The sequence below is a fragment of the Cricetulus griseus genome, chromosome 5 (genome assembly GCF_003668045.3).
Source record: "Cricetulus griseus strain 17A/GY chromosome 5, alternate assembly CriGri-PICRH-1.0, whole genome shotgun sequence".
In the NCBI taxonomy this organism is placed as follows: Eukaryota; Metazoa; Chordata; class Mammalia; order Rodentia; family Cricetidae; genus Cricetulus; species Cricetulus griseus.
Window position 1 is genome coordinate 13501728 of NC_048598.1, and position 60948 is coordinate 13562675.

General features: G+C 46.4%; 1 protein-coding gene across 1 annotated transcript; it reads right to left on the reverse strand.

Annotated features, from left to right (window-relative positions):
• Nucleotides 1-27130: 27130 nt before the first annotated feature.
• Acbd3 (acyl-CoA binding domain containing 3) lies at nt 27131-60654 on the reverse strand. The gene is given in 9 exon segments (XM_027418835.2): nt 27131-29223; nt 33307-33591; nt 35547-35733; nt 43506-43680; nt 45398-45556; nt 49705-49845; nt 50783-50924; nt 60320-60459; nt 60461-60654. Coding segments are annotated over 9 exon segments (1575 nt in total). The 5' UTR covers nt 60595-60654; the 3' UTR covers nt 27131-29011.
• Nucleotides 60655-60948: the final 294 nt, after the last annotated feature.

Consider the following 60948-nt stretch of genomic DNA (forward strand, 5'->3'; position numbering starts at 1 on the left):
TGTTTGTTTGTTGTTTTTTTGAGACAGGGTTTCTCTGTGTAGCTTTGGAGCCTATCCTTGAACTCACAGAGATCCACCTGCCTCTGTCTCCCAAATGCTGGGATTAAAGGCGTGCGCCACCAACGCCCGGCCAGATCTCTGCTTTTAAGGCCAGCCTGGTCTACAGAGTTCTAGGATAAATAGTCAGGTCTACATAGAGAAACTCTGTCTCCAGAAAGAGAAACAAGAAAGAAAAGACTGCCATGTAAGCATCCCCCTCGACCCCTCTACCTTCCCATTCCCCCACCCCAGGGAAGGCCTTCTCCCTCTAGTTAATCCTTCCTAGAAATACCTCACAGACCTATCCAGGGTGCATCTCTTAAATGATTCCAAATCCAATGAAACTCACAATCAGGATTAAGTATGGTACACGTGTTCTTGTGTACACACATACCATGGCTAATCTAGTTACTCAACATGGCAGGTGCTTAAGAAATGGCAGCTCTTCTCACATCTGCTTTTGGCTCAAAATTCTGACATATATAAACCAGTTTCTTCTTGGTGTCCTGGAATGCACACCTTACTCTCTTAAGTTTTTGTTGTTTTATTTTTTATTTTATTTTTGCTAGGGTTGGAACTCCAGGCAAACACTATTCCGGCCCTCTGGTTTTTTTAATTTTTTTTATTTTTTGGTTTTTTTGAGACAGGGTTTCTCTGTGTAGCTTTGGAGCCTATCTTTGCACTCGCTATGTATACCAGGATGGCCTGGAACTCACAGAGATCCACCTGCCTCTGCCTCCCAACTGCTGGGATTAAAGGCCCATATCACCAACACCTGGCTGGCCCTCTGTTTTTATACCCTAAAGGGCAGTGAGGGTCAGCACAGCACACATCTGGAGACAGTTCTAGAGAGTTGTGCTTTACGGAGTTCTGAGGGGAGAAGATGGAGCCTCTGCAAGAGCATGAAGCAGAGATTTCACGGCCAGCAAGCTCCATGGGACCTCCTGTCTCTTCATGAGAGCCTCCTGTGTCTGCGTACACTTGTGTGCATGCGTGTGCCAGAGTGAATGCGTGCACTGGTGCACACACCCATACACTCACTCAGGGCTAGGGTTACAAACTCCTGGCTGAACTCAGGTTCTTGGGCGTGTGTAGCAAATGTCCTTAACCACAGCAATCTCTCCAGTCACCAGAGGTCACAGCCTGAAGGAGCAGGGCCAGGTATCAGCAAGTCACATGTGATACTCACAAGTGCCAAGAAACAGTCAGCCACAGCCCGGAGAGACACTTCTAAGAAGGCTACTTGGCAAGGAGCTCTGGAGGCCCGGGCCTGTGAGGCCAGGGAGGCTCTTGGAGTCCACTCCTGGCAGCCCTCAGGCCCTGCTTTGCCAGACTCCACGGGAAGCCCCCGCCTCCTCATGGCACAGACTAAAATGATAGCAGGAAGGACATGTGGACTTTGGGGTCAGGGGACCCTGGGTTCCAATGCCAGATTCCCAGGCATCAGTCATGTGACCTTGGTCATGGGGAACCTGGGGAGACACAGCTCATTCAGTGACAGAATTAGATCACCAGTTACCCTGTCTCTCCTGAGGCCCTGTGAGTTAATGGAATGGCATGGGTGACCGAGCTGGGAACGATGGCCTCCCAGCAAAGGCAGGATCCTGTGCGGAGGAACCGCAACCTGACGTGGCTGCTTTGTGCACTGGTTCTCTGTTTTAACACAGAAATTAGGCTGTTGGTACACCATCAAGCTTGAGTGGTACCCTGTCCCAGTGGCTTACTGTGACACGTTGGCAGACACATTCAGGTCCAGACCCAGAGCTCTCTGAGTGGGCTTTTTGAAGTTGAAGCCATTTAGACACCTGAGGCTCGGCACTGTCATGGATTCTCCCATTACCAATGGCAATGTGCAGGTCAACGATAGCTCCACTCCCACAACATGGAAAAGGAGAGTGAGAAGGGGAGAGGGGATTGGCCTCCAAGTCTGTCCAAAATTGCAAGGCACAAGCAAGGCCCCCCAGGTCTTGTGGAGCAGGAAGGGCGGTATGAACGCAGGCCTGGGCTGAGGGTGTATTATCCCCTCTTGGGACAGCCTCAGACAGTCTGTACCTCAGTTACTTGGCCTATAGAATGGTACAGTCACCTGCTGGGCATGATGGCACTCTGGAGGCAGAGACAAGCAGACCTCTGAGTATATGAAGCCAACCTGGTCTACAAAGCGAGTTCCAGGACAGCCAGGACTGCTACACAGCAACACCCTGTCTGGGGAAAGGGGAAGAATGTCACATCACACCCGCCTTTCTGGGTTGTTGAATGAGTGAAAGCTGAGCCCACACCCGGTACAGCCTGACCTTGGTTAGAGAAGGATTCAGGGACTTACCAGAGACCAAGCAGGGAAAGGAAGAAAAGTGGGACTCTATGCAGGGTCATTACTGTGCCCTTAGCACCTCTGCTCTGTTCAGAGCTGGTGCGTTTCCCCTCTGCCTGCAACAAACTGGCAAAGCCTCCCCACTCCAGGGAACCTCAGTTCAAAAGCCAGGTTTCAGCGAGATGTGGTAACAGGTGTCTTCAATCCTAGCAATCAGCAGGTAGAGGCAGGTGGATCTCAGTGAGTTTGAGGCCAGTCTGGTCTCCATAGAGTTTCAGGCCATCCAGAGCTATATAGTGAGACCCTGCCTTGAACACACACACACACCCACACTCACATCTTAGAACCTTCCCTAACAAGTCCATCTAGAAGACATCCCTCTTCCAACCCCCAGCAGGATTCCTGCATTCATTTGTCAAATGATCTCCCTGGGTGGGAGCACCACCTGGGGAAGGGACAGTCCCTTGTCTGCAGAGAGAGGGGAGGGACATAAGGAGAAGAGAGACTCTAGCCCAACAGTCCATGTCAGGGCTGGACAAAGGCGCAGGTGAAGATGGAAGGGAAACTCACACAGGTCTTGGTTTCAGACAACCAGGGAGTTGGGGAGACAGAGATCTGGGTAATGGGGGCAGTAGAGAGATGAGGAAGGGGACCAACCAGAAAAGAGACTGTTCTCTTAATACGTGGCACGTGTCTCTTGGTGTATGCCTGTGTCTGTGTGTGCCAGAGTTTGTCTGTGAATTTTTTGGTTTGGTTTTGGTTATTGGTTTTCTGAGACAGGGTTTCTCTGTGTAGCTTTGGAGCCTGTCCTGGAACTCACTCTGTAGACCAGGCTGGCCTCGAACTCATAGATCTGCCTGCCTCTGCCTCCCGAGTGCTGGGACTTAAGACGTGCGCCACCAACGCCTGACTGTGTGATGTGTTTTTATTTGTGTTTGTTTTGAGACATGCACTAGGAAGCACAGGCCAGCCTCAGATTTATTGCAATCTCCCAAGTGCTGTAATTAAAGGGGTTTGCAACTACACCCAGCCTTATTATGGGTTATTAAGTCATGTGACCAGGAGTGCCTGGCAGGTCAGCTCAGTAAGGAGGCTGTTTCAGGCTTGAGGCCCCATGTACTCTCCTGCCTTGAGACAGGGCCAATGCCCTGAGGAGCAACTGCTGCTCCCTGCCTCCTGTCTACTCCTGCTTGTCACAGGCTGTGCTGTCTCCTCTTGAGTCATGGCAGGACACGCACCCAGGCGGCTCAGCTCACCGGGCAGCAGGCCCAGAGGTGTGGAGCCTTGTACTCTGGGAAGTCCCAGCCAATTCAATCTTCTGTTGTTGTATCTGCCCTGCTCTGTTTACTCCCTGAGTGATGGGGATGGGGACACTGCTGAGAGGGGAGGCCCCTGCACCTGGTCTGCAAGTCCAGATCACAGTGACTACATTCAGTTTTGGTCATCATTCAACCACGCTGAATGGCCACTGAGGGGGATGGAGCCCGGAGAGCAAGGCCCTGCCCTACCCAGTGTCTCCGGGATCTAGACTCCCAGAAGAGCCACCGTGTGGACAATTAGGTCACTCTGGCATGGGAAGACAGAGCACAGAGCACTGATGCTTTTGACCCAGAAGTGACATGGGTCACTGCCAGTTGTAGCTGATGGGCCAACGCTTGTCCATTAGTCAGAGGTCGGAGCTGTGGAAGATGGAAATGCCTGTGTGTACTCACTGGGTAAACAAAGCCTGTGCAGCCTGGTTAAGTGCCACATTAGAGACAGGCCAGTTCTTGCCTGGACATGGAAACTGGATGCTGGAGGGTATGGGGACAGGGCAACTTCTTAGTTCATGTGGGACACTGCCCCACTGCTTCAGGGCCACCCTCACTCCTCAGCCCTGGACCGTCTTGGTCCTTCTCCTGTCTCACCAAGGCCCCTGCTGCCCAGGAGCCTCTGCCGGATTCCCCTGACTCCTCTTGGAATGTTCCACCCATCTCTGCTCACTGGACTCCTTAGGAGACATCAAAGGGGAACAGAGCAGGAGTGGGGGACGGCAAACAAAGGCACAGTGGAGATGAAGCAAAATAGCCACATGTGGTGCCACTCAGAGGGCCAGCAGCACCTGAGCAGCCCATGCTTTCGGCCACACACACCGTCTGTGTCCAGGAGCAACAGGCATTCTTCCATGCAGACTGGGTGGAGCTCCCAGTTTGGGACCGGCTCAGCCTGACTCCTGGTTCCTCTGGGGACATGGTGCATGACAGGTGGGAGGCAATGGTAGCTTCAGGGGACACAGTAGGTATGTAACCTCTCCACCTTGGTTCTAGGCATCTCTGGAAACTGGAATGAGAAAGGGCCATTATCTGCTTGGAAAGTTAGCAGAGCTTGGATTGTGTTAGATTTAACAGGGAAGTCTGCACATATACACAAAGGCTCCATCCCTGGGGGGATCCCTGGGGCTAATAGTGGATAGCGAGAAAGGCATCTCCCAAAAGCTGAGATCCCTAGCCACCCTTGTTCCTTATGGACTTGTATCTCCTTTTACATGAAACCCTGGGTTACACACACACACACACACACACACACCAGAATTTTTGTGTACGGGAGATATTCAGGAATCAGGGCTGTTCAGAGTCCCCTTTTGAAGGTTCTGTGCCAGGTCCTGGAACACACATCACTGACCCACTGTAATGCATTCAGCTTTTACCTTCACTCTTCTATTTTTTTTAGAAAGGCTTTCTTTGTGTAACATCTCTAACTGTCCTGGAACTCCAGTTGTAGACCAGTCTGGCCTCACAGAGTTCTCCTGCCTCTGCCTCCCCTGGCACTCGCTCTGGAGATCAGGCTGGCCTCAAACTCACAGCCATCCGCCTGCCTCTGCCTCCCGAGTGCTGGGATTAAAGGTATGCACCACCAATGCCCGACTTCACCTTTAGTCTTAAAAAGCCTAATTAGCCAGGCACAATGGCGCACACCTTTAATTCCAGCATTCAGGAGGCAGAGGCAGGAAGATCTCTGTGAATTGGGGCAGCCTGAGTCAACATAAGGAATGAGCTCCAGGATTACACAGAGAAACTCTGTCTCAAAACCAAACAAAAACAGAAAGAAGAAAAAGAGGAGGAGGAGGTATTGAGAATTTGGGACTAGCCAACTCAGAGGGTTCTATGCCCTCTGCTGGCCTCCCTGGGCACCGTGGTGTACAGATAGACAGACACACAGACAACACACCCATACACATAAAATAAAATGAGAAGAATAAAATTCCCTGGAGCTGGAGTTAGAGGCAACTGTACACCACCCATGTGGATACTGAGAACAAGTAAGACTCCTGCAAGAGCAGCAAGAACGCTCTTAACCATGGAGCCATCTCTCTAGCTCCAATAATAATTAAAAATTAGTGTGGCAGCTGGATGGAGAAATGTTCGTGGTCTGTATTTAGATTTCATCAACTCTACAGTTGAAAAAGCAGATGTCTCTACTATAGTTCTAGACATAATGAAGACTTTAAAAAGCTGAGTCAATAATATTTTTTCAATTTAAATTATTAATTAAAATTAAAAAATGGTTCAGGCTAGTATCCAAGCACTCAGGAGACAGGGGTGAATGAGAGAGAAAGAAAGAAAGAAAGAAAAAGAAAGAAAAGAAAGGGAGGGAGGAAGGAAGGAAGAAAGACTTTGAAACCTAACAAGAGGCAGGCTGATCTTTGCATTCATGACCAGCCTGATCTACAGAGTTCCAGGCCATCTAGGGCTACATACTGAAACCCTATCTAAATAATTTCTGTAATGTCATGTGTTTCATAAGTGCAGGTGGCTGGCTGGTGGTTCGGGGGGGGGGGGCAGCTCAGAACAGGCAGGTTTGTGTGTTTGCTCACTTGTGTCTCCCAGGTGTCCATGCACCCACACCATCTCTGCGTGGAGACCTGTCTGACCAGTACTTGCTCAGCCCTACCCTTGAATGACCAATGAATGCATCAAACCCAGCATGCCCAAAACTGCCCTCCTGAATCCGACACTGCTGGTGGAACCAGCAAGGCTTGTCTTCATCTTAGCTAATTGGCCTGTGAGGCTGGCTTGCTCATTCCCAAGCACGGGATCCCAATTCCAGCCTTAAACAAGGCTACAAGCACAGTTCTGTCTTCTTCCTCCCTTCCTTGAGCTTTCATCGCCTCTGTCTTATTATCTGTTCCACTGCTGTTGTTTTATTATATTTTATTTTTCGAGACAGGATTTCTCTGTAGCTTTGGAGCCTATCCTGGAACTAGCTCTTGTATATAAAGGCCTGCGCCACCAAAGCCCACGTAGCAATAATTTGTTAAGTCAAGGGATCACTACCTAGCTCTCCTTAACTTTGGGCGATCCTCTTGCTTCTGACTTTCAGGTGGGCAGAAGACTCTACTATCCAGGACAGGTGCCCCTGTCGGAAGCGGTGAAACCTGAGACTGGGAACCGCAGCCGCTGTCAGGGGAGTGGGCGGCTGTTGTGTTCGGGTGTTTCTGATGGATCTGTCCTTTCCTGGCAGCTGGGAAGGAGCGGGTGGCTTTGATCACAACTGCTGCTGGGCCAGGGAGTCCTGGAGAGAGGGATGGCGCTCACCTATGGGCAGCAGCAGCAGGGTTGTTTGGATGCTGCTAAGTGACCAGAGACCAGAGAAGTCTATCCTACCCGGGAAGAGGAGCCTCTCCACCCCTCCCCCGCAGGAGGGCAGGGTGGCCCCGGGCGAGCGCGCTCCCGCGCTCCCGCGCTCCCGCAGATGCGCGCCCTGGCGTCGGGACTCCTTCCTTGGGGACCTGGCTTACAAAGGCCAGGCCAGCCCTGCACCGCGGTGTCTGCGACGGGCCACCGAGTGGGTCCCCGACCAATGAACCCCAACTTTAGAGAGCAGTGGCTCCGGGGGTCCCGCGGGTCCCAGGCTCTCTGTCGCCTGCCCCGGGAGGCCTTTTCTTTCTTTGGGCCGACAAGGCGGGGTCATCTACCGCGAAGACGAAAATCTTTCCAGGAAGTTTGTACCTATTAATATTCCAGTTCCTGGCAGCCGCTCTCCGCGCCGGGGAGGGGGCAGGGCGGACCCCGCAGCTGCTTCTACAGCCGAGGCAAGGGGCGGAGGGGCAGCTCCTAGGTCCCCACACCACGGCGGGGGCAGAAACCGCTCCGAGGCTCAACGTGCCGGAGCCCGGAGGTTTGCCCGGAGCGGCGCGCGGTGGGACCCGGAGGATCCCGAGGCCCAGACGAAACCAAGAGCTGGGACGCGGGAGGGGTGTGGGAGAGGGACAGGAGGGATCGGTGCCTCGGGGAGGGGTGTGGGGCAACCCGGGGCCCGCACTTGGGCTGCGCCGCTCCCCCCAAAAGAAAGCTGGTCCGGGAAGCTGGAGCCCGCGGCCCTGGAGAGGTCGGGACCCTGGTCCTGACCTTGCTGTGGTAACACAGCCGCAGGGCGCTGCAGCAGAAATTTGATATTTGAGAGCCTACGGGCTCCTCGCCACCACCTTGCACGACGGCCACTGTCTCCATCACAGACGGAGGAACTGGAGCTCACGAGCAGCCGAGGGACTGGCGCGCTGGAGGTCGTGGTGTGGTCAGCCACCGCAGGGACCCGCTGTGAGCCAGGATCTCCTCCTAGAAGGAAGCGCAGCTGTCCTCCTGCAGGAGCGGCCAGCAGACTCCTCAGCCCCGGGAACCAACCGCAGCACCCACCCGGAGCTTGCTGGATTTGCAGAAGCTCTTTCGGGGCCCAAGTGCCAGCTCAGTCTTTCTGTCTGGTCACATGTGGGACATAAATCACTTTGTCAAAGCACCCGAGTTTGTAACGCCGCTGGGGCCTCTGTAGATAAGCTTTGACTGGAGTGTATGTAGGCTTCTGACCTGGGCTCGTCAAGTGCTAACTGACCCCGAGCAGGAATTAAGTTCCTGTGTTGCACTGTCTTCCTCGGCATTCTAGAGTCGTTTGCAAGGCGCTATGGCAATCTTCCTGCCCACGATGGTTAAACCTTACCCTGTGCGGGGACTCTGTCCACCTCTGTGTGTCCTTCCTGTCCAGCCACCAGGTCACCAGTGCTGAGACATGAACGGACAAAGGTGTCTCAACACCCGCTCCTCGCCTGCCTCCGCACGCACGCAAGCCTCCAACCTTCAGGGTCTCTTGGTAGCCTAGGATCCATGTACACCAGTGGGCCTGAGGGGATGCTGTGACAGAATTTGGTATCTTTTTTGGGGGGGGGAGGGTTTCGAGACGGTTTCTCTGTGTAGCTTTGGGGCCTATCCTGGCACTCGCTCTGTAGACCAGACTGGCCTTGAACTCACAGAGATCCGCCTGCCTTTGCCTCCCATGTGCTGGGATTAAAGGCGTGCGCCACCAATGCCCGGCTCAGGATTTGGTATCTTAAGATAGGATTTGCCAACTAGAAAGTCTTCCCATAGCCCTTCTCCTGAGAAAAAATCCTGAAAGGCCAAGTCCCAAATGGAGTGAGTGTGAGACCCATCGAGGGTGGCCTCTTTTCTGTCTCCTTGGAGTGCCAGGTGTGGAGACCTCTCCTGGACTTTCAACCGTCAGCAGGAGATGCCTTTTGGAACCTAAAGTCCACAAGCATGGCTGCCTCCTCAGCTCTGAAGCCTTCTTCGGGTTGTTTTCCTTCACACCCAAAAGGTACAACGAGGAGAAGGCCCTGTCAAATAAATGCTCTGGGTTCAGCTTGGGTGAGCCAGGAAACCCATTGCCTTCCCTGAAGCCTGCTAGGTTGCTACGCACAGGTCCCTGGGAACAATGAGGTAGCATCAGCTATTTCAATGCAGAGTTAGGCACACAATCCTTGCTAAAAATAAATACAAAGGAAAACCCCAAAGTAGCTAAGCCTATTTTCATACCTTTTTTTTTTTTTTTTTTTTTTCTTGCTTGGGGCTCTTTTGTCTTCCTCTTGTTACTTGGTGGCTGGCTGGTTTTTCTTCCAGGGCCTACCCTGGTCCTGGACATGCAGCCATAGGCAGAAACAGAGGGGAGAAAGGGGACAATCTAAGGACCATTTATTTGAGTGAAATTTACATTAAGTGGGATGATGGACCCCTTTCAGAGAGAGACTTGGGGGAGCTCAGGGGTGAGGATCTCCCTCCCCCTGAGCAGCTCTTCTATGGAGAAAGGCTTTATTTATTTATTTTTATCTTATATACATTGGTGTTTTGCCTGCAAGTATGTATTTGAGAATCAGATCCCCTTGAACAGCGGTTACAGACAGCTGTGAACTATCATGTGGGCACTGGGAATTGAACCTGGTTCCTCTCAAAGAACAGCCCACAGTGCTCTTAACTGCTGAGCCATCTCTCCAGTGCCTGGGGAAAGGAGTTTTGTAGAGCAGGGGATGAAGCATGCCTCACCCCATAGCAGAGGACAAATCTGAGTTTCTTTGGGCTCCTGGGGGCATCACCTCATCACTTTAGAAACAAAAGTGACAAATTGTGAGGATGACCCCTCCCTTTGTGTGATCTATTGAGGGGCAGTAGTGCGGATTTTCTCTGCCAGCCTCTCCCCCACTTCTGAGGACCTCTGACTTGGCCAGGAGCCAGAACTGCTCCCATCACTGGCTTGTTGAGGGAACTTGGGAGTTCCACTCCTGCTGAAACACGGCATTCTCGCTTTTCTTGTCTGTCTCACTGCTGCTGAGCCCACAGTGCCTTGGCACCCGCCCTGGGAAGACAGAAGTGAGCTTCTTCTCCCGGCGGGGAGGGGACCTGGTAACCGGTTAACGATGGCAATATCCTAGGTACCCTAGGCTGGAAGAGTGCGAGTTAACTGGGAGCAGAGGGCCCAGCCTGGGCAGGGAGCTCCCTAAGGATGAGGGAGGCCCCAGCTTCCCTCTGTGTCCCCTGTCCTACTCAGTGGGTCTTTGGGCTGGCTCCCGCAGAACACTGCCCCATCTGCTATTTTCCCAAGGATTTGGGTGTCACTCTGTTGTGATTCTCCAGCTCCAGCTTATGTACTTAAGTATTTATAGAGATTTGGGTGGGCTAGAGAGTTGGCTCAAGGGTTAACAGCACTGGTTGAGCTTCTAGGGGACTCGGTTCAATTTGCAGCACCCTGGCTGCCCGCAAGTGTATTCACCTCCTGCTCCAGGAGACCAGGAGCCCTCTTCTGGCCTCTTCCGGTACTGCATTATGTCGTGCATAGACATACAAGAAGGTAAAAAAATAAAAACATACACACATAAGAAAACATTTTTTCACCGGGCATTGGTGGCGCACGCCTTTAATCCCAGCACTCGGGAGGCAGAAGCAGGCGGATCTCTGTGAGTTCGAGGCCAGCCTGGTCTCCAGAGTGAGTTCCAGATAGGCCCCAAAGCTACACAGAGAAACCCTGTCTCGAAAAAACAAAAACAAAACAAAAAAAAAAAAAACACATTTTTTTTTTGTGTGTGTGTATCGGAACTCGCTCTGTAGACCAGACTGGCTTTGAACTCAGAGATCCACCTGTGTGTCTACAGACTGTTGTAATTAAAAGGTGTGGGCCACCACTGCCCAGAATTATCTTGTTTTTCAAGACAGGGTCTCATGTTGCCCAGATACGCACTATATTGCTGTCGATGATCTTGAAGTTGCAGCCCTCTTGGCTCTACCCCCAAGTGCTAGGAATACCCATGTGTACCACCGCACCTGGCTTTTTTTTTTTTTTTCTCTCGAGACAGAGTTTCTCTGTGTTGCTTTGGAGCCTGTCCTGGAACTCGCTCTGGAGACCAGGCTGACCTCAGATTCACAGAGATCCACCTGCCTCTGCCTCCCGAGTGCTGGGATTAAAGGTGTGCGCCACCAATCCCAGCACGCCTGGCTTTTATAATGACTTTGCCTACATACCGGTTGGGTAAGCTTCACAGTCACATAGTTCAGAGTTCTTTCTTTGTGGGGCTGGGGTGGAATTCAGGTCCTCTTGAATGCTAGGCAATCAGTTTACCCCAGAGCCGAGCCCAGCAGTTCATACTGTAAAAAGGCAGAAGGGAGCCAGCCAAGGGTGGCGACCATACTTTTGGTTCCAGCTACACAGGAGGTTGGGTCCTCAAGAGCTTGAGACCAGCACAGGGCAATGGAGCAAGCCCCAGCGTTTGGTGGTGGTATCTTTTGCACTTTTGTTTGTCTCTGTTGGTGCACCCATGTGCCCTGGCATGTATGTGTAGGCAGGAGGATGACCTGGACATCAGTTCTATCCTTCTGCCGTTTGAGTCCAAGGGATCAAACTCAGTCCTCAGGCTTCATGGCGCATACTGCCACCCACTGAGCCATCTCACCAGTTCTGGTCATTTGCATTGTTTTTATTTGTTTGTTTGTTAGTTTTGAGACTAGGGATCTTTCTCTATGACCCAGGCTGGCCTTGAATTTGCTACAATCCTCCAGCCTCAGCTTCCCCAGTGTCATTCCTCCTTTAAGGAAGTTCAACAAGATACTGGCACATGGTAGGCAAGTGCTCCACCAAGTCTAGATCCTGGCTCATAAGGAAATCAAAGGGGCAGAGGGGCATTTGGGGACAACCGGAACCACCCTTGCACCTCCACCCCCAGCATCTGACTGGCTGGATCTGGGAAAACAGGCTCTGTTCAGTGTTCCAACTGAGAGGTTTTGCCTCCCAGATATACAGAGAGCATTTCTACATCCATGGGTCAAGTAAGCACCTGCCAGGGACACCTCCAGCCCCAGGACAGGAGGGGACTGCCTCAGGACACTGGCTTGATGGCTCAGAGCAATGACAACCAAGACTGGAGGAGGAGAGGGTTAGATTGGGTCCAAGGGTGGGGCTAGCTGGCCAGTACAACTACTGATGGCCTCACTTCATCAGCTCATGTCTGGAAAGCCAAAGGCTCTCTTTTCTTGGGCTAAAGGGAGTATTGTTTCTCTTCTTCCTGGGCTGCCCCAGCTCTCTCTTTGCCACCAGACCAACTTAAAACCTCAGCAGTTAGAAAATACTTGTTCTGAGTTTCATTGTCCCCACAGCTACAGAGTTCTGAGGGCCCAGCCCTGTCCCCTGGGGCAAGGGCTCTCACCATTTGTCACTCACAGTTGTGCTGTGAGTGACAAAGCGGTTGTTAGTATTTGTGGGGAACTAGGTCTGAGCAGGGGCCTGTCCTCTCTGGATGGGTCGGAAGCTCTGGTGCTTAACAGGGAGGTGAAGGAAAGAGACCACACACAAACTAAATAAAAATGTACAATTTTAAAACATTTATCTTTTTTTCATTGTGCGTGTGTGTGTGTGTGTGTGTGTGTGTGTGTGTGTGTGTGTGTGCGCGCGCGCGCACATGAGTACAGAGGCTTCAGATTCTCTGGAGCTAGAGTTACAAGCAGTTGTGAACAGCCTGACCTAGATGGTAGGAAGTAAACTCAGGTCCTCAGAAAGAGCAGCAGGTGCTCTTAACCACTGAGCCATCTCTCCAGTGTGCGTGTGCCTGTGCCTGTGTGTGTGTGTGTGCCTGTGTGTGTGTGTGTGCCTGTGTGTGTGTGTGTGTATGTGTGTGTATAAAGGTACCCAAGGAGCCAAAAGAAAGTGTCAAAGCCCTGGAACTGAAGTGACAGCCACTTAATGGAGGTACTAGGAACCTAACAGGAGCTCTGCAAGAGCAGCAAGGTCTGAGCCGTTGCTCCAGGCCCCCAGCCCCGCCCCCTGCTCTGCCCAAGTGCTGAGGGTCCAACCTGGGGCTTCACACATGGTAGGCGCGTGTTCTACATCTCCAGCACCGGCCCGCTTTGCTTCCTTTGCTTATTGTCTTCACATTTACTTATGTGTATGTGTGTATGCATGTGTCTGCACAACATTCGTGTAAAGGTCAGAGGACAACCTGAGGGTTCTCTCCTTCCACCATGTGAGTATGAGGATTGCTCTCAGGCTTGGTGACAAGTGCCCAGGCAGAGTCAATTTACCAGCTATCACCTTTATTTTGAGATAGGAGCACACTAAGTTGCCCAACCTGGCCTTGAACTGGACCTGTTGCCCAGGTAGGCCTTGAACTAGAAATTTTCCTCTGTCTCCAGAATTGTTCATGTGATAGACCTGTGTCACCAGTGATATTTTCTCAAGAAAGGTCCTTCACAGGCAATTTGGGTTCAACTAGCGAGACCAGATTCCAGAAGTGAAGGCTTCATTTGAGTCTCAAGTTCCCTTAGCTTTTCTTAAGGCAGGGGAATTCTCTATAATACCAAAGACTGCCACCTCCTTCCAAGTGCTAACTTTCCCCTCTCATCTCCTCAGTCACTTTGAAAGAATTTACAGGCCGCAAATGAACAACCATGGTTTCTGCTGATGGCCAGGGAGGTTGGGAGAGGATGGCCTGAGCAGGTGTTTGGTCCCTTGGAGGCTGAGCAGCCAAGGTCCTCTAGCTTCGAGGGCCCAGAGAGGTGCCCCACAGGGCTGAGTGTGGGAGGAAGGGCTGGGAAGTACTCCTCACGCTGAGCAGACAGAAGCCTGAATCTGGGAGGCTAAAGGACCATTACAAACCACACAGATCAGTCACAGAACCCTACTTAAGGAGTGGAGGTGGAGGCGAGCTGTAGGAGCCCCGGGCCAGGTGGAACAGAAGCTTGACTCTGTGCTAGAGTGGATCAGAGGGACCAGGAGCCACCCAGGCCCAGGGCGCCTTTGCGGTACACAGAGCTCTACCTGGTAGATGACAGTTGGCACTGTCCTAGCTTCCATTGCTACAACGCCTGAGCCAGTCACCCAGTAAGAGAGAAGGCTTCCTTTGGCTCACAGCGTCCCATGATCAGTTGACTCAGATGCTCCAAAACTCCACTGTAATGGTCCATCATGGGAGAAGGGTTCGGTAGATGAAAGCCAGTCACGGCTCAGGGAAGAGGGGGACGGGATCCCACTACCCGATTCTCAGCGCCCAAATCACCACCCCCTCTTAATGGTTGCACAACCTCCCAGTGGCACCAAACTGGGACCAAGCCTTGCATACATGGGGTACACTAATTAAAACGACAGCAGCTCTGTAGCACTTTCACCAGCGTAATTTTTACAGAACAATTACATCCAAATCCCTAGCTAGCCTAATGGGAGAGTGATTTGCCTGCATCTTATTCGCTGAGACATTTTACATTTATTATTATTTTTTCCCATGCAGGTTTGCGAATGGGCAGGACAGAATTCTTACTGAAAAGAAAGGGGGCAGGGCAGAATTCTTACTGAAAAGAAAGGGGGCAGGACAGAATTCTTACTGAAAAGAAAGGGGGCTTCGGATTGTGGTTGCCATGCGCATGAACAAGATCTCAGTCTGGGGAGAGGAGTGCACTAGGACCTGGAGGCTCCCCACTCCCACCGTCTTTGAAACATAAAAAGCCCTTGTTAAGTCCCTGCAGGGAGCCTCCAAGGGTCCCCAGGCCACCTCTACTCTACTGCCCGCTGGAGGGAGCCTCGGAATCGTACCCCATTATCCAGGCGGTGCTGGCTGTCACAGCCAGAGACCTAGTTCAAGTCGGGCCAGCGCCTGGTGGAGGTCACACAGTGACCCAACTGGGTTCTGGGCTGGTGATCCCTGTTGGTTCGGGTCCTGGAGAGGGCCATCACGGTGGCCCCTCCGCAGAGCCAGATCACTGGGTCACCCTGCCCAGGGGCACCGTGTGACCAGGCCGGGTCTGATCCCCCCCCCCGCAGCGCCCTGGCCCGGGTCCCGCGCCCGGGGCGGAGGTCCTGCTCGTGGCGGCGCTCGTGCGCCCTCTGGTGGCCATCTCGGGAGCCTGGGGCGCAGGGTCCCCAGACCGCAAAGGGCGGGGTGACCCAGATCCACAGACCCACAGAGTCTCCTTGTTTGCAGAAAGGAAGCATGCTTTCGTTGACACTTAAGTTCCTGGAAGCCGCTGGGGAACACCTGGGCCACCAAATGGGCGAGGAGTGCTCCCGAGGCCTGTGCCCTGGGAGGAGCGGGCGGGGAGCGCGCAACCATCGGAAATGGTGGCTATTGTGCTGGTGTCGCAACCTCCTACTCCCGAGCCGTGGACCCGCCACTGGATGCCGCACATCCTGGGTGGGAGGCCTGAGGCCAGCAGGCCGAAGTGGAAGAGCCCCTAGTCATTGCAGGGGACACGGACGGTGGCTGATCCTCCCCCTTTCAAATTCTCCTTGTTTTCCGAACTTATCAGAGGCTGCAGATCAACACAGACTCGGTTCTTAGGTTCTTGCCTGGAAATGTGACCCGGACACCGCTGTGCTGCCCTGGCAACCTGGGAGGGCCGCTCTACCCAGGCACAATCTTGAGCTGAGATCCTTAACCCAGGCAACTTCCCCCGTGCTGCAGCGGGAGCCGCAGGAGAGAGATGGGAGAAGCTGGGGTGGGGGTGGGGGTGAGGGTGGGAGTGGGGGTGGGGCTGGCCTTAGTCCTGGTTCTGCTGGGGACCTCTAAGGAAGGGAGCTAGGTGGGGAGCCTCAGCAGAGTCCCCTCTACAGTACCTGCTGCCTGATGGAGTTGGCCCTTAGCTCCGGCTGGGCGGGGAGGATGGGTGGTTTGAGTCTGCAGGAATCTCGAGGCCTACAGAGCAAGGAGAGTCCCAGGGAGGAGCAGGCTTTCCTTCTGCTTTGTATGTCTGGAAAGAAGGTTGGTTAGGTGGGGAGGAATGTGAGGAGGCTGGGTAACGCATAAACAAATGGAGTTTGTCTTCAGGGTTTGGAGGCTTGAGGGGGTCTAGGGAGTGTAGCTCCACTGGTAAAGTACCAACATGCAGGAAGGCCCCTCAAGTTTGAGCCCCGGGGTGGCGTAAAACCAGACACGATGGTGCACATCCGTAATCCCAGCACCGGGGCAGGTGGAGACAGGAGGATCAGAAGATCAAGATCAAGGTCATCCTTGGTGACAGTAAGTTCCAGAGCTAGTCTGGGCTATGTGACCCTGTCTCAAAACCAAACCAAACTAAACCATTGTTGTAGAGGGTGGGAAGGCTGATATCAAGGCCTGGTGGGATTTGGTGTCTGGGGAGGCTCTGTGTCCCCTCCTATGGTGACACTTTATTGTTGCTTCCTTCAAGGGAAACATGTTTGTCCTCACACGGAGGGAGGGGGTCCTTGACAAAAGGCCACTTCCTCCAACCTCTGACTCTTCTATAAGGATCCCAATCTACTGGGGAGGGATCCTCGAGAGACCACCTGACACTGTGGAGCTGAGACACCAGCATCCAAACTGTAGTAGTTTCCTGAGGAGGCAGCCCCTCTGAGCGCCAGCATTTAAAGTGACAGTCACGCCCCGTAAGTTTGTCCAAGCATATACCATGATGAAATGGGCCAGGCATGTGCACTTCTTCCAGTTATCTCTAGATGTGCCTGCTGGAGGAAAAGTGGCCTCCCACTCAGCGGGAGTGTCTCCTCTAGATCAAATGGTTGGTCCTTGGCTGTTGGTGCTCTTTGGGGAATCTTTAGTAGATGGCACCTAGCTGGAGAAAGTAGGTTATTTGGGGCAGGTGCCTTTGAAGGTGATACAGAGTACCTGTCCCTTCTTGTCCCCACCTCCATTTACCTAGATGTAAACAACCTGGTTCCCACACCCTGCCTCGTTGTTGAGATGCTCTGCCTTCACTGGGACCAGACTTGATGGACTAAAGGACCGTGGGTGGAAATCTCTAAACCATGAGCTAAAATATGTCCTTTACCTGCCTTCAGATGGGGTTTCTCTGTATAGCCCTGGCTGTCCTGGAACTCACTATGTAGACCAGGCTGGCCACAGAGATCCGCCTGCCTCTGCCTCCCAAGAGCTGGGATTAAAGGCGTGCACCACCAGTGCCCAGCCAAGTCCTTCATTCTTTAAGTTGTTTCCATCAGGTACTTTCTCACAATGACACAAAAATATTCATCACAGTCTGCAAAGCCTGGGACAGCACAGGTGGGAGCCACTGAGCTTCCTGGGTCCCCATTTACCCAGAGGACACACACAAAACAATTGTCTCCCACTGCATGGAAACTGCTTTCAGTGAGTCACATCCTGACTACGTGCTGGTCCTGATGCTGCTCCTGCCGTGCAAGCACTGCTATCTCGCTTATGTGGCCTATGGCCTTTTATGCTGACCAGGTGGTGTTACTCACTTGTAACACCAGGAAGGGCCACGCACCTGGCTTCAGCTCCAGAGGTCTGGGCATTGAAAGCTGAGCAGCTCAGAGAACTGCTCAGAACTCCAAAGAAAGTGTGGATGGCACTAGGTATGATGATGCCGCCCTTAATCCCAGTACTCAGGAGACACAGGTAAGCAGATCTCTGTGAGTTCAAAGCCAGCTTGGTCTACACAGTGAGTTCCAGGAGAGCAAGGGCCACATAGAGATGCCCCGTCAACAAACAAACAAACAAACAAACAAACAAAAAACCCACAAAGAATAAAAAGTAAATAAATCCGAATGGATCCATGGAAGCACTGTGATTTGGAGGGAGAGAAAGGAGAGACAGTGTCATAGCTCAAACTGGCCTGGAACTCACTATGTAGCCCCAGTAGCCTGGCACTCAAGGCAATCCTCCTGCTTCAGCTTCCTGAATGCTGGGATTACAGACGTGAACCACCATGCCCGGCTTACATTATCCTTCAGTGTGACTGGTAGAAGTTCCTCTAGGACAGGGTTAAGGTACCACAGAATGGACACCAGCATTGGATGGACATTTGTGCTGTTTCCCTCTGCTGCATCACGGACACCAGAGACTCTTTGCTGTTTGTTTTTCGAGGCAGGATCTCACGGTGTACCCAAGACTGGCTTCAAACTTTCCAACCTCCTGCCTCCGTCTCCAGACTACTGAGATTACAGGTGTGAACCAAAGCTCATCTTAGGTACTATGTTGTACAAACATTTGAGTGCAGGTCTGGGGCCTGGGGGGCAGTGGCTCTGTCTGAGGCTGTGTTGGTGCCATCTGCAGGTGTGCTGATTTGGTGTTGGCCAGGCAGCTGGCACTGTGTGATAAGCTGGGTGCCAGTGAGAGACTGGGCTTTGGACTGGGGGCTCAAAAATTCAAAGCACAGCACAGTGTGGTAGCATCTTGTACTTATACCACTCCAGAGGCTAGGCTGGGCTATATACTGAGAGCTTGTTCAGAGAGGGAGGGAGGGGGAGGAGAGGAGGACAGACCTGACCACTTACTGCCAACCCCGAAGGTCTGAGTGGAATGCCCAGGACCCACACGATGGAAGAGAGAACAATCCCCTGTAAGTTGTCCTTTGACCTCCACTTACTCAGTGGTGAGTGCCCCTACCCCACATAAATTAATGAAGATTTTAGAAAGGGAAACAGGGCAGAATGTAAGACCAAGTAAGTCCTTGCATGTCCAGATATGTCCACTAGGTGGAACCAAAGCTAACAAGATCGCCTTCCCCGGCGGCCTCCCAAGAAGAGCGAACAGGTCTGACCCCTGGGCTCCTGAAGACCGGGATGTTCTCTCCGAAACCTGGCTGAGCCGCATACAATTAATTCTGAGAGGTTGAGACTTGGGGAGTATGGCGGCTGCAGATGGTCACACTGGCTGTGTCCCGGCCAGAAACGGGGCTGGAATGCAGGTTGTGGCACAGACTGCAACAGCCCAGGAGAGCTACAGCGTCTTTCAAATCTGCACAGGTTCAGAGAGAGCTCCACAGAGGAGGGGCAGGAATATGGGCGCCACTGTTGACCTCTGCAGAGGAGCCAGCAGCAGCCGCAGAAAAGAAAACGCAGGACCAGCTGGAAGACCTGCCATGTCGGGCATGCAGGCTCAAGGATGACTCTACAGGTCCCTTGCCCCAAGTGGAATGTGCTGGGCGGGAAACTGAAAGACTTAAGTGGACACCAGGCAGGGTACAGTACTGAGGCAAGAAATGACTCGAACTCCTTTAAATCCTCATCCACATAAGGGCCTATCTTTGTCTTCGTGTATCTAGGAAAGGAACAGCAGCAGCAGTCAGTCACTAACTGCGGAGCCCCCCACCCCCACCCCGACCCTACCCCACCCCCACCCCCTGGCTGCAGGGCCACATCTGTCCCACTCCCAGCATCTAAAGGTATCTCAGGCTCCAAGTACCAGAGAGCAGGTTTGCAGAGCACTAGCTGCAGTCTCAGTACATCCTACAATGTATGTGTCCCAGAAAGGAGGGGCAGAGGAAATAAACGGATGCTGGCAAACTGAAACCAGTGATAGTGTCGCCAAAGACGGCAGCACCCTCTCTTCCACCTCACGCACTTCTTACAACATAGGCCGGGCAGTCCTCCACAGACCCTGGAATCTGCTTCCTCCCCTTGGACCTGGGAGTTCGTGACTCAGCTGTTTCCTGATGGCAGTGACCCGCGTCTGAAGTCCATCGACCTGGGAGCACCTGTGCAACTATCAATAGCCAGAGACACCCAAGGTTTGCGTGAGGGGCTCGGAACAGGAAGCAGGACATGGGACTGAGCCGGCCGTGCTGGCCTTGAGCCATGGAGCTTACAAAGCAGAGCAGGGATGAGCTCTCCCAGGCCATGCTGCTGCCGCAGATTCATGAGTGAATCTCGTTAAGATACTATTTTTATTTCTCATTTTTCAGGTGGAAATTGTTTCACAACACCTGCACTGATTAATTCTTGTTAATTTGACAAACTACAGTCACGGGGAAGAGGGAACCTCAACTGAGGAGCTGCCTGACAGACTGACCTGTGGGCGTGTCTTGATTGAAGATGGATGTGGACTGTGGCACCACTCGCAGATGGCCCTGGGTTGTATAAGCGAGCAAGCTGAGCAAGTTATGGAGAGCAAGCCAGTAGGCAGTGGTTCCTCTACTGTTCCTGCTTAAGATTCCTGCCTCGCTTCCCTTGCTCATGGACTGTGATGTGGACATGTAAGCCAACAAACCTTCTCTAAGTCGCTTTTGCTTATGGTGTTTGTCATAGCAACAAAGAGCAAACTAGACCGGAACCCAATAAAACACAAGACCCAAAGTTCCTGGTGGCAAGCCATTTCTGTTTGCTTGGCACTAGAAGGTTTCCGGGACTCCAGACTTCAGAGGGGAGTGGTGGTACACACCTGTAATGCAATCACCGCTCTCCGGAGGGCGAGGCAGGAGCTACAGAGCAAGACCTTTTCGGCTCCCCCCGCCCGAAAGACTTTCAGTGCCTCCAGTGACAGAATGCTAGACCAGCTGCACCAGGCAGTACCAACAAAGAGGGCTCTCAAGTTCAAGGGTGCACCAGAGACGCCTGGGGGCTTTCAACACTGCAGGCAGTGGTCCCACCCCAGAGTTTCTGGTTAGGTAAGGGCGGGGTCTCATGTTTGGAATTTCTAACAAGCTGGCCTCTGTTGACTGAAGCACGAACTTCCAGAAGGACTGGTTTCAAGCAATGCTGGGCCTGGTACCTTCCAAATTATTGCTGATCCCAGCATCTCCTCTGGGGCTGCCCAGCGGGGTTGCTCAGAACAGGGGACAGCAATGTCCTTTTATTGTTAACCAAGGAAAAGTCTCAGGCCTTCCAGAAAAGGTGACTGTACCCTTTGGCAACAAGGCTCATCCCAGAAGAGCCTTGCATTGGTTGAGTTGAGAGCAAGCTTCAGGGGGTCGTGCCCAGAAGACAGCTGCTTTGAATGCTTCAAGACCAGCCTCTGGGAAAGGAAACCAGTGGCTGGAGTTTTAATTCTAGAAGCTGCAACCTCCATTTTGAGTTGTGGGGTCGGAATCAAGGGCCAGGTGCATGCTGGGCACAGGCACTAGCCCTGGGCTTCCTCTTTTTCTTTGCTTTTGTTGAGACAGGCTAGCCTTGGACTTCTGATCTTCCTCCCCTTAGTTCTCAAGTCCTGGGATTACAGGGATATGCCACCGAGCCTGGCCCTTGCTTCTTCTTCTTCTTTTTTTTTTTTTCTTTCTTTCTTTTTTTTTTTTTTTCCGGAGACAGGGTTTCTCTGTGGCTTTGGAGGCTGTCCTGGAACTCACTCTTGCAGACCAGGCTGGTGTTGAACTCACAGAGATCCACCTGCCTCTGTGTCTCTCCGGTGCTGGGTTTAAAGGTGTGTGCCACCAACGCTGGGCGCTCATGCCCAGTTTTAATAAGTTGTTATTGAAGGTGACAGAGACCCTGATGCAAGCTGCTCCCAGGCTGTGGGAAGCCTGATGACATCTGTCCCCAATTCAGCACCTAGTTACACACGCAGGCTGAGGCACGAGTAACAGGGGCAACAGGATGACAGTCTGTGGCTGTGCAAACCCAGCTGACCTTTCACACAGCTCAGGGCCGATGGCACCCCCGCAGCCACCTGTGCCACACTAGCCAGACCCTTTAGCAGCTTTCCAGGTGCCAAAGTCTACTCTAGTTCCTGCTAGAGAAGTGACACTCCTTGCAGGGGAGGCAGCCACCTTTCTTGTTGGAACTGGCACTAGTCAGTTTATTGTAGCAAGGTCCAAAGGGAGGAAACGGCCCACATGCCCACATCCAGCAGCAGGGTTCTGGGGACCTCAACAGCCTATTGAGGGGTGCAAAGGCCGAAAGAGGCACCATCCTCCCCCATTTGACTATTTTTATTGTTTACTGGCTGCCAGAGTGTTTTACACATACTTCCTTCAACCTGCCAGCGATGCATTGCTCATTTCCTAGATGATCAGAGGTCACAGGTCAACAAGAAAACAGACTACCTCCCCTGGTGTGTGGGGATGGTCAGGGTTAGGGGATGGTTTTCTCCCACATCAGGAGGGCTTCTCAGAAAGCTCAACCAGTTGAAGTAGATTTTTTTTTTTTTTTTTTTTTTTTTGAGATATGGTTACACTGTATAGGCCTTGCTGACCTGGAATTCACTCTGTAGACCAGGCTGGCCTGAAACTTAGAGAGACTCGCTTGCCTAGTGCTGGCATTAAAGGTGTGCATCACCGCCACCCAGCTATTTTTTTTTTTTCTGAGACAGTCTTGCTACGTGGCCTTGGCACACAGTAACCTGAGTAACCCAGGCTTGAATTCATAATTAATGATCCTCCAGCTGCAGAGGATATTTTTGGCCCTCTTCTTACCCCCTTTTCCCTTCAAGATAGGGTCTTACTCTGGAGTTTTTGAAACCTTGGTCGTGGTATCATTAGAACAATTGAACATTGACAAGGGGAGGGAACCTCTTCTTTAACTCCAGCCCTAGGAGACCAGACTTCCTCTTCTAGCCTAAGGGTACCTACACTATGGCTCACATAACCCCACATAGACACACACATCAAAAAATGAAAGTAAGCCAGATGGTGGTGGCACTGGCCTTTAGTCCCAGCACTTGGGAGGCAGAGGCAGGTGGATCTCAGTGAGTTCCAGACCAGCCTGGTCTCCAGAGAGAGTTCCAGGACAACCAGGACTGTTACACAGAGAAACCCTGACTGAAAACCATAAAAAAACCAAAAAAACCAAACATGAAATTAAGCCATTAAACTGGGTGTTGATGGCACACACCTTTAATCCCAGCATCATGGAGGTGTAGGCAGGCAGATCTCTTGTGAGCTCCAGGACAGCCAGAAGTACAGAGAAACCCTGTGTGGTAGTTTGAATGTAACTGGTCCCCATAATCTCACAGGGAGTAGCACTACTAAGAGGTGTGGCTTTGTTAGAGGAAGTGTGTGCCTGTGGGGCGGGCTTTGAGCTGTCCTATGCTCAGGATCCCATCCCCAGTCTCAGTCCACTTCCTGTTGCCTGCAAGATGTAGGACTCTCCGCTCCTCCACTAGAAAGAACTGTATCTGCCTGCACGCTGCCACGCTCCCCTCTGAAACTAAACTGCCACCACCACCTCAATCACATGTTTTCATGATGCCTCCTCACAGCACAGAAACCCTAACTTTAAGACACATTGTCTTGAAAAACAACAAAATAACCCCAAATTAAAATATATGTAAACAGACAAACATCAATCTAACAGTATAGAAACACATACATACAGAAATAAGCAGGCCGGGCGTTGGTGGCGCACGCCTTTAATCCCAGCACTCAGGAGGCAGAGGCAGGTGGATCTCTGTGAGTTGAGACCAGCCTGGCCTACAAAAGCTACTTCCAGGACAGCCTCCAAAGCCACAGAGAAACCCTGTCTCGAAAAAACAACAACAAAAAAACAAACAAACAAACAAAATAAGCAAAAATATATACAGGAATAAAAACTAACAACTTAAAACATCTATGCACACACACTAGAATTGGGAAATGTTTTTAGACTTTTTTGTGTGCAGGTGTAATCAATCGTGGGTGCACGTGCCATGGTTTCAATGTGGAGGTCAGAAGACAATTTTCAGAAGTTCTCCTTCTACCCTATGGGTAATGGGGATTGAACTCAGGTCCTCAAGATTGGTGGCAGGTGCTTTTGCCCACTGAGCCATTTGCCAACCTTGTAAACTACATATATTATTTATTTATTTATTTGTTTATTTATAGATTGTTTATGTGGCCCTGGCTATCCTAGAACTTGCAATAGAGACCAGTCTGGCCTCAAATCCACTGAGACCCACTTGCTTCTGAGTAATGGAATTTTTTTTTTTTTTTTTTTTGGTTTTTCGAGACAGGGTTTCCCTATGTAGCTTTGGAGCCTATCCTGGCACTCGCTCTGTAGACCAGGCTGGACTCGAACTCACAGAGATCTGCCTGCCTCTGCCTCCAAAGTGCTGGGATTAAAGGCGTGCGCTACCAACGCCAGGCCTGAGTAATGGAATTTAAGGCACGCATCACCCAGCTTAAATTCAATTAAACATAATAATATCCTTTGAAATTATTCAATTGATGGCTCAGTGGTTGAGAGAGCTTACTTTTCTTGCACAGGTTCAGGTCCCATAAGGGCAGGTCACAACTTGTTCTAGTGGATCTGACACCCTCTTCTGACCTCTGTGGGCACCATGTACACATGTGGTGAGCGCACTCCAGAGCGCGAGCGCGCGCGTGCATACACACACACACACACACACACACACACACACACACCACATGCTTAATTGAAATGTGTAAAGGACACAGGGAATTTTCAGGAGAGGAAATTCAATCAACAGAAGGAATGCTCTATTCTATTAGTAGTTACCAGGCAAACAAAGTGGAATTTCTTTCTTTCTTTTTTAATAATTAAACTTTATTATTATTGTGTGTGTGTTTGTGTATGAGGGCATATACATGCCACAGTTCACATGTGGAAATTAGAGGACAACTTTGTGGAACGTGGATTTCTCCTTCTACCCTCACATGGGGTGGGTTCTGAGGATGAACTCAGCTGGTCAAATAGCACAGCAAGAACCTTTACCTGCTGAACCACTTGAAAATTCAAAGTTCCAAATACCTTCTGAGCACTGATGCACAAGTGGAGAAAAATCTGTAAGCAATCTCACTTGATGAGTTACAGTCAAATGCAGGCAGACTCCAAGTATTGAATAAAACTTTTCTTCAGGCTTCGAGTATAATGTGCATCAAACAGAAATGACTATCATGCTCATATTCAGGCCTCAAGACATCTCATAATATCTACAGAAACATTCCAATATCTGAAAAAGCCTAAAACCAGACACATTTGTGTTCCCAAGCATTTAGGATATTGGTTATTCGACCTGTATTTAGTATCTGTAAAAGTTTTCCAAAACAACCTGGAATTCCTTTAGAAGAGATTTATTGTTAATTACATGCATGTATGTGTTTGCACCAGTATGTTCACAGGTGGATGGACGCCCAAGGAGGTCAGAAAAGACCACCAGATTCTCTGGGATTTGAGTCATAGTTGTGAGCAGCCTGATGTGGGTGCTGGGCACTGAACCCCTGTCGGTCCACAAGCTCCATAACCTCTGAGCCATGTCTGTAGCCCCTAGTTATACTTTAGAGTTAAAAATAATGTGTACATCATAATCCAATGTGTGTGTGGTTATTCAGAGACAAAGCAAATGTTTCAATTTGTACTTCTAAATCATATTGACTACATACACTCAGCCAGGTGCAGCCGTTCATGCCTGTGGTTCCAGAGCACAGGAGGCTGAGGTAGAGGGAACATTGTGCATTTGAAGCCAGCTTGGGCTACATAAGGAGCTCCAGGCCAGCCTGGATTACAAAGTAAGAACTTGAACAAAAAGCAAGGCAGTGTCAATTATATGGCAATGCCAGCCCACTTAATTTCCTGTACCAAATTAAGTACATGATCAAATAATTCAAATAGTTAATTCACAGCTCACAGGTGTATCTTTATGTATCCTCATAAGATTAATTCAACGGCTCGAAAGTACCATGTGACCTCATAAAAATGGAGGTAGTTTAGTGCACCTACATTTTATCATAACTGGAAAATATGGTTAAGCACTTGGGAACTGCCAGAGCAATGAGATGAAAGCAAGAGAGCAATAATTTACTCTAAAAAACTAAAAACAAATGAAGCAAACAAAACAAGACAACCCAATTCAGCAAAAGGACTGCAAGCAAGTGCATGAGAAACGAAACAGGAGGTAGAGATGCTCAGTGGTTAGGAGCACTGGCTGCTCTTCCAGAGGACCTGGGTTCAGTTCCCAGCATCCACATGGTGACTCCCAGCTGTCTGTAACTCCAGTTCCAGGGTGTCCAATGCCTCTCTGGTCTTTGCACCAACTAAGTGGGAACACGGTGCACAGGCATACATACAGGCAAAACAGCCACACATGAATAAATAAATTTAAAAGTCTAACACTGGCTGGGTGTAGTCTTACACATCTATAATCCCAGCACTCCGAGGGTAGAAGCAGGGGGACAAAGAATTCATGGCAGCATGGGTTACATAGTAAGTCCGAGGCCAGCCTGGCCACACACCAACATCCTAATGTCTAATACTGGTTCATTCACATTTTAAAAAGTTGGCGAGCCGGGCGTTAGTGGTGCACGCCTTTAATCCCAGCACTGGGGTGGCAGAGGCAGGTGGATCTCTCTGAGTTCAAGACCAGCCTGGTCTACAAGAGCTAGTTCCAGGACAGCCTCCAAAGCCACAGAGAGGAGAAAAGAGGGACGCTTGCTGTTTCTCCTTCTTTAAATATGAGTCTCCTTGCTATGTCACTTCCTGTCTGGATCAGCACTTCTCTACTACATTTCATAGAATCCTCTTTGACTCCTAGTCCCGTCTAACTTGCTATCTCATTGGCCAAACAGTATTTTAACAATCAATAAGATAAACATACACAGAAGTACTTTCCCCATCAGAGAAACCCTGCCTCAAAAAATAAATTAATTAATTAAATTAAATTTAAAAAAAGTTGGTGACTAGAAGTGAATTAAGATTTGCTCTACTCCTAATAGATACACTGGCATACATTTTTAGGTTGTATTAAAAGCTTTGGAATGAAGCAAAGATGGTCTGGGCTGCTGTAGTGTCACATTCTAATCTGCAGAGACAAATGCAGCCATTTATGATCTGGAAGCAGTCACTTCTCCTCTTCTGTAAGGTGAGCACTAAAGATTAAAACTCGGCCTCCAAAGTAAGCAGCTACACAACAGCTCCCCTGAACTGTTTTTGGGTTTGACACCAAGGTACACCACATGGCTTAGGGATCAACGTAATCAGCTCACTCAGCTCCAAATTTCAACAAAACAAAACAACCCAGAAACAAAAACCAAACAAACCCTAGTACCTTGCATCCAGTGTGGTCTTAAGCTCTGTAACCCTCTATCCCAATGAGAGGCCACACACCCCAGGAGCCATTATAAAACACACTACCACCCCCCACGTCACAGCACAGGCCACACCTCAGGGCAGCTCTGGACAGGAACTGTCTGAGCTGGTCATCTAGGATGAAAAGCCAACACTCCTTGTCAAGTCTGGACAATTTAAAATCCATTGTAACTCGAAGGGAAAACTAGCTGACCAGAAAGAGTCTGGTAATCTTCAACTAAACAAACAGAAAAGACCATCTAAGGCATTTCTTAATTCTATCTAAATGAAAAAAGACAGTTAAATGATTCAGGGAATTGTATTAATAGAAACATCAACAAGTTACAGATAAACATTTTAATTGATTAAATATATTACTTTGAGATCTTTTTGAAATCGCACTTGAACGGTACTAATCAACAGCCAAAGGCGATAAAAAAGTTTAGAACCAAAAATGTTCAGCTATGAACAGGTGACAGAGACTGCTATGTAAGTGACATACACTGCTCCCAAGAACAATATTTTAGAAGATAATTTATCTTAACATGTGCAAGGACAAAACTGTAATCAAAGGCTGAAAGAAATATATATTAGTGCCTGCTTTTTAAAAGTTTATTTTACATTTTAAATACAGTATTTTTCTCATTAAAAAAAAATCCTAACTCTGTGGTTTCTATATATACAGAAGAGCTGTGGGGCAGCCTAATGAATATTCTGGATGTAACAGCATAGACATTTGACTACTTCTGGATCAAAATTCAAAAAACACAGATTAAGCACTGGTTAGGAGAAAAAAAATCCAGTTTCTTAATAACCAAAAGAGAACAGAGTTAAATACCTATAAAACCAGGCATTAAAAACAGAAAGAAATGCAGCTGACAAGAACCTCAAATAGTGTGAATGTAGTGAACTGTGCACACTGCAGCTAGCCAAGGGGACCCCTGGTGGAAGTAGTCTGTGATGTCAAAACTAAACCTAAGTTTTTCAGTGACAAAACAACACAGGCATATATTGTCTCTGTCACTATTTACCTATCCCACGCCCCCCTGTATACTTAACCACTTATACAATTAGAAACAATGAATGTGGATTTGTTCTCCTAAGAAAATCAAAGATGTCCCTTTTCCCACCAGTAAGACACACTACAGATTAAAGCTGTAACATTTAAGCATGGGCCTGTGCATTTCCAATTTTCTCTAGTATGTAATTCCAAACTGGGATCATGGAGTCTGTGCCCTAATAATAAATAGGAAGGAATTTGGACTGTCCCTGGCAGTGATTTTCTATTAGTGCAAAGGTACTCCTCAAATGCTGAATTACATTAAATGATTTTGCATACTTTAATTCAGTAGGTGCCAATGTGAGCTCATAAAACTCCTGGCTGTATGCTTTTTACACAAAAGAAGTTCAATTTGAGATGTTTCACAAAGCTGTATCAAAAAACCCCCCCAAAAAAAAAACCCCAAAACCACCTAGTTTTGTTAGCAGTAGTGTGAACGGTAAGTGGACGAAAAGGCCTGAGAGTCTGAGGGACCTGGGAGGAAGGATGCTGAGCTGTCCTATGTATCTTTACGTGTCAATTATCTACTGAGTTTGAATAGTCTAAGTTTAACATTCTCTCAGAAAATAATTCTCTGTAACATAACTAACTAAATAGCTATATCCAAAGCAAAAACAACCTGGATCACTCAGGTAAGACCAAGTTGAGGCCATTTCTTTTTCTACTATAATCCGTGAAGTCTTGAGTTTTTAAGTTTCAAATTGTTGAGCTTCAGTCAAAGCTGATGTAGACCACAACAGCAGCATTCCCAATAGCGCTGTATCTGTGGGCTCTGGGAGAACACATGGAGCAGACAGCAATGGACTAACCACCAGCCAGGTCGGGTCAACGCTGGGATGTTTATTTTGGAGACTGAATATCTAGCACGTAGCTCACGTAACTCCAGTATCTACTAGTGGCTCTGTTGGTCAGCACCCAAGGGCTAGATGAGTCTTCTGAACTGCTTTTAACCTCAGAGCATCAATGCTAAAAAGTCTCAGGAAATCTTGGTTCCCAGCAAGAGTTCACAAACCATCAGAACAAAATCAAGAAGGTAAACACTGACTCCAATGCGTCATCAAAGTCAAAAGAAATTAATGTCATCTTCTGTCTAACCTTAGACTCCAGGCTCTGTAACATCAGCTTTATCTAGTATAGTAGACTCTGTAGTAGACTGACTTGGACCTCCACAAGGAGTAGGAGTTATCAAACTTGAGGAGATACACCCCCCTCCCTGGATACTGGTGGCTGCCAGCATACACTTCCTCATGACAGTCCCGCCGGTACACAGGCACAATCTCATCCAGCAGAGGCTTGTTGGCATTCTTTTTGGCTTTCTCTTCACAAGTGACATTTTCTGTGAGAAAGAGGGAAAAAATAGACAAAAGTCAAAGGATAGATCCAGGAAAATCACCTTACTCATCAAGCATTGAAACTGCATTCTCTAAGAAACTGTTAGGAATTAAGTCAGTCTCCAACTCTGCACGTAGGCATGTATTAGCCATTTGAGTGCCTGACCCCACTATGCACAGGTGCTGGGCTCTGGAGTCCAGTGACAGACATCAGGTAGGGTAACAACCTGTACCCCAGTCCTTTGGGTTTTATCACTGTTCACATTTCCCAGCCTTATTTTTCCCACACCATATCCATCCAATTCCTAACTCCCACTTACATAAAACTATCTTGCTCATGAAACACCAAAGATAACGCTGTGCTCATCTTTTCCACAATGAGGCCACCTTCACTTTAGAAACGGTGGAAGGGAGCCTGGGCAGACTGTTTCTGCATATCTTAATATAAAATCCCCAGTAGAGAGGCATTCAGACACAGCCACAAATTCAATTATTTCAACTTAAGCCTGTTTAACACAGAGATGATACAAGTGGATAAAAAAATCAGCTCTGATCACAGACTGTTACTGTTAATAGTTTTCTCTGCTATAATGATACCAAGATAGGGGAAAGACACTTCTAGAAGCTTGTAAGAATGAGATAATTATGCCAAATGGTCTCAGTCTAAGATATTATATATAAACAACCTCAAGGAAAATAGGTCAAGGGCATTTCAAAATAGAAGATAAAAGACTTTTAGGTTTATAACATGGCAGAGTGAATCCTGGCAACATCTATTAATTGTATGTCGATGGCCACAGTTAGAAATTTTAAAAGCATGAGAAGTTCTCAAGGGGAATTTAAGGAACTAGGACCAATTATGTTATGTGACACCTTGGAATAGATCTTGGAACATTAGTTAAAAAAAAATCTGAATACAGACAAATTTACCAACACCATTATCAATAATGGTTCATCAAGATAAATATATTGGGGGCTGGAGAGCTGGCTTAGCTGTTAAGAACATTAGCTGTTCTTCCAGAGGACCCGGTTCAATTCTCAGCAACCACATAGTAGCTCACAAGCATCTATAGTGGGATCTGATTCCCTCTTCTGGCATGCAGACAGGGCACTCATATACATTAAATACATGAATAAATAAACCTGAAGAAAAAAAGATGAATACAATGTACAATTTAAGAAGTTCGGCTGGGCGTTGGTGGCACACGCCTTTAGTCCCAGCACTCGGGAGGCAGAGGCAGGCGGATCTCTGAGTTTGAGACCAGCCTGGTCTACAGAGCTAGTTCCAGGACAGCCTCCAAAGCCACAGAGAAACCCTGTCTCGAAAAAAAAAAACAAAACAAAACAACAACAAAAAAAAAAAAAAAAAAAAAGAGTTAAACATGGTGGGGCTGGAGAGATGGCTCAGAGGTTAAGAACACTGGCTCTTCCAGAGGTCCTGAGTTCAATTCCCAGCAACCATATGATGGCTCACAACCATCTGTAATGAGATCTGGTACCCTCTTCTGGTCTGCAGGGATATGTGTAGACAGAACACTGTATACATAATAAATAAATCTTTAAAAAACAACAACAACAAAAAAAACATGTCAGTAAGTGGTGGTGCATGCCTTTAATCCCAGCACTCGGGAGGCAGAGGCAGGCAGATCTCTGTGAGTTTGAGACCAGCCTGGTCTACAGAGGAGTTCCAGGACAGCCAAAACTGTTACACAGAGAAACACTGTCTTGAAGAAACCAAAACAACTCCCCGCCCCCAAAAAAGGTAGGAGATGAGACATCTTGGCTCATGCTTCAATTCTACCACAAGGGAAACTAGGGCAGGCCTGGTCTACACAATGAGTTTCAGGAATGGGATACAGGTGGGTAGGCAATGGCCTTTTCACTTTGAGACACAAGCAGAGCTAAGGTCAACGGCCTCAGCCATCTTTACCAGTTCTTTTCTTTTCTTCTTCTTTTTTTTTAAAGCTTAACATTTCCTTATATTTTAATTTTTTGTTTTTTGAGACAGGGTTTCTCTGTGGCTTTGGAGGCTGTCCTGGAACTAGCTCTTGTAGACCAGGCTGGTCTCAAACTCACAGAGATCCACTTGCCTCTGCCTTCCAGGATTAAAGGCATGCGCCACCAATGCCCAGCTCTGGGTCTTCTTTAAGAGCGCTGTATCTTTAAAAGGTTTTTTATTTTTGGTTTTTCGAGACAGGTTTTCTCTATATAGACCTGGTTGTCATAGAACTAGCTCTGTAGACTAGTTTGGTCTCAAACTCAGATATCCGCCTGCCTCTACCTCTTAAAAATAACAAAATGCCAAGCCAGAGGTAGTGGTGCACATTTTAATCCCAGCCCTTGGCAGGCAGATGCCGGTGGATCTCTGTTTGAGGCCAGTCTGGTCTACATAGTGAGTTCTAGAACAGTCAGGACAACATAGTGATACCTAGCCTTAAAAAAAAAAAAAAAAAAAAAAAGACAAAGCAGCAAATGTTTTGATATTTACCAGGTCAAACATGGACCTTTGAAGTAATTAAGGAATTGAATCTTCTGGGATGACAGTCTGTGCGATGTATGGAAATTCCTTGTTCACTATGATGGCTCACACAGAAAATGGTACAGAACAAACAAAACAGACTAACTAGTATGATTGTTAAACTACGTAATAAATCACTCTCAAGAAATGCTTATGGTCTAACTGTTCTATATGCTCCCATATGTGACCTCAGTGGTGTCAAAGTGTGTGATGTGATTAAAGAGTGCTCTATTTTAATTAATTAATTTTTATTTTATGTGCATTGGTGTTTTGCCTGCATGTATGTCTGTGTGAGGGTGTGAGATCCCCTGCAGTTGGAGTTATAGACAGTTGAGAGCTACCATGTGGGGCTGGGAATTGAACCTTGAACTTGGATCCTCTGGGAGAGAAGCCAATGCTCTTAACTGCTGAGCCATCTCTCTCCCCAAGAACAATAGGTCTATTTTTAAAGTCATATGGACTCATGTCCATGCCATGCACTTCCAAGAATAGTTCTTAAACCTATTTTAATACAACTGTCATGAAACACTACAGTACTCTTAACAAGAACAAGGACTACTTCCGAGCCACCTGACAGATGAGTTAGTTTGAAAGATGGAACCAAGGTGCTCTTCCACTCTCACAGGCTGGGCCCTACAGTTCCTGTGTCCATCTCAATCTGGCCAACAAGGACATGCTTACTTGTGTAATTTCCAGCTAACGAAATTAAGGAGAGCTGCTTCCCAAAGATCAATGCATTGGTTTAACTTGTTTCTTAGACCAAAAGAAATTTACTAAGGTCTTTCAAAACTCCCGATTCTGTCTACTGAGATGAAACAAAAGTCACATTCTCGTCAACAGTGCTTTCCAAAGAGAAGAATCTGGTGAGTTTTCTTTATTTACACACAACTTCTATGCAGCATTTGGGAGGCAGAGCAGAGGTAAAGGTAGGAAGACCAGGAGTTCAAGGCTGTCCTTGACTATATAGTGAAATAAAAGCCAGCATTGGCTATGTGAAACCCTGTCTCACCCCTTCTCAAAACAAACAGAAAAGGAAACACAGGAGAGGAAAGCCAGCTGGGGTGGCTCACGCCTATCATCTCAGCACTTGGGACTAAAATGGGAGGATACTGCCTTTAAAATAAAAACATTATTATCAGAAAAATAAATTCCTTTGTTAACAAGAATTCTTACTTGGTCTTTCAAATGTTTTCAAAATGGGGCACGGTGGCATTCCACTGGCTACTATGAATGCTGAGGTAGAGGACTGGTTGAGTCCACCAGTTCAAGAACAGCTTGGGCAACAACAAAGCAAGATTTTGTCTCAAAAACAAAATATACAACCACAAATCTCAAAGTGATTTCATGTATTTAGCTCATCAACACAACATCCTGAAAGTAGTAAAATAACACACAGCCAAACAGATTTTCCTGGCATTTAGAGAAATTCATGCTCAGAGCCATCTTTGTGAGAGACTGGCCTTTCTCAGAGCCTTTCCAGTCAACATTCCACTACTGAACAGAGTACCCTCGTACATGAAGTGTTTGGCAGAATTACACTCATGGCTACTACAAATGGACAAAACCCTACCTTCCTCCTCCTCGTCGTCATCACTGGACTCGCTGACATGCACACTGACAGCAGCATTCGGAGAGTCTGTCCATTCAAAATAAACCCCAAACCCAATGTCATAACTGTCTGTAGCAAATTCCCAGAAGAGGTATGATCCTTCTTCATGAGTGGGGACTCGAACTGTGACTACTTCTCCTCGTCGTACTGTGATCACAGAGTCTGCATCCTGCCGAATCTTTTCTTTAAAGTCTTTGATCTGTGGTCTTGTCCACATGGATGGAGCTGCGATCACTGGAAGAGATTCTGAAGACAACAAGGTTTACAAAAGTTGAAGAGAAAAGGTTCTTACACCTGCACAGGACACCTGTGTTCTGACACCAAGGGCAAATAGCACAGACCAAGGATAGAGGGGAACAGAAAAGCCTCTCTGGCTATTATTATAAGATCCAAGGTCACAGCTACTCAGAGGTCATCACAGCACAATCTTACAAGTGATTTCTCCTAACACTCTGCTTTCATTTCACTCTATGTGTTGAGAAGTTTCGATCTTGAGCATCCTGAAGTCCTAAAGCCTTTCTTTTCTTTTCTTTCTCTCTCTCTCTCTTTTTTTTTTTTTTTGGTTTTTCGAGACAGGGTTTCTCTGTGTAACTTTGGAGCCTATCCTGGCACTCGCTCTGGAGACCAGGCTGGCCTCAGACTCACAGAGATCCACCTGCCTCTGCCTCCCGAGCGCTGGGATTAAAGGTGTGCGCCACCAACGCCCGGCCCTAAGGCCTTTCTGTAAAGAGCTAAGAGAAACAGAAAACCCTCAACACTCTTAGAACCACGTGGGAGGGACGAATGTCACGTGCAGTGCTGCACTCAGTAAGATTTACTAACACAAAGATGCCCTTCCATCTGTGAACAGTGGTAGGGTTGGCACTCACGGATCCCTGGGTCCAATAACTAGCACTACACAAACTAGGATGTGGAGTTCAAAGTCATCTTTAGCATGGGGAGCTTAAGGCTAACCCTGAGTTGTCCCAAAACAAAACAACAGTTGTGGAAGAGCACGTCTTTAATCCCAGCACCCACTCTGCGGCAGAGGCAGACAGACCTCTGTGAGTTGGAGACCAGCCAACAGTGAAATCCTGTCTCAAATAAAAAACAAAACAAAACAAAATCCAATGAGATGCCTCAGCAGGTAAAGGCACTTGCCACCAAGCTTGGTAACTTGAGTTTATTCATCAGAATCCACACACTAGAGGGAGAGAACAAAGTTTTGCAAGTTGTTTTCTGACCTCTTTGTGTGCACACATATATAGAATAAATAAACAAATGTGAAACAAACAGTGGCATAAAGCCTTTTTTTTCCCCCTCCAACTTTTTTTATTTGAATTAGAAACAGGATTGTTTTACATGACAATCCCAGTTCCCTTCTCCCACCCATCCTCCCCTAACCCCCCTAACTACAACCCTATCTATCACATATCTTTTCTGCTCCCCCTGGATGGTGAGGCCTTCCATAGGGTGTCATCAGAGTCTTTCGTATCCTTTGGGATAGGGCCTAGGCCCAGCCCTGTGTGTCTAGGCTCAGGTGGTATTCCTCTATATGGAATGGGCTCCCAAAGTCCACACCTATGCTAGGGATAAGTACTGGGCTTTTACAGGAGGTCCCATAGGGCATAAAGTCTTGGTAAGACCAAAGAAGGTCTTTTCTGAAGCTATTTCTCTGTTACTTGCTCTAAAAAGTCAAGGAAGAGCAGAATGGGTTTCTGCAATCTTCCTCGGCTAAGTATTCTTAGATCCACTGCTGCACTAAGAGGATGAGGTAAAAGAAACAAAATAACAACAACAAAAACCCCATTGAACCTCCCCCATCCTCAACTGCCTAAAATTAAAATTAGGGAAATTATACTTCAAATAAACAAACGGTCACAGAAGATTCACAAAACTAGAAGCTGTAATGGGTGACTCTGGCAGATGTCTACATTTCTGCCAGGACAGATAACGGGCATGCAGCACCACACCCAGTTTAATGTGCTGCTTCAAGCGGAACCCAGGGCTTTGTGAATGTCAAACAACTAACCCTATCCCCAGCCCCAATCTTCTACGTCTACGTCACAGAAGCACCAGACTCAGATTCAAAGAGAAAAGGTGTTGGACTCTCACACACTGTAAGTGCTTCAGAACCCAGTCAGCTGGCCTTCCTGGTTTCTCTTTTTCATGAGGTCTAGAGAATGACATCTGGAAGGACAAACAGATATGCTAAACTATACCTTTTGGTCCATTTTCCAAGGCTTCTTCTGCCACTTCTGGCTCAATTTCTTGTTCGGAATTGACAGTGTGGGTTCTGGCCTGTCCATTAACTGACATCACGTCACTTGCCCCAGCTGCATTCACTTTTGATGATGTAGGCAATGAAGCCCCAGTCACGGCTACTTCTTGTTGCTTCTGTAATGCTGCCTACAAATTGAAAAGAAGTTAAGATCCTCTCCTCAGAAAGGCTAATACTGCCCAGGAGTGACGTACAACACCATGCATTCGCTCTACAATAAAGCATGCTAAGAAACTACTAATCAACTTTGCTAACAGCGTTTCTCTGTGTAGCTTTGGAGCCTATCCTGGCACTCGCTCTGGAGACCAGGCTGGCCTTGAACTCACAGAGATCTGCCTGCCTCTGCCTCCCGAGTACTGGGATTAAAGGCGTGCGCCACCAATGCCCGGCTCAACTTTGCTAGTTTTTTTTTTATCATATCTGTAATAATTATTAAATATAATACCAGCTGACATGATTAAACTATCAATCTCAGATAAAATTACTACAGACAAAGTACAGTAACATGCTGCTGCCTCCTAAGTATTAAGACTAAGGGCATACACCACCATGCCCAGCTGTGATATATTTTCTTAAAACTGAGTAGAAGAAAGTATTTTTGGTCTTTTGTTGTTTTTAAATAAAATTCAACTATATACAGGGCATAATGGCACCATGCCCAGGTGTGATACATATTCTTAAAACTGAGTAGAAGAAAGTGTGTTTTTGTTATTTTTAAATAAAATTCAACTATATACAGGGCATAATGGCACACACGATTCATCCCAGCACTCAGGAGACAGAGTCAGGCAGATCTCAGCTAGCCTAGTCTCAAATGCCAGGCCAACCAGGAATAACACTGAAACCCTTTCAAACTATAAAACTGGGTATGTTAAGTATGCCTGCACTTAGCACGGCACTCAGAGGCTGAAGTAAAAAACAACAACAAAACCCCAACCACTTTACTCTCCCCATACTCAGGTTTAACTGCTGAAAATTTAAATTAGGAAAATTATACCTCAAAGAAACAAATGGCCACAGAAGATTCACAAAAACAGAAGCTGTAATTGGTGAATACCACAAATATCTAAAGTAACAAACCCAACCCTCATATATAGACAAACTATTCTAATATGGACAGAAATAAATATTCAATGAAAGATTATGATCACAACTTATTATTATATTTTTTTTTTGAAATTTTGGTTTTAGGATGTTAGAGACCAAACCCAGAGCCCAATGTTAGCCTCAGCAGGTGTTCATACACCGAATCACACCCCTCAGGCTCTAAGATATAGTAAAACTGTTTAAAAATCTAAGGGTTATAATAATAAAGTTAGAGATCCAAGTATTTCCTCACTTAACATTTTATACTGGGCTGGGTACAGTGGTACACACCTACAATCCTATCGAGAAGGAGGCTGAGGCAGCAGAACCTTGAGTTTGAAGCTAGACTGATTTATATATCAAGGCAGGAAAAGAGAATGTACATAGAAAAGAAGTTTGCTAGTCCTACTGGCATGGGCCACTAACTCCAGATACTCAAAAAGCTGAGGCAGGAAGACTGAAAGTTCAAGAACAGGCTGAGATACTGAATGAATTCTATGCCAACCAGAGCAACTTAATGAGATCTTGTCTCAAAGTTTAAAAAGAGGGCTGAGAATATAGCTCTCATTGGTACAGCCTTGCCTAGCTCCCAGGTCTTTAAACTGTGTTGCAAACCCATACAGAGGTCACATAACTGAACGTGGGAGGGGGGTCACAAAAAATCTGGCAACAGTAAAGGTTTCTGAATGCACAAGGACTACAAACTCATTCAAAATCAAAGTATAATAAATCTGAGGTGTTTCCAACAGTGCTCAACCCCTACATCAATGCAACTTCCACACAGTCTTGGTTCTAAACACACAACACATACACTTTGCTGTCATGACATACAATACCAATGAAAGTTGCCTGATACACCTTGGCTCAAACTCAAGATTATTTTATGTTATAAACTGCAGTGTTTTTATAGCACAAAGTTTTCTGTACTTAAATAAAATTGCTTATTTATGGAAAACAGAGACATAGTATTTTCCTGTCATTCCTCAGCTTCAAACTATCTAACTAGTATATATTTAAATTATAAGAGTTGGAGAGATGGTTAAGTGGCTAATAGCACTAACTAAAAGACCCAGGTTCAGTTCCCAGAATTCACATGGTGGCTTACCACCACCCATGACTTAGTTCCAGGGTTCTGATGACCTCTTCTGGCCTATGCAGAACCAGGTATGTATACATGCATAGACATACAGTCAGGTAAAACACTCACACATAAAATAAGTAAGTCTTCCAGAAAAAAAAAAAATTTCCTGAGGGCTGGCAAGTTAGTTTTGCCAACTTGATACAATCTAAAATCTGCTAGGAAGAAAGTCTCAATGAAACACTGTTTATACTGGGTTGGCCCCATGGAAATGTTTGTGAAAGGCTGATGTGGCCCAGCCCATTGTGGGCAGCACTACTCCCTTCACAGGGGATTTTTTTTTTTTTTTTTTTTTTTGGTTTTTCAGGGCAGGGTTTCTCTAAGTAGCTTTGGAGCCTATTCTGGCACTCACTCTGGAGACCAGACTGGCCTCGAACTCACAGAGATCCGCCTGCCTCTGCCTCCCGAGTGCTGGGATTAAAGGCCACCAACGCCCGGAGACAGGGGATCTTGAACAGTGTTAAGCAGAAAAATCCAGCTAAAGCAACATCTTTTTTGTTTGCTTGCTTTTTGAAAGATTAATTTATTGTTTTATATATATGGTGCTCTACCTGCATGTACACCTGCACACCAGAAGAGGGCATCAGATCTCATTATAGATGGCTGTGAGCCACCATGTGGTTGCTGAGAATTGAACTCAAGACCTTGGCAAGAGCTACCAAAGCCCTTAACTGCTGAGCCATCTCTCCAGCCCTGAAAGCAACTCCTATGCATTCATTGCTCTCTGCTCTTGACGGTGGAAGTGATGTGACCAGCTGTCTTACACTCTGGCCACTGTGACTTTCCCAAATTGATGAACTGTAACCTGGAAGAAACTCCTCCTCTCCTCAATTAAATCTTATAAGGGTGTTTTATCACAACAACAGAAATGAATCCAGGGTAACAAATAAGGGTGCTCAATGCCAAGCTGGCCGACCTAAGTTTGATCTCTGGGACCCACACGATGGGAGGAGAAAACTGGCTCCAGCAGGTTCTTCTCTGATGTCTACATGCATACCATGGTAAAGGTGACTCTCTCCTTTATATACACAGGTAAAGAAAGAAACACATTTTTAAAATGTGTCCTGAATCAACATGGGAGAGTTAGCTGGGTGTGGTGGCACTCGCCTTTAGTCTCAGCATTCAGGAGGCAGAGGCAGGTGCACCTCTGAGCTTGAGGCCAGCCATGTCCTTAAATTGAGTTCTAGGACAGCTAAGGCTACACAAGAGAATCCCTGTCTCAAAAAAAAAAAAAAAAAAGGGAGTTGAAAATATGTTTAATCTAAAGGATACCTATTTGGGGATACTTCCAAATCAATATGGGAGCAGCTATCAATGCTACTTTAAAATCTATTGAGTCGGCCCAGCATGGTGGTGTACATTTTAAATCCCAGCACTCAGAAGGCAGAGTAGGAGGATCTCTGAGTTCCAGGCCAATTTGGTCTATAGGGCAAGTTCCAGGAGAGCTGGGGCTACACCGAGAAACCCTGTCTCGCCACCTGGTCTAGGGGCTGGAAACTACAAAATCAGTACATGTGCTTATCCAGTGAGCCTTTCTCTAACCCTTATTAACTTTTGGAGGAACTTAAAAAGTGAATCATAATATCACGCAGAAAGCTGTGCAAACGCCGTGCCTGCCAAGCATGTGTACAGCCCTGTACTCATCCCCACCACTAATCCCACAACTCGAGAGGTATGGAGCCTGGAAAAGATGGTCAGTGTCAGTCTTGGCTGCATAGTAAATTTGAGGCAAGCCTAGGCTACATGAGACTCAATTTCAATTAGAAGTGTGCAAATCATATATTACATAGCTTAATCAATTTTCCTATCTCAAAAATATTCATGTAACCATCACCCAGAATAAGAATTTTTTTTGGTGGGGGTTTGAAACAGGATTTCTTTGTATTGCTTTGGAGGTTGTCCTGGCACTCGCTCTGTAGACCAGGCTGGCCTCGAACTCATAGAGATCCACCTGCCTCTGCCTCCTGAGTGCTGGGATTCAGGCGTGAGCCACCAACACCTGGCCAGAATAAGAAATTATTTATATCCCAGAATCCTCTCTAGTTCTTTCCTCTAGACACCTTCTCCTACAGTATTTCCAGACTTAATAACTATAGATATGCTTTGCCTACTTTTAAACCATATATAAATCATTGTGTAATATATGCTTTAAGAAAAAAAAGTGTGCCCTTTCCTTTAAAATAAAAAAAGACAGACAGCCTTTAATCCCACAACTTGGGACACAGAGGCAGGTGGATCTCTGTGGGTTTGAGGCCAGCCTGATCTACAAAGCAAGTTCCAGGACAGGCTCCAAAGCTACACAGAGAAACTCTGTCTTGACTCCCCCCCCCAAAAAAAAGAGCTGGGCAGTGCTGACTTATACCTTTAATCTCAAGAGGCAAACAGGCAGATCTCTGTTGAGTTTAAGGCCAGCCTGGTCTAAAGAGTGAGTTCCAGAACAGCCAGGGCTACACAGAGAAACCCTGTCTTAAAAAACAAAACAAACAAAACTTTTAAAAAGTAAAACAGCTGACCATATTATTTTCATTTTTCACAATATAAGTGAGAGCTGCACTTTTTTTAATCCTATGTCTCCCCTCCAAAACTATCCTCTGTTAGGAAGGGGGAAGCTTTCCTTGACATGCAGCTAGAAAACACTCAGGCTCAGCACTGTAATCTCCTACTGAAACAAAACAAGAAATACAAAACTGATACAGAGCCTTTCTGCTCTTATCTGTCTGGCCGAGTCGTGCCAGGCCAAATGGGCACCATCACAGGGCGAGCAGGAGGTCTCATCATTGGAGGGCCCGCATCATGAGCGTGTGACCACCCATGGGTGGCCTCATTCCGGGAGCAGGTCCCACAGGCATTATCCCAGGAGGAGGGGGGCCCATCATCGGCATCATGGGAGGGCCTCCCATGTGGGGTGCAGGCATCATGCCAGGGGGAGGAGGACCAGGGAGACTGAGGGGAGGCTGGATCATGGCCCCCGGCAGGAGGAGGAGCAGAGAATGGAGCTGAAGGGATCTTTTCTTGAACAAACTTTAAAAAAAATGATTAAATAAAGAGTCTCACTATGTAGGCCTTGGCTGGCCTGAAAATCAGAGAGAGACCTACCAGCCTCTGCCTCTGCCTCTGCAGTGCTGAGTTTAAAGACATGCACCACCCACCATGGGTGTATTTTGTTTTTAATGCTATGGGATATTGCACTGTGAAAATATAAATTTACCCATACAACTATTGATTGGCATTTGGGAATGTATGTGGGGAGCAGATGAAGTCCTGAATGACTGTGGGGCTGACTCTGCTGTGTGTAATAAATGCAGGTAACAGCATAAGTTACTTTTTAAACACTTGGCCTTTACATTACTCTTTTAACAAAAAACATTAAATCTTAAGTAAGTATATGTTTACAGGATTACCAAGAGAGACATGTATGCTGGCCTATTTGTACATGTAAAAATCATTTCTACAGGAAAAAACATTTCTCTCTGCTGCTATATAAAACACCGTAATTTTTGTGTGGTTGTTTTTCAAGACAGAGTCTCTCTATGTATCCCTGGCTGTCTTGGAACTAGCTCTGTAGATCAGGTTAGTCTCAAACTCATGGATATCTACCTGCCTCTGCCTCCTGAGTGCTGGGATTAAAGGTATGTGACACCATCACCCAGCCAAAACGTAATATTTTAAAATATACTCTAAAGCTTAGATTCTAAATCACTTCCAAGATAAAAAAAATAAATAAAATAAAATAAAAAAATAAAAAAATAAAAAGCACCAGCTACCAGAAATATACATACAACCAAAACAAGTCAGTACATTGAAAACATTACATGATGGTGGAGGAGGATAAGGCATTTGTGGAGCTAATCATATCTTGAAACTCTACAGTAAAACCAATTAACTCCCCTTCTCTGGATCCCCTGCCCAAGACTTTTATCTAATAGATACAGCAGGCTGCAATTATTTACATAGCTCTCTTTTTTAAAAATAAATATGCTTTGGGAGAAGTTTTAAAAAGCACAGAGGAGCTGGGTATAGTTGTGCATGCTTTGTAGTCCCAGCACCTGGGAGGCAGGGTTTGAGTCTCAGCCTCAGCTACACAAGACCCTGCCTTACAAACAAAGCAGAAAGGTACAGAACAGACACAGAGCAGACACCAACATAGCAGGCCATCAAAAGTTCATACTTTAGAGGAGTTAACTTCTTCCTTCCTTTTACGTAAAAATCATTAGTAACTGTTAAAAAAAGAACTTGAGTGGTAATGAAACCGTAAGGCTGAATTCTCAGGTAGCCTACTGTGCCTATCTATTCCCAGAAGCAACCAATTAGAATTCTAACTGAGACGTCTAATTTCACTTCTTGGATTTATCCTACCAGAAAGACTTCCTCATAAAGTGACAGTGGCCTATGAACAAGACAGTATATAACAGCAATCTTATCTCACTGCCTACTGACCTCCCCACAAAAAGGGAGGGGAGATAGAAAGTAGAAACAGATTACAGAAGAGGGAGAAACATCTCTTAAAAACGGTGCTTATTAAACTGTAGTTCAGAATCTTTCTGACCCTCTCATGGGTTATATAAAACCTTTAGGGCCTTTTAACATCTCACCGATTTCTAAAACTAGGGGAGAGAGGTTATTTCATTTAAAAATATTCTACTGTCCTAAAAAATATTTACTATTATATAATGAATAATGTGTATATGATGATTTTGTCTGTAAAAAAGTGTCATAGCCCAATATGGTAAGAATTTATAAATCAATTAATTTAGCTTCTAACCCTCCCCACACAACTCTCTTCCTCTTCCACTTGGGGATAGGGTCCTTCTAAAGCTGCCCAGGCTAGTCTGAACTCTCAGCCACCTGGGTAGTATTACAGGTTTATACCACCAGGCCTAGCTATTATCTTCTTTTCCTTTCATAATCCTGTGAGGTCAGGAACCTTGATCTTGTGTTTTATTCTCACAGAACTTGAGAAAAAGCAGGAAATCAGAGCAACAGTAACATGTCAGAAAATCAAATGATAATGGCAGCGTCAGGACAGAATCCAAGCACCACTTCTTTCACTTAAATCGCCTTCCATATTTCTGGTTGTGAACCTGGCCTTTAACAGCTGAGCCATCTCTCTAGCCCAAACTATCTCAATGTTGATGCAAATACTTAGGAATAGAGAAGGAGTGCATGCTGTCCTGAGTTACAATGGATCCGGCCCAGCTCTGAGAACCAGCCTATGGCCTTATGGGAGGGAAGTCCAGCTCTGAGAACCAGCCTACGGCCTTGGGGGGTGGTAAGGGGGGGGGTGATCCAGTCTCTTAAAGCTTTCTGACCCAGGCCCTGCATGCTCCGCCTGAAGGGTGCTCATATACTAAGGCTGTTTACCAGTCCTCAGTTCCAGGGGCACTACCACACACAGTCCACACCAGACTTACTGTTAGCACACTAGACCTGCACCATTCCCATACAACAATATAAACATAAAAACCCAAAACAATATAAAAGCACACCTCTGAAGTTCAAGAATCTGTATTTTTCTCTTGTAACTGCCAGTATAGTGCTAAATAGACTGCTTAAAAGATCAACTAAAAAGTTACTTTATACCTTAGAGGCTAGCTAATGCAAAATTCATTTACAACTGTTAGGAAGGAATGTGGGTTCCATGGAAACACAACACCTTTGCTAAAGCCGCCACCATACCTGCTGCTGTGCGAGCTGCACTTGGTACAGCTGCTGCATGTACTGCTGATAGTGCTGCTCCTGCAGCTGGCGGATGAGCATCTGCTGCTGCTCGCGGTTCCCCGGGTACTGCTGGGCCGCGTACTGCTGGAACTGCACGGCAGTCTGCGAGTTTAAAGCTGCCATTATCTGCTGCCTAAAAACATTAATAAACACATGCCAGTCTGACGACAGGAGACTGTTCATAACAAAATAAAATGTCCTGTTCATTCTTACAGTTTATAACTTAAAGTTTAACAAAAAGCATGTGCTCCAGGCCCAGAATATTTAAGGAAAAAATGGACCTCTAACTTTTTTACTCAGGCTTTTCAAGAAAAACTGAAATGGAGACTACCAGGCACATCACCGCCATCAACACCGTCACTGACACTTCCTGTGCTCTTCTGATCTGACCCGCAGCTCAAAGCATGTACACCTACCAACCCACTTGGTGCTTCACAACACTACGAGGTGGTTTAGCAACTGCTCAAGATTTGACTGCAGCCAGATTATTTGGGAGCTAGGACTCAAATCTAGCTAGTCTGGCTCCAGAGACAGAATCCCATTTGGGCACGGATGGCTGTTTGACTTTGGCTATGGTTTCTCTACCTAAACAGCCCAGAACAGCACCAGGGAGAAGAACAGGTAATTGATGTTACAGGCTCTGTTAAGGATGAATAAAACAGCCAGGCGGCGGTGGCACACACCTTTAGTCCCAGCACTCGGGAGGCAGAGGCAGGTGGATCTATGTGAGTTCGGGACCAGCCTGGTCTACAAGAGCGAGTTCCAGGACAGCCTCCAAAGACACAGAGAAACCCTGTCTCAAAAAAACAGAAAGATGATGAATAAAACAATCAACAACGCAACAGTGTGTAGCATTTGACTTAAAGGTGCCTTTATTAAGCAGCACTGAAGAAAACAACAGCAGAGCCTGCTGCTTGGTTTAGTGATCTCTCCCTTCCTCCCTGTCTCCAAGGGGTTACACTGTACAGAGTCCAGGCTGGCCTGCACTCAGGCTCTGAAGTGCTAGGATCACAGATGTTCACTGCTGCACCTTGTATGGAGACACCAATTTCTACAGAATTATTACAACTCTCTCTCTTGTCTCTCAGAGACAACTACATGTTTCATAACTGTATGTGACCACTTACCAAAGACTTCAGGTACTGACTAAAGCATGACACTGGGCCCACCAAATCCAAAAGAGAATGGCATTAAAAACCTCTCTCCAAAGTAGAACAAGGCTTTGAATCACTTTAAGGCTAGCTGAGAAACTAGCTAGAAACAATGAGGAGACCTCAATGTACCTCAATTCTCTGGTTTAACTTTTCTGCCAAGCTATCCCTGGGTCCCCAGGCCTTTTCCCCTGTGTTTACCTCTTTGTATCTACAACTGTCCTTTAAAAGCCAGGCCTTTCTAAGACAGCTACCTTTAACCTTTATTGAATAAAGAAGTTTCAGCTCCTAGGTTCTGTACTGGGGCTGGAATGGCTATCTGATATACACGGGTTAGCTAGGTTCTAAGTCCTCAGAATTATAAGTGGGCCTCAGACTCGAACCAGCCTCTCAGATACACAAAAAAAATAGATGACAAAATTCCCAGGTAAGACAGCTTTATAAAGACAAAGAACAGAAACTAGATAGCAGTGAGAATGAAGAGAGAGACTAAGAAGACAAGAGATGGTGAGAACTTAGACACAGGACTCAAGAGAGAGCAACTGAGAAACCTCAACTGCTGCTTCTAGTCTCTCGGTTTTACAAGCTAGCCCCAAATTTCTTCAACACATTATTCTTTGATAAAAAACAAAAGCCACTGTTAAAAATGAAAGGAGCTGACATGATGGCCTCCCGGGCAGGCGCACAGCCACAGCTCACTTTTGCTGCTCCAGCCGAAGCCTCTCCTCTTCTATTCGCCTCCGCTCCTCTTCCTCCCTTCTCAGCCGCTCCTCCTCCTCACGCTTCCGCGTCTCTTCTTCCTTTTGCAGGCGCTCTCGCTCTTCCTCTTCACGCTGCCTTCGCTCCTCCTCCGCCTTCCTACAAGGTACAGAGTAAAGAGAATCAACTCTGCACGGTCATCTTATTTTTAAATCATTTAATTTTCACTTCTCAGTGAAAAGTAAGACAAAACCCTTTTCTGAGAACAGCAATCTGTCAAAAGTTCAAACACATAAACTTCCATATAGTAAAACTTAATATGGAGTCAATCTCACAACATATATGAATGCATCAAGATTAATCATTTCATGGGTGCTTTCATAGTCTTCATGACAAAAGTAAGCAAGAATCAAACAGGCCTCCTGAAACAGAGAAGCTTCTGTAAGGCAAAGGACACAGTCAACAAAATGGCAGCCCACAGACTGGGAAAAGATCTTCACCAACCCCACATCTGACAGAGGGCTGATCGCCAAAATATACAAAGAACTCAAGAAGCTAGTCTCCAAAACACCAAACAACCCAATTAAAAAGTGGGGTACAGAACTAAATAGAGAATTCTCAATAGAGGAATCTAAAATGGCTGAAAGACACATAAGAAAGTGTTCAACATCCTTAGCCATCAGGGAAATGCAAATCAAAACAACTCTGAGATACCATCTTACTCCTGTCAGAATGGCTAAAATCAAAAACACCAATGGCAGTTTATGCTGGAGAGGATGTGGAGAAAGGGGAACACTCCTCCACTGCTGGTGGGAGTGCCAACTTGTACAGCCACTTTGGAAATCAGTGTGGCGATTCCTCAAGAAAATGGGAATCAGTCTACCACAAGATCCAGCAATTCCACTCTTAGGCATATACCCAAAAGAAGCACATTCATACAACAAGGACATCTGTTCAACCATGTTCACAGCAACATTAATTGTAACAGCTAGAACCTGGAAGCAACCTAGATGCCCCTCAACTGAAGAATGGATGAAGAAAATGTGGTACATTTACACAATGGAGTACTACTCAGCACAAAAAAAAAAAAAAAAAAAAAGGGAATCTTGAAATTCACAGGCAAATGGATGGAACTAGAAGAAACCATTCTGAGTGAGGTAACCCAGTCACAAAAAGACAAACATGGTATGTACTCACTCATATATGGATTTTAGATCTAGAGCAATGAAGTACCAGCCTACAATCCACAACGCCAGAGAAGATAGGAAACCAGGAGGACCCTAAGAGAGACATACACGGTCCCCCGGAGAATGGGAAAGGGACAAGATCTCCTAAGCTAACTGGGAACATGGGGGAGGGGAGAGGGAGTTAGGAGAAAGAGAAGAGGAGAAGAGGAGGGGAGAGGAGGACATGAGGGAGCAGGAAGATCTAGTCAGGAGAAGAATAGAGGAGAGCAAGAAAAGAGATACCATCATAGAGGGAGCCATTATAGCTTAAAGAGAAATCTGGCACTAGGGAAAGGTCCAGAGATCTACAAGGATGACCCCAACTAACAATCTAAGCAATAGTCAAGAGGCTACCTTAAATGCCTTTCTCCGATATCGAGATTGATGACTACCTTATATGCCGTCCTAGAGCCTTCATCTAGTAGCTGATGGAAGCAGAAGCAGAGAACCACAGCTAAACACTGAGCTGAACTCTGGAATCCAGTTGCAGAGAGGGAGAAGCGATGAGCAAAGGGGTCAAGACCAGGCTGGAGAGACCCACAGAAACAGCTGACCTGAACAAGGGGTTGCTCATGGACCCTAGACTGATAGCTGGGAAACCAGCACAGGACTGTTCCAGACCCCCTGAATGAGAAGGTCAGTTTGGATGACTGGACAATCTATATCCCCCCCCAATGGAAGGCCTCCCCCCTCCCTGGGGAGCAAAAGGGGGATGGGATAGGGGGTTGGTTGGTGGGGATGAGGGGAGGGAGAGGGAACTGAGATTGACATGTACAAGAAGCTTGTTTCTAATTTAAAATTATAAAAAGAATCAAAACAGGCAACTTTCAAAGACATTACATCTGATTCAACAATGTACTATAATAGACAAATCAACTTTCTATGTTATTTCATTTTCATTAAATATCAAGTCTTCACCTGGCATGGTGGCTCTTGGCACTGAGGAGGCAGAGGCAGAAAGATCTCTTGAGTTCTAAGCTAATCAGAGATACAAAGTAAAACCCTCTCTTTAAAAAGGGATTGGGCCATGGTGCCTTTAATCCCAGCACTTGGAAGGCAGGGAAAGGCTCTCTCTGAATTTGAGCCCAGCCTGGTCTACAGAGTAAGTTCTAATACAACCAAGGCTACACACAGTTCAGAAACCTGATTAGAAAAAAAGAAAAACTAAACAATAAAAAGGGATGGGGTGGGGCGGGCTAGAGAGACGGCTCTGCAGTTAAGAGCACACTCTGCTGTTTAAGAGATCAGAATTGGGGTCCCAGCACCCACACATCTAGCTCCCAAGGATCTGATGTCCTTTTCTGTCTTCTGAGAGCACCTGTACTCAGGTGTACACACCCTCACATACATACACATAACTAAACCTAAGAATAAGTCTTTAAAAGAGACACAAATTGGGGGCTGGAGAGATGGCTCAGTGACTAAGAGCATTGGCTGCTCTTCCAGAGGATCAGAGTTCAATTCCCAGCAACCATATGTTGGCTCACAACCGTCCCAGGTGTTCCAATGCTGTTTTCTGGCTTCTGAGGATGTTGCACACACAAAAACAATACAGGCAAAATACATACACATAAATTAAAACAAACAAAACAAAAAACTCCCGAAACTCAGATATTTTCATTGGGGTACAAAACATCTTACTTTGGTTACTTATCTAAGAAATGTAATTTATGCCTTTAATCCCAGCACTCAGGAGGCAGAGGCAGGTGGATCTCTGTGAGTTTGAGGCCAGCCTGGTCTACAGATCAAATTCTAGGACAGCCAGGACTACATAGAAAAACCCTGTCTCGAAAAGAAAAGAAAAAAAAAGAAAAAAGAAATTATGTCCCTGGGTTTGTTTGTTTGTTGTTTCAGGCAAGGTATGTCACCATGTGGCCCTGGCTGGCCTAGAACCTGCTCTGCAGACCAGACTGGTCTTGAATTTTGAGTAATCTTCTGCCTCTGTCTTCCAAATACCAGACTTATGGGGCATGTCATGAAGCAAAGCACTTTCATAATTCTCTAATTTTCAGGCTATTTTTCTCCTAAATTTTTAGTTTAATTTTTACTTTATGTATATGGTTACTTTGCTTATATGTATATCTGTGAGTGACTTGTGTGCCTGGCATTCATGGAAGCCAGGAGAGAGTGGAACTGGAGTTACAGATGGCTGTGAGTCTCCTCTACGTGAGTGCTGGGAACTGAACCAGGAATCTGGAAGAGCAGTCAGTGCTCTTAACCACTGAACCATCTCTCCAGTCCCCGAAATAGTTATTTCTATCCCAGGATGAGTAGGAAATCATAGTCCCAACTGTTTCTAAAGCCTATCAATCCAAGGAACATCAGTGTTAATCTTTACTGTACTGATTTCATTACCAAGGATATTTAGACGGTCAAAGTTGCTGAAAAACAAAAAAACAAAAAACCAAAACCTCCAAATAATGGAGGCGGAAGGTTAGGGCACAGGTGGGGTGGTGCACAAGTAAGTTGTGTGCCATCACACTAAACCAAGGTGTAATTCATAACAAGAACAGAGAATATCAGAAACATAATAGCGTGAGCTCAGCAGCATCTACTCCAAATGCTGGAAATCATTAATAAGCCATCTAGGATCCAAAGCCAACACATACGTCTGTGTAAGCCCTCCATGCAGCATAGCTAAAAAGCATGAAATAGAATAGGAACACTCCAGAAGTCAGAAACAAATGATATGTCAGACCAGAAAAAAAAAAAAGGAGGAAGGAGCGGATGACTCTACTGTTGAGCTTGCTGTGGTAAGACAAAGGTAGCCAGGGGTGGCAGTACACAGGTGTAGTCCCAGCACTCAGGAGGCCAGCCTGGGCTACACAGCAAGACTCTGCCTCAATGGGCAAAAAAAAAAAAAGGATGCTGCTGTAGATGGAAGGCTCATTTCAAGGGCGTAACCAGAGGAAGCAGCCTTCCTTCCAAACTTATATGAAAACCTACTCGTGTCAGGAGCTCTGAAAAACTGCCACAGGATCAAAAGTGAGGGACAAAGAGAGAGCCCTGATCTAGAACAAACACTCCACAAAGCAAGACCACAGTGCACAGTGGTCCCACTGGCACGCCCTGTGACATCACCTTCTTTTTTCTTCTTCTTCCTTCTCTATTCTGTGGGAAGCAACATATGCTGAAAGGAGGGGACAGCACCGGTTCAGAAGCTTCACGAACTCCACCATGGCGTCCTCTTTGGACATGTTTCCCAGGGCTGCCCATTCTCTCCTGCCGAGAGTACAAACAACAGTTACCTTCCCTCAGCAAAATGACAATTTTATTTAATTAAACCTACATGAAAAATACTCAGTTACAATTAAAATGAAGGATGCTTTTACTAGAAGCAAAAAATTCAGAATGTTAAGTTTCAACAAATCTATATTGATATATTAAATAAGATGCCATAAACAATCCAAAATATAAGTACATTTTGATTATTCACACTTGTCAAAAAGCAATCTATATTTTATTTTCTTTATATAGGTTGAACTGAACAAAAAATACTCCATTGTCTGGCACAATCATGTATGTCTCAATAAGGGAATCAATAGTATGTATTTTATTCTTTATTTAGTTTTATGTTGATGGTTACATGTTTGCCTGTGCACCACTCATAGCCTGGTGCCCTTAGAGCACAGAAGAGGGCCTCAGATACTCTGAAACTGGAATTATAGATGGTGTGATTCGTAACAGCTGAGCCACCCTCCAGTTCCAGTAGTCTGTGTTTTAAATAGCTGTTTTTAGTATTATTTAGGAAGAAGTCAGATGACATCGTACTTGTCCTATGTTCATAACAAGATAAGTAAACTTCTTCCACTATGAGCAAAATGAATGTTTACTTGCTATGCCAAGAGTTAACTATTTATACCATAAACAATTCACATTATCCCTCTTTCTAACATCATTGTTAAATTTACTAAATAAGAAAACACTTGTTGGCCAGGCGTTGGTGGTGCACACCTTTCATCCCAGCACTTGGGAAGCAGAGGCAGGTGGATCTCGGTGAGTTTAGGGCCATCATGGTCTACAGAGTGAGTTCCAGGACAGTGAGGGCTGTTACACAGAGAAACCCTGTCTGGAAAAACCAAAAGAAAGAGAGAGGGGGGGGTAGGGAGGGGGGGGGGGGAGGGAGGGGGGAGGGAGGGAAAAAGAAAACACTTGTTACCTCCTATCATTCCCCAACACATCAAAGAATCCAACTTCAGGGCATGTGTCTGGGTTGTATGGGCCCAAGAGAACCTGCTTATGCAGTGCCACAAACTTCAGTTTTTCTTCATAAGTTGGGTGAAAAGCTTTGCCATCTTTTACTGAAAGAGAAGAAATTTAAAGAAAATAATTGGTATTGGCAAAATACACACTTTTCAGTAGCTAAGTGCAGTGATACCTCGTTTGTTTACACTCTAACAAATAAAGCTTGCTGAAGATGGGGGGTGGAGCTAGCTACTATAGAGGTCTGTACAGACAGACAGGAAGTGATATATATATATATATATATATATATATATATATATATATATATGACTGGCAAAGAGAGAAGTGATAAGGCGGGAAGAGACAGGAGCTCGGTCTCTTTTTGGCTGGGATGTTAGCGAGGTAAAGGTAGCTGTAGCTTGCTCCTTTGTCTCCCTGATCTTTTAGCATTTCCCCTATATCTGACTCTAGGCCTTCATTAGTCAGAACCTAAAATAGAAATCCTTTATAGAAGATTTTCCTCTTCTTCCTCCCCACCCCCATTCCTTTTTTCCCCTTTAAGTCGGGTCTTACTAATATAGCCTAGGGTGGTTTCTAGCTCTTTATGCAACCCAGGCAGGCCTCAAACTCAGTCCTTCTGATTCACCCCTAAATACCGGGATTGCAGGCATGTGCTGCTGTAGGGGACAGTAAGCCATGCCTGTTAGAGGCTGGCTACAGGTGTGCCTGACCACGCCTGTCAAGGCATGGTCAAGGTGAGGTCAGGATGGCGCAGCATGGGCTCTTAAGGGGCCGCAGAGTGCATTGAATCCCCTTCTTCTCCTGCCCTTTCTCTCTGGCCTCACTGCTCGGCTGCCCCTGGCAAGCTCTGGCTTGCGTTTGGCTGGTATTTTATCTCAATAAAGATATCTCGACCTTACGGATTACGGATTGTCTCTTGGGTCACAAAATATGCTGCCACATAGAGCCTTATTTTTTTGTTGAACAACTACCATTATTTATGTTAAAGTTACCATAGAGAAACACATCTGTCAAACTGCATACAGGCATGTAAACAGTATGATTTGAGCATTTAGACATACATTAAAAAAACATACAGTAATAATCTTTAAATGGTTCTCCCCCAGACAGAGTTTTTCTGTGTAGCTTTTGCTGTCCTGAAACTCATTCTGAGTGCTGAGATTTAAAGGCATGAGCCATCACCACCTGATTTAAATTTTTTTTTTAAAGATTTATTTATTATGTATACAGTATTCTTCCTGCAGGCCAGAAGAGGGCACCAATCTCATTATAGATGGTTGTGAGTCACCATGTGATTGCTGGGAATTGAATTTAGGGCCTCTGAAAGAGCAGTTACTACTCTTAACCTCTAAGCCATCTCTCCAGCGCCTAAATGCTTATTTTTATTGTTGTTGTTTCTATATCTGTGAGCTAGGGTTTCACTGTGTAGCACTGGCTGGTCTAAAACTCACTATGTAGAACCAAGATGGCTAGAAACTCAAGCGACAGAGGCAGGTGGATCTCTTTGAGTTCAAGGCCAGCCTGGTCTATAGAGCGAGTTCTAGGACAGGTTCCAAAGCTCACAGAAAAACCCTGTCTCGAAAGGCCAAAAACACTATACAAACACTGCATCAATCCTAAACCCTCTCCCATACACAAACACACACTGCACACAGTCTTTGAGACCTCTGAAGTGAATGGATGCAAATCAGAAGACCTCAGAGACCTCATTCATTACTGCAGGAAGACATCGGGACAGACACAGTGTTCAGAGATGCCTCTGGAGAAGGCACTGATAAAACTGGAAGGGCAACGTGACAAAAACTGCCCCCTTATGTGACTCAATTTTTTTCTAACAATAGTAAAATTACGCAATATTTGAAACAAATATTAATTCTAGTATTTCTGTGCATGTGTGTTCTTTCCTTCTGTCTTTATGTAGATCTAGGTATGGAACTCAGGTCTCTTAAGCATGCAAAGCAAGAACTTCTACCCAAGCCATGGAGCCATTTCAATGAGCTCCCCCCACAGCTTTTAAAGATGGAAAATAGAAAACATGTTGTGTGCATACATGTATGTGCGTGTGAGTGCAGGTGCCTGTGGAGGCCAGAGGCATTGGATGCCCCAGGAGCTGGAGTGACAAGCAGCTGTGAGCTGCCCACTCTTTGTGGTCCTCTGCATTCTACACTCTTAATCACTGAGCCATCTTTAACACACACGCACACCCAAATACTTTTTGAAAGACAGACTATGGGGTCAGGGAGAGGGCTCAGTGGTTAAGACCATGTGCAACTCTTCCAAAGGATCTGGGTTCAGTTCCCAGCATCCACCACCCAGCTCATAACCACCTGTAACTCCAATTCCAAGGGATCTAGCGCCCTCTTCCAGACTCTGAGGGCAACTCTTACAATGTTACTTTAATTAGTGATGCTCATTACTAAGATATGTGTGTGTCCATGTACATGTTTCTGTGTGCATGGGAGTCCTAACATGTACACATACACATACACACACACACACACACACACACACACACACACACACACACACACACACACGTCTGTTAATGTTCAGGGCTTTCCTCTATCACTCTCTACCTTATTTTGGGGTGTGGGGGTGGGGAATAGTGTCGCTGAACCTGAAACTCACAGATTTGTCTAGACTGGTAGGTAGGGCCAGCAAGCCCCAAGGAGCCTCCAGTCTTGGCCTTCTCAGTACTGGAATTGTGGGCACACGGCCATGTCCATCTTTTACATGGATGCTAGAATCTGAACTCAGGTACTCATGCTTACTTGGCAAACACTTTTTACAAACATAGCTACCCTTCAACCCTATAAAGACTTTTTTAATATTTGCTCAACTTAATAATCAGAGCTCCTGCACACAAATCACCATGCTATATGCCAGCAATGTATTTTTCTTAGAGATTACAAAGCATTGAGGTTCAATTAAAGACTGAAATTTGTCTAATATTCAGGAAAGAAGATCAGGAGTTCACTGCTATCTTTGGCTAGCCTGGACTAACTGAAATCCCCTATCAAAGGAACAAAACAAAGCAAAATAAATAAAAACCTGTAAACTGTAAACTGGGATTAAGCCCTTAATCCCAGTACTTGGGAGCCAGAGGCAGGCAGATCTCTGAGTTCAACCTGGTCTATAAAGCAAGTTCCAGGACTGGCTGTATATGTATCTAGGGGCTATATATATGTATCTAAAGTATATACTTGTGCCTAAAGACAATATAATCCCAGCACTCAGAAGGTAGAGGCAGGAGAATCTCTGTGAGTTCAAAGCTAGCCTGGTTTAAAGAGCGAGATCCAGGACAGCCTCCAAAGCAATACAGAGAAACCCTGTCTCGAAAACGCCCCCCCCCAAAAAAAATTGTCTGAGGCTAGTCCACCTGAGTGCAGAGAAGACATAATTATACGTTACTAATCAATAAGTTATAGTTGTCCATTATTTTAAAACATTAAGGCATTTGCTTATTTTTTAATGAGTTACTTCTTTTCAGACAGGGCCTCACTCACTACGTATCTCTGGCTAGCCTGGAACTTGCTATAAGTGTTGGGATTAAAGGCATACACCTCCATGACCAGCTAAATTATGTTTAAAGAAGTCAGGAAATAGAACTATTTCATCCATCCATGAGACCGATATCATTAATTCTCTGCTTGTATATAATACTATCCATACTATACATGGGCATAATCAGTAGCAATGTTAGTGTAACCTTAGCTACAGAGCGAGAACCTGTCTTAAAACAAAACAAATTTTAGCTGGGTGTGGCAGCACATGCTTTTAATTCTAGAGCTTGGGAGGCAAAAGTAGGCAAATTTCTGAGTTTGAAGCCAGCCTGGCCTACAAAGGGAGTTCCAAGACAGCCAGAGCTACCTAGAGATACCCTGTCTGAAAAAAAAAAAAAAAAAAAAGCAAAAGAAAACAAAACATGTTTTTATATATGTTTATTTGTGTGTGTATGTGGGGGGGGGGAGTCAGAAGATAGCCTGTGGAAGTTGGATCCTTTCTTCTATGGTGTGTTCAGGTAACAGAACTCAGGTCATCATGTTTGACAGCAGCACCTTTGTCCACTGAGCAAACAGAAACATAAATCAAAAATTCAGAGAGTTCTCACACTTTTTTTCTTAATTAAAAAAAAATTATAATTTTGCCAGGGGTAGCACTGGAGAGGCACAGGCAAGTGGATCTCTGTGAATTGAGGCCAGCCTGATCTACATATAGAGTTCCAGTACAGCTAAGAACTCCGTAATAGAGATCTTATCTCAGAAACAAATAAAAATAAAGATTTATTGTGTATTAGTGTTTGTCTGCATGTATGTATGTATGTGTACCACATTAGTGCCTTACACCCAACGACAGTCAAAAAGGGTACTCTATCTCCTGGAACTGGAGTTAGGTGGTTGTGAGCTACTATGTGGGTACTGGGAACCAAACCCAGGTCCTCTTCAAGAGCAACAAGTGCTCTTAACTACTGAGCCATCTCTCCAGCCCCGCTCACACTTACTTCTTTTAGTACATGTAAAACGTCCCTAAAGGTGATTGTGCTTTAAAAGCCAACTTAGGGGCTTCCAGGGAACTCAAGTTTGGTTCTCAGCATCTACACTGCAGCTCACAAACATCTGCAACTCCAGTTTCAGGGGATCTGATGCCTTCTTCTGACCTCTGCAGAAAAAGACACCAATCAGTAGACACACACACACACACACACACACACACACACACACACACACACACACACACACAAGTAAATCTAAAACAAAACCAATTGGATCTTTCCACTAGTTCTTAGTATTTTCACGACAAACGTATTCAAGTGATAAAATAACTAGATAGTACTTTTGAATTATTTTCCTCAGTGTATTTTATGAGAAAGCAGGAGTCCTATCTATTTTCACCTCCTGCAGTGGAAGAACTGTCTAAAGCCAGACTGAGATTCAACCTTGCTTCTTATTAGGAATGACTGAGTAGCCTGGGCCAGGTCCCTTAGCTAAGAAGTACAGATAACAAGGAAGTCTCATGGGAGGATTAGATAAATAATGTGTAGGTAACTTTCACCTGAAATCTGGTAAACATGTGCACTGTAACTACTGGCAGCCATTAGTGTGAAATCATAAATTAATGCAACCAACACACTAATATAATACAGCCATCAAAATACGAGGAAAAATCTAGCCCCTGAATAACTCAACAAAAACAAACAAAAAAATTTCCCCAAGTTAAAGTCATCCCAGAAGCATACATAAAGCTTTGGAATTCTTTAGGACCTTAACATAAAAAGCTAAGAAAGGCCAGCTTAATCTTGCTCAAATAGAATTAAGAGCAATTTACTCTGAAAAACCTTCACTGGTTCTTCATCTAAAAAAAGGTTAAACTGTTTACAACTTCATTGTGCCCTTCCAGGATCTGAATCATCTTTCTCCTCTCCTATTTGCCATGTCCCAAACACCCATGCCTGGCCCTACCAATCTCCACTGTCCCTTCTGGAATGGCCCTGTTTCCTCCACCTGTGCTACAGTGGCCAACTAGCCCTTTAAGTCTTCTTTCTGACTTCATGCTCTGTAAGAACAAAGGTGACTGTATCATTCACACAGCAGTGATTCTAATATCAAACCTTACCCATAAGGGCACAGAAATCCCTGGCATTTACATAGTAAAACCCTCACATACAGATCATCACAAGAGACATTTTCATCTATTATGTACACACCCCATCCCCTGGGGTAGAACTCAGGGTCTTGCTATGGATGCTATGTTACAAATGCTGAGCAAGCACTTCTTCACAGTTACAACCCCAGCCCACATCATTTCAATTTCACTTTATCAAAAAATTGAGATATTGACATGGTAAGCTCATCACTGGCTTGATTATTACTATGACAAGTATGGAACACAAAACAGACATCCAGATTCCAGGTTATACTATTACCATTTTTGTTCTTTCTTTCTCCTTTTGTTTTTGTTTTTGTTTTTTTTAGACAGAGTTTCTCTGTATAGCTTTGGAGCCTGTCCTGGCACTCCCTCTGTAGGCTTTTTTTTTTAATTAATTTTTTTTGTGTGGGGGTGTATCTTACATCTATTCCAGAGTGATCTTGCTCTCACTATGCAGCTAAGAATGACCTTAAACTTCAGATCCACCTCCTGAGTGCTGTTAGTACAGGCTGCACCACCACACCTTGCTTATATGGTACTGGTTTTGGAACCCAGGTCCTAAAGCTAGATAGGCAGGCATTCTACCTACTGAGCTACACCCGGGCCCTCCTAGCTATTTTCAATAGAAGATAATTTTGCTTTCAAGATTCACATTTAGTCCATAGAAGATAAAATGTAATTTAAAAGAAAAAAGAGAGCTGGGTGGTTGTGGCACACACCTTTAATCACAACACTCAGAAGGTAGAGGCCAGCCTGGTCTACATACTGAGTTCCAGGACAGACAGAGCTGTTACAGAGAAACCCTATCTCAAAAACAAACAAACAAAAATGTAAAACACTGGTCCACAACAACTGCAATACTTATAAATACACGGACTTATTTTGCTAGGAGAAAAACATACATTAAAATGAAGGCCTGAGTTGGGGGAGATGGCTCAGTGGGTAGGGCACAAATATGAATTCAGATCTCCTAAATCCACATCAACAAAGATGTAGTGAGCATCTACCATTCAGTTCTCCTATAGTGAGAGGCTGGCAAGGGAATCTGCAGAAGCCCACGGGTAGCTAACTGCTATGCACAGCAGCAAAGGAGAACCTGGCTCAAGGAGGACTAACACCCAAGGCTGTCCTATGACCTCCACACACAGAGGTATGCATACACACACACACACACACACACACACACACACACACACACACACCAGAAAACAAAGGCAGCATTGCTGGACTCACCCCAGTTTCTGTTAATTCTGCTTTTATATCCTTTTCCCTCTTCCACAATTAGGGCCTGATATACCGCCAGCCCTGCACTGTTACCTCAAATAATAACCCACAGAAAAGTGCTTTGAATCGCTAAGTAGCTATTTGAAGTGCTTAGATACCATTTGAGCACTTAATTTAGGAAATGACCAACTATCCTATCAGTGTACTTTCTTCTATAAGGTGACTGGTAACTTAGGCCCCTCAAATATGGATTGCCTGTGGACCCTTGTCACTCAAAAGGCAATTTAAAATAATCTGTTTCCACCACTAAATCTTTAACATGAGGCATCTAGTGTTACCTAATCCAGCTTCTTCTTTATATGGAACTTGATTCTAGCAAAGTGAGTGTTCTAGGAATTTATATAGCAACAATAGTTTAAGTTGAGATTCCTGACCCAAAACAATACAAATTTGCTGCCCATTATACAATTTTTGGTTTGTTTGTTTTTTGAGACAAGGTTTCTCTGTGTAGCTTTGGAGGCTATCCTGGAACTCGCTGAAATTCACAGAGATCCATCTGCCTCTCCCTCCCAAGTGCTGGGATTAAAGGCATGTGCCACCAACACCCGGCTTATACAATTTTTAAAAATAACTATTTTGTTTATTTTTTTTGTTTTTGAAACAGGCTCTCACTATGTAGCTCTGGCTGTCCCAGAGGTCATTAGGCAGACTAGGCTGACTTCAGATTAACAGACATCCACCTGCCTCTGCCTCCTAAATTCTGAGATTACAGGTGTTTAAACCATGCTCAGCATTTTAATCTCTTGAAGCAGATAATGCTCAGGTGAAATGACCCATCTTTTTGTTACCCATGCAGCAAAATCAAGGATTAGAAGTTGGTTCTTTCTGGGTCTGGAGCCCTATTTCAGTGGTTAAGAATGGCACAGTGCTCTTCCCAAGGACCCCCATTCAATTCCCAGCACCCAAGTCTGTCTGTCTGTCTCTCTCACACACAAACACAAATTAAAAGCTAAAAGAAAAACTAAAGTTGGTTCTTTCTTTCAGTTTATGTTATTGAAAAGCAAGTTCCAAAAATTAACTTTTGTTTTGAGACAGGGTTTTTCTGTGTAGCCATAGCTGTAGACCAGGTTGGCTTTGAACTCAGAGATCTACCTACCTCTGGCTCTGGGGCGCTGGGATTAAAAGGTGTTCACCACCACCACCCTGCCCAAAAATTAACTTTTAAAGGCAAGCATAGCTATGTTAACTGCACAGAAACCAGTGGACTTGTATTTATTTACAACAAACTCTAAAACCAAGCCAGTGACTCAAGAGACAGTGATTTTAAACTCATTACCAACTCAAGTCAGCTAGAACACGGTGAGGACTGATCCTTGTTCAATGGCAATGAACAGTTAGTTCAAGGGTAATCTTTATAAATTAAAAGCAAAAAAATTCAATGAATGTAGAGTAACCATTTAATGTTCTGGAATTTTTCATAGAATTTCACTAGTTTGTGCAATTAAAGTTATTTACGAATAAAACTACCTTAACACGGGTCACTACTCGGCTGGTGAAATATGTAATCTGAAAGTACTATCTCTGAGAAGACTGTCATAAATACGCTGTTCTGGAATGCATGTGGAACCTAGCAACCACCTGCCCTTCTCTCTCTCTGCTTTGCCACTAAGGTTCTAAGCATCTTTAAGAATCAGACTGTTTGGTGAAGTTCTTTTCCCTCTGACCCAATCTGAGTGTACCTCCACTATTAACTAAGTGTTTAAAACAAAAAACAAAACAAAAAAAACCCCACCGCACACCGGAATTTTGCTGTAAAAAAGTTAATTGTGTGTGTGAGAGGAGGGAGGAGAGAGAGAGGGGGAGGAGAAAGAGAGGCAGACAGACGGATAGACTTGACACACACACACACACAGACAGATACATACATGCACACAGATACATACATGCACACAGGCACACACGAGGAGGGAGAGAAGTCAGAGTGTACTTTGGGGGGCCTTACTCCTTCAGAATTCGCTCCACAACCATGTAGAAGTTACCAGAACACAGTGGCCATTATCTACTTACACCAGCAAAGGGGCATAAATGAACTTAGTATCTGCCTTCTCCTTCGCCGCATCCATCCCTACCGCCGAATGACCACGTCCTGCCTGCCTGTCCTATACATGCTGTACAGTTTCCAAGAAGGCTACGAAAAGGTGTGCGTGGGACCCGCAGACAAATTTCCTTCCACTGAGATAAAAAGGCTAAAACTAAAGACAAACAAACAATCGCTTTGACGTGGCGGGCCACGGGGGACGGAACACCCGTGGGTAAAGAGGCGCAAAAAGGAGCGATCCGTCCCGTCCGGGAACGGGAGCCCGGGGAGCGCGCGTTCCTCCTCCCACCCGCTGGGGCTCACGGAAACCAGAGAACTCAGACCAGGCAGCGTCTCCCCAGCCCCCTCGGGCGGCGCGGGCGGCTTGCTGAGCCCGGGTTCCAGGCCCCCGAGGGGTGTGACCGGGGCCAGGCCGGCAGTGACAGGCGCCGCCAAGGACGGCGGCGCGCTCCGGTCACCCCGGCCGCGGCCGCCCGGCCGCCCGGCCGTCCGCGGCGCCGCAGAGGCGAGTTCCCCGCTCACTTTTGAAGAAGCGCAGCGCCAGGCCGTACAGCTCCTCCAGGCCGAAGCCCCAGTGCTGCTCCATCCGCCGCGCCTCCTCGGCCGCGCCCTCAGCCGCCGCCTCCCCGGGCTCCGGCGGCTGCCCCGCGCGCCGGGCCCCGGCCAGCCCCGGGGGACGAGGCCGGCGACGGCTGCAGCGGGGCGCCCTCCGCGCCGGGCCGCTCCTCCGAGTCCGGGCTCAGCGTGAGGCCGTCGAGCGACACCTCGAGCTGCTCTACGTTCAGCTGCGCCGCCATCTCCGCTCGCAGCGCCTCCTCGGCGGGGACAGGCGGCGGCCACGTATCGACTTCCTGCTGACCCCTCACCTCCGCTCGCCGACACCGGAACTTCCGCTGCCGAGGCGGCTGCGGCGTGAAGGGGCCTGGTGCCCCGCCCCCGGCGTCTTCCGCTCGCCGGCTCGCCCGCCGGCCCGCCCGCTCGGCCCTCGCGCGGCTCTCCTCGCTTCTCCTCCCTTCTCCCCGGCGCTGCTCCCGCCGCGGCGCTCCCGTGGGCACCCGGCCGGCCGGCCGCGTTGGCCGGGGCCGCGTGAGGCGAACCACACGCCGTAGTCCCGACCCTCCCTGCAGGGAGCGTCCGCGTGCCAAGAGTCG